Raw genomic sequence first — 64852 nt, forward strand, 5'->3', positions numbered from 1 at the left:
AATAGCAGCTTTTAAGAAAATTATTTAAAAATACAACCTATTGATGAAAAACTCAGAAAAAATACTCATCTATGCACAAATATTCTTGTTATCTTAATTTCTAAATCACAAACCCTAATCTACAGTATTTCTCTAAAAAATGAAAACTTTTCAAAAATAGTAGCTTTTAAGAAAATTATTTAAAAATACAACCTATTGATGAAAAATTCAGAAAAAATACTCAACTGTCCAAAAATATTCTTGTTAACTTAATTTCCAAATCACAAACCCTAATCTACAGTATTTCTCTAAAAAATGAAAACTTTTCAAAAATAGCAGTTTTTAAGAAAATTATTTAAAAATACAACCTATTGATGAAAAACTCAGAAAAAATACTCAACTATCCACAAATATTCTTGTTATCCTAATTTTCAAATCACAAACCCTAATCAACAGTATTTCTCTAAAAAAATGAAAACTTTCCAAAAATAGCAGTTTTTAGAAAATTATTTAAAAATACAACCTATTGATGAAAAACTCAGAAAAAATACTCATCTATTCACAAATATTCTTGTTATTCTAATTTTTAAATCACAAACCCTAATCTACAGTATTTTGCACTCTATGCTGCACGAATAATGGTTATATCGGTTGTTCTGTTCATCTTTGTCCAGCTTCCGCAGACTTTACTTTTGGAAGACATTTGGCCGTGTTGGTTGCTCTAATCCTCTTTGTTTAATGTTGATCTATTATTTTGTGTATCAGGTAAAACATAAAATTCAGTCCTAAAATTCTGGAATCTAGCCAGTAGACTGGTTTTGGAAAAAGTTTTTAATGATGAAGGTCAACTTGATGAAGATGTTATTCCAACGTAAGTCATGGAGATGGGAAAATTTAAAGACCTCCTTGGTATTACCATGCGCTTAAGTTTTATCATTTCAATATGTTTATTCGGTCCATTGTAGTTTTCAGGTGGGTCTAGGAATGGTTGTCCAATCTCTTTGTCCCGATAAAAAAGATGGGGCACTTTGATGACAGAACAAACAAGCTTTTGTTTTACAGTTTCAAATATTGTGTTGTCTTTTGCTTTCATTTGAACGTGTTTATCATTTATATTTAAAATATATTTGGAAATTTTATATTTTTTTGTTATATGTTACAATATATTTATAATGTTTTTAAAACAATCTATATAGTTTTACTTTTGTTTTATTTAAGTGTAACTAATTATGTGGCTATATTTTCTACAAACTTACCAAGAGTACATGGTACATGTGACTTATTATCCAATTCCTATTACCCTATTAATTTTTTTATCTAAAATATAGTTTATATAGATTTTAATTTTAAAATTATCAAATATTCTAAAAATACTATTTATAAACCGGATTTCCCTATTACTTTTATCCAAAATATTTAAATTATCCGATTTCTACTATATTTTATCCAAAAATATAAAAATGTAAGTTTGAACCGAAAAACCAAAAACGACAATCAAACTGAAACTATGCCAAAAACAAAACAAAAACCAGAAACCGAATCGAATACCAAACTTCCATGCTTAAACATACTATTAAACAAATAGACAGATTAATAAATTTTTCAAACAAAAACAATTCGAGCATTTAAATTATGTTTTTGACACAGATTTACTGGAAAAAATCATCTTAATATTTATATGAAAACAAATAAGGTTTACTAATGAAACAAATAAGTAACCGAACTACAAGTCATATATTCTAAATTTAAATCAAATTTTAATTTAATGAAATTGTAAAAACCTTCAACAACATAATCCCGCATTTTAACGCGGGTTATAATCTAGTTCTTTCTTAAAATAAAGGAGTAAAAGCGGAAAACCAAAATATGTCAAATGTCAGAAAATGAAAATAATATTTGAGACATTATCAACTATACAAAGAACTACAATTTCCTTATTTTTTTGGTCGAAGAACTACAATTTCCTTAAAATCCAAAATAAAAATAGATGAATAAAAAAAGACAAAAAAAAAAAACTTGTTGACCGTAGGCTTTGTCTCCTGGAGATATATCTTTTTGGAATTTCTGTAAACTTATCTGTTTAAATTGCAATAATAATCTTGATCACCAAACAAAAATCCCATCTCACATCTTTCTCTTATTTTTATTTTTTTTTTAATCATGAAACAAATGTTCACCAAACAAACATATGGAAAGAAGTCTGAGACATACATCAACTTTCTGAAAATCTTTCTACATCTTATAATAGAACTTCGTACTTAACTATGCTTAAGAGGTATCCAAAAATAATGTTGCCCTAAAGAGAATGGCTGAAGGAAATTTAAGGGTCATATATAAACTTGTAATCATGGCGTAGATTGCAAACCGAAACGCTCGTGGGGAAGTCCCTGCTATGACCTCTACTCTATATCTACCTCATTTAGGATTTGGGCTTTGACGCCTATTCCCATAAACCCTTGGTGCTGACGGAGTGTCTGTCCTTGTCTGAGGGAAACTTCAACTCTATTTTAGTCAATCAACAAAAACTGAGTCAAGTATATCACGAACGTTTGTACTTTAAATAAATTAAGATACAACAAACGCAAGAGTTATTAGCATCAGCATACTCTTGCCCTGCAATCTGACAAATCACATCAGTGAGGATCAATAGATGAAAATACTTACAAAAGTGAGACATATTGAGATCTTAAATTATACTGATAAGTTTCTTGGGCTTCCAACTTAAAACCAATTGGCAATTAGTGGATTGATCCAAGTCACTTATATATTACTCAAGTCCCTTTCATATATTCGATGTGGGATCTTCTCTCCAATACCCTCCCTCGAGATAATGGTGCGTATAACCATTAATCTCGCAGAATCCATCATACCCCCTCCGAAATCATGCTTTTATTTTCTAGCGATCTCGGCGGAACTGAGCCTTCTATGGGCCATCAGCTAATGGGATGATCGGGCCACTGTCCGGGCCGGATTAATGGGTCAGGGTATTAGGCCCGCTCTGATACCATGATAAGTTTCTTGGGCTTCCAACTTAAAACCAATTGGCAATTAGTGGATTGATCCAAGTCACTTATATATTACTCAAGTCCCTTTCATATATTCGATGTGGGATCTTCTCTCCAATACCCTCCCTCGAGATAATGGTGCGTATAACCATTAATCTCGCAGAATCCATCATACCCCCTCCGAAATCATGCTTTTATTTTCTAGCGATCTCGGCGGAACTGAGCCTTCTATGGGCCATCAGCTAATGGGATGATCGGGCCACTGTCCGGGCCGGATTAATGGGTCAGGGTATTGGGCCCGCTCTGATACCATGATAAGTTTCTTGGGCTTCCAACTTAAAACCAATTGGCAATTAGTGGATTGATCCAAGTCACTTATATATTACTCAAGTCCCTTTCATATATTCGATGTGGGATCTTCTCTCCAATATATACCATTTTAAGCTCTGGCTCCGACATAAAGCAACAGTATGATCCCCATGAGTTAGAAATAATAATCCAGTAGTCTGCACCTCCTTCTGTCGTTCCCTACCACACGGCTAGCACATTATGGTTTCCAAATCCATCCTCACATGAACCTGCACACAAACCCTGAGGAAGCACAAACACAAAAATTTCATGACAATTGTTGATTACATTCTTCACTCCTAAATAAACAATTGTTTTTACATGAAACCAGATAAAAAAAATTCTTGGAAACTTACAACTGGTAGCTCTTTGCAAAATATGTAGTATCCAAACTTTGCCAACATATCTAAGAGGAAGTGGCCACCGCTGATACGACAGTGAACATGAAGAGATTTTTTACCTTTCACTTTCTTCCATTCTGCTACTACTTCATCTCTGTATATCTTATTTGCCCATCCTTGCAACTGTATAGAACATCCATAAACCTCCTCAGCCTCTTAAATTTCAAAAACCATGAAAGCCTAAAACTAAATAGTTTCAGTGTTCTCTAATAGAACTCATGTTTCAAAACCGTTAACACATTCATCATAGAGCTTTACACATATGCAGATACAGAGAGAGGCCCATAAAGCCTCTACTTTAAATATGTGAAGAGTAGAGAACGGTAACCTTTTTTATTATTTACCTGAGAGTTGTTAATGGAGTGAGAGATAGCTAAAGTTAATTTAGCTGTAAAGTCACTGTGAGTGAGGGTGTAAGTTCTTGGATGATTGAAAGATCGCCGGTCCAAACAATCTTGCCCTCTGCACCAAATAAAGCTAGAATCTTTAAGCTCTCACGATATGGAATCCATAGCTGAGCACAGAAAGCTACGATTTTGAAACTTTAACTCTATCAAAACGATGTTAAAGAAACATAATTTCTTACGGGAACAATCAATATGTTCTTCCTCTTGGACCTTCTTTTGGAGACAAAGAGTGAGTTGCTACTGTTACTCCGTTTTTCTGAATAACCTGGTTTGAGCTTTATCGGTAACAGCGAACTCGGCGACAAACTACACATCGTTTGCTTTCTTTAACCGAATTTAAGCTTCAATTTTCAGAACTGAACGCAGAGAGACCCTTAATACAAAGATGGAATCACAGAGCATCAGTTCGTGATCAGTTGCCAACCAAATATGTGGCCGATTGGAGCTGCTAATGAAGCCATTTTCTAACAGAGTTTAGAAACTTAAACAATCGTAAAAAGTGGAGAAAAGAAGTTTGAGGCGAATGATAGCTTACTTCGAGGATCTCTATATATAGGAGGCTTCAGAAGGCGTTACAGGAGGAGGATGCTAATATCTGTCCCTGAGCCCAAGATCCAACCGAGGTGTTTGCATAACAGGTCTCTTCCTATTGGAATACTTCTCCAACCGTGAGATGCTGCTTTTTCGGTTTAACATCTAAAAGGGTTCTTCCTTGCAGTACTTTCCCAGGAGTCAAGCAAGGAGACATGACGGGTTCTTTAGGATTCTCCAACTAAGCTTTTCGAGGAGAGCATCTTTGAAGATAGTGATATCCTTAAATCCTAAGCCGCCAAATGTTTTGGGTCTTGCCATTTTCCTCCTGTTATGTGTAGTATCCCACCATAACCTTGTCAACACCGATTGGATTTCAACACACACAGATTGGGGGAGACTGATGCATGACATTGCGTAGGAGGGCATCGCTGCTAGGACAGTTCTCAACATAATCATTTTGCATGCTCGCGAGAGGAACTTTGTGGACCAGCAAATAGATTTGTGCTTGATACGGTCTACTATATTGGAGAACAAGTCTCTCTTCCTTCTGCCAAATTGCTATGGTAGACCGAAGTATTTGCCAAGCCCACCATCTTTTTCAATTCCTAGCGCTTGCTTGATCTGAAGACTTTTAGCTTGAGTTGTCTTGTGAGAGAAAGATACAGCTGATTTCTGCGGATTTATCAGTTGACTTGAAACTGATTCGTAGGCTGATAGAATCTTGAGGAGGGTTTGAAAATTATTTAGATTAGCTCTACAAAAGAACATTGTATCATCTGCAAAAAGCAGATGATTAATACTAGGGCACCCTGTAGCTATCTTGATCCCTTTAAATTTTCCGTTTCTTTGGCCCAACTTGCATAAATCTGATAGTAGCTCACTGCAAAGTATAAATAGGTAGGGGGATAAAGGATCTCCCTGTCTGATTTTCCTTCCTGGCTTAACGAAACCTCTTTCTGTATCATTGATAATAAATGAATAGCTGACAGTAGTGATGCATTGCATGCTTCATCCTATCCAAATGGGGTGGAAACCGAACTTTAGGAGTATAGTTTTGATGAAATTCCATTCCAGCCTATCATAGGCCTTACTCTTATGATTCAATTCTAAAATCTACCCAATACCAAAATATATATTTGTCTTAAATTAAACGTAACAATTTTCTTTAGAAAAAAAAGAAATAATTCTAATCTTGATCCATGCTTTCTTAGGCTCGTATGGATGTAACTCCACCGATTGATCTTCTTTATCGTTAATGTTTCACCTTGAAGATTCTTTTGATGGAGAGAGATTAAATCTCTATTTCTCTCTAACTCTCATTGATATTGTTTTTCTCACGTTAAAGTTACAAAAGGGGAACATGTGGCTTATATATTTTTGTTAATAGTTGTGATGGTAATGGTTGTGATGGTTCACGACAATTACCATAACCCTTTTTCCTATGTAACCACCATTTATATGTATATATAGCATCATCTTTTTGTAGTTAATACTAATTAATAATTTACTGACTGCATATGCTATACGCATATATAGAAACAATTAAGAAAGACATTTATACTAAAATTAGGTACGGAAAGAAGGTTATCCTCGGAAGACAGAGGGTACATTGATGTACCTGAACCAGTTGTCGGAGACGATGAAGAAGTTGGAGAAGACGTGAGATGTGTCTATCGGGTGTTGTAATTGTGATGTAGAGAAGGTAGTCCTGCAGCTTATCCGATCTTGACTTGTCATGTTGACCTCTACCAAGGTCCTCAGTCGTAAATTATTCTGGTTTCAAAACTTCAACTAGAGTCATTTGAGTAGTTTGTTGTTTGATACTCGGCTCAGCTGATGATGAATGACCAGCAGATGAAGTTGAAAACTTTGTTTGAGCCTCTGTTTCTTGTAAGCGCTTGGTGAACTAACTCAGAGGAAGCTCTTGTTGTTCTGTTACATGGACAATTAGTGAAGCAGTGGGTAAAATACCCATGTCGACAGAGGGTGTCAATATCCAGTCTTCATCACAGGGAAACGGATTTGGTTTCAAATATGGAGTGAGCTTTGGTTAGACAAAAGGAAAAACATCCTCTCGGAAAATGACATCACGAGAAACCATAAACTCATTGCATTGAATATCATAAACCTTCCAACCTTTTTACCGAAAGAATAACCCATAAAAACACATAGACGACTTCTTTAGCCAAATTTATCCTTGTCAGGTGACGCTCTATGTGCGTAACAAGCTGAACCGAAAACACTCAAGACTTTGTAGTCTGGTTTAACACTGTGAAGGATTTCATAAGGAGAAAGTATGTGATGCAATGTTGTTGGTGTACGATTGATCAAAGCAGCCATTAATACTGATTCACCCTAAAACATTATTTGGACGCTTGCTTGAAACAAGATAGATCGAGAAACATTAAGTATATGTTTTTGTTTTCTCTTGACTCTTCCATTTAACTGTGGTGTATTTCTGCAAGAAGTCTGATGAACAATTCCAAGATCTTTGAAGTTGAGGAAAGCACCATAAACTCTGAACTGTGATCGCTTCGAATCATTTAAACCATTTTTTGAAAATGTATCTCTGTGTAGGCGAGAAACTTCTTCAGTACATTTTGTACTTACGGTTTTTCTAGAAGAAGATATGTACTTACTGTTTGTGAGAAATCATCAACAATAGTGAGAAAGTATATTACACCACAAGATGAAGGAATTTTGTATGGACCCCAAACATCGACATGAATAAGAGAAAAAAATATGTTTTTTTATTCAAACTTTAATAAAAAATCTCACGAGTTTGCGTAGATCTAAAACAAGTGTCAAATAAACTAGAGGCAGCAGATTTAGAAGAAATAACAGACAATCGGACAATACTAAAAAAGACAGATGTCCCAAAACGCTGATGCAATAGAGTATGATCTGAACCATCAACTGCTCAATGACTCTTTGCTGAGACAATATCTGTAAAGTAATATGATATCACTCAAATTACCCTAATAAGTGATTTATACTCTCTCAAATAAGAGGTCGAGTTGTAGTACTTAGGGATCGAAATCACAGAGAGCCAGAGAACCTAAGAAATCTAATATGATTTGTTAAGCAAGATGTTTTAATGATTTAAATGTAAAATGGAATTTTTATCAAGCAAGTGTTTGCTCAATTGATTGGTTGGGGTTTTGGTGCTTAAAAGGAAATAGCTAGACTTAGGGTTTCTATTCAGGAAACTTGGAATTATAATCCTACAAATGCCTAATGAGTTGCATGCATGATAATGTAAAGCTCAACTGTCAATTCTACAAGTTCATCGGCTATCGCATGTTTGAACTCGTCTATTAACTTAGATCTAATGATCCAAACAGATGTGTTCGATCAATAGTAGTGTCGATCGAAAATCCTATAGGGGTATCGGTCGATACACCTTTCGCTCCGTCGATCGATTATCCAATATGAATATCGATCGACTTTCCAGTTAAGCTTTATGCGTGGGTTGAATGAATTCTTACTAAGCTCACTAAAACTTCATAGAATAGTAAAATAGATATTTAATGGAGTTTCAAACATAAATTATAACTTTAGATCTTCTCTCCAATCTATCACAATCCTAAAACCTTTTGTTGAAAGTAATAAAACTAAAAACACAGAAAATCAGGCTTATATAATTAGGTTAAAACTCGTCAGGTGTAATCTTGTAAATTGGTGAAGACTAGGGTTTCAAGTCGGATGTGACCAAACGAGCTTTCTGTGTGATTCGCTGTCGATCGATGTCAAGACATGAACATCGATCGATTATTCCTCTTCAATATCGACCGATGGTCGAGCTCGATGGTCATCTCGGGTGCTTGCTCCAAATATCTCCAAAATTCTCCAAAATCATCACTTATCTCCAAATCACTTCTGACCCTATAAATATTCTAAATAGACTCTATAATATAATAATTAGTAGTTAAAACACTTATAAACCATGAATAAAAGTGGGTCAAATCCATGGTCTATCATAATACACACCATCAAATTCTTCACCGGCTCCAATCAAAGTCCTCGGAAAAACAGTCAATACAAATATCGTGTCAGAAAACAATGCTAAGCAATTTGTTTGCTTTACCAATTTGCTACCAATATTAAAGTGAAATTTAAGTTTCGAACGTATAAAACATTATCCAGCTTGATTTTAGCTGACAAAGCAAATGATCCCATCTTTACTGCAAATGTATGATTGTCGTCTGAGAAAGCGACCGAACATGGCGCTATGTTCTCGACAAAAGTCAAAAGAGAACGATTACATGTCATGTGATGAGATGCGCCACTATCGAGAATAACATTGCCAAAAAAAAATTTACCAGAGAGTTTTCTTCAGACGAAGAGGTATTAGCCTTATCTTGAAGCATTTGATTGGTGCACGAGGATGTTCAGGATTGTATTCGGGAAAGGAAGAAGAATTTGATCTGGTAGCATGAGCAACGTTAGCCTGACCATGTCCACGGGCACCAGAAACGCGACCACCTCTGCCTTTGGGACCTCCGCTCTGTCCTCGACCTCCATTGCGTTCAGTATACCATTCTAGAAAGCCAACAATTTTCCAGCAATTTGATTTAACTTGTCTTGTTTTGGCATGATGTGAGCACAGCGCACAAGATCTCATAATTGAGTTATCTTCTCTGTTTTGAGCTTCATTCTTACGAGACGAATCAAACTGATTTTTCTGACGCGAAAAAGATGAAGTGTTTTGACGAGCCACCAAATCTACTGCTTCTTGCTGTGGTTCTTCCCTTATCATCTTGTTGTAAATCTCCCTAAGAGAAGGCAAATGATAGATCACATACTTCAAACGTGAATCATCCAATTCCAAACCCATCACGAATTGATGTATTTTTCTTGTACTCTTTCTTTGGCCATTCCCGCAGCTGCTCGACAGGAGCACACATGGACAGGTTGATACACCTACAACTCTTCCCAAAGGGTTGAGAGTTTACCTAAGTAGTCCAATACAGGCTGTCCCTCTTGCTTACACGAAGCAAGCTGTGCCTTTATTTGATGAATACGGACTGTATTCCCAGCTGAGAAGCATTGTTTGAGGTCTTCCCACAGTTAGTGTGCGTCGGTTATGTAAGTAACAGTATAACGCATTTTTGGTTCAATGGAATCTCGGATCCATCCTACCAACATAGAGTTAACTGTCAACCAATTCCTCCAAATATGCACTGTTCTGGTCAGGTTTCTTCAAGATACCCTTGAAGAACCCTAGTTTTTATTTGGCCTGAAGAACATTCAACATCTTTGACGACCATTCATTATAGTTCTCTCTGTTGAGAAGAACAGAGGTAATCAACAAGTAAGGCAAGCTTAAAGCTTCATCCTTGTTCTCACCGGTTTTGGAGACTTGTGTCTCTGCCGTGAGGTTTTTGTTTTTGTTTGAAAAAGTAAAGAGTTATTTAGGATCTCTGTGCATACCATGTAGAAATAGATATCGCAAGTGGTTGGTTTATTAGATAGGCAATGCCCTCATATTTATTTATTACAAAGCTCGAGTTGGCCTTAGTCCTTATCAACGAGACTAAACCCTTAGCACAAAAGGAATATAGAACTCATCTAAAGCTAACCTAAAACTTATCTATAAGACTTAGTATTTATCTCGAGTACCCCAATACTCCATCCTTTCACGCTCTTTTTACATTCACCAAATTATGAAGTTTTTCTAATCTACTACTAATTCAAGCTGAAACACACCGCACTATAATAAACTTTAATAATGGGTCTTATGCATGAATAATTAAAGCCATCTACCGTTGTTTGTAGATTATTAATATATGTATTGAAAATAAAATAAATTGCTATCTAAAATTTATAGCACAGGGGTTGCTATAGTGCCTAGTTGATGGATTGTTTTTGGTGTCTCATAGTCAGTTTTATTAATTAATCAACAAATTATGTCATGGCTTCCCTCATATTTTGAGGGGAAAAAGAATAACGTGACTGATTCTCCAAAAAAGAATAACGTGATTGATTCTCCAAAAAAGAATAACGTGACTGATTCTCCAAATTATGTATGACAAAACAAGGCCCTGGGTCTTACATGCGTAAAAAATAAAAATAAACTTGGGGTGTTTACTTGTTTTACATTATGTAGAAGCTTATTTATATATACTTGGTTCGGTTTACATTTGGATGGCGATCAACTAAATTTCTTAGATTACTCATATGTATACACACAACTCGTTCAAAGAGTATATTTAATTGAGTGGTTGATCAATTCCTAAGGTCTCAGTAGTTGATTATTTCTCTTCGAGGTGAGAGTTATTTCTTTATTGTTAAATCATTAATTCCCAATATAAGAAATAAAACTAGCCTATAAATTAACACACAATTCCAAATGGATAATTTTAATTTTAATTAATATCTTATTAATAAAAATATAGTACATATACACAAAATACAGCCACCAAAGCTGATAAGACAAAAACACAAACCCGGGAAACCAGACAAAATGAACAATCTACCCATTTTCGTATTTATCATCATATTACAAAGCTTAATCTTGTCTAGTTCTTGTCTCTATCAAAATTCTTCACACAATATATTACAAGACTCATCTCCATTTCCTTCTGATTTCCTTTTTGGCACTGCGTCTTCTGCTTACCAGGTACTTCATTTTTCTTGTTGATTTTTTTTTTGTTGAACAAATCTTTTTTCTTGTTGATATCTTTTGTGATCATACGTTCTTCTCGTTTAGAAGAAAACAAATTTCAAATAAACTTAATGACTTTTTGATTATTACTTGATGTGAATAGTATGAAGGCGCGTTCTTGACCGAGGGGAAAGGATTGAACAACTGGGATATATTTACACATGAAAACCCTGGTATGTATTGATCCCTGACTTGATTCGATATATGAGATAAACATCAACATCTTTAAACAGTCCAATTTTCCATTGTTCTTATAAAAATTTAAGTTAACTTTTTTTTGTCAAAGGGTTAAAACTTATTCGCGTTTTAACTTATATAAAGTATATATTATAAATATATATGTATGTTTACAGAGCTATTCGGAGCTATAATACACTTAATACATATGTATGGATATCAATATTAGTTATATTATGTTGACAATGTCAATTTATTCCAGGAAAAATACGTGATGAGAACAATGGAGACATGGCTGTGGATCAATATCATCGATTTAAGGTCAAACAGATTTCTAAATAACATTATTTTCCTAATTTAAAACGTGTTTCATATTAAATTGTCTAATATGGTTACAGGAGGACATCCAGTTAATGACTTCCCTTGGGGTCAACGGTTACAGATTTTCAATTTCATGGTCTAGAGTCTTACCACGTAAGAACTTCATTTTTCTTTATCAAAATAAACTCATAGTAATTAGTTAATTAGTGATTTAGTTGGTCTACCATTACTCAATTCGGTTCATCATTATATATTCAACGATTACCGACATGACGAAATCAGTTAGTACTACTATAAAACAAAAGGTTTGTTATCTGCGAGACAGGAGGAAGATTTGGAGGCATTAATTATTCGGGAATAAAGTATTACAACAGATTAATCGATGCTCTCATTAGTAGAGGTAATAACTATAATTGTTACTTAATTATTTGAACCAGGGATTTGAACTAATGAAAATAAAAAATATGATTTGCATTGATTAAATGTATCCAGGGATTAAGCCATTTGTGACACTGAACCATTTGGACTACCCTCAAGAACTTGAGAACCGGTTTCAAAGTTGGTTAAGCCCGGAGATGCAGTAAGTGGCTTAATGAAATCTCTAACAAATCAATTTTTATTATTAAATATTAATGTTCTCAAGTTGCACGTTCCGTTTTGTAGGAATGATTTTGGGTACTTGGCTGATATATGTTTTAAACATTTTGGTGACCGAGTTAAACATTGGACAACATTAAACGAACCAAACCAACAAATAATCCTCACCCATCTAAAAGGCACCTTTCCACCATCCCGCTGCTCCTTACCGTATGGAAACTGTAGTCAGGGGAACTCGGAAAGGGAACCATTCATAGCTGCACATAACACGATCCTCGCACACGCAAAGGCGGTTCACATTTATCGGAGTAAATATCAGGTAACTAATGTACCAGTCGATATGATATGTATATAATCTTAATTGTTATTTTGGACTAATACTGATAGTAAGTGTGACACGATTTAAGGTAAAACAAAGGGGGATCATTGGCATTGTGGTGCAAACATCATGGTTTGAACCCATTAGCGATTCCATCGCAGATAGAGAAGCTGCAGAGAGAGCTCAATCTTTTTATTCCAATTGGTATGTTCTATTATGATTACGATGATCTAAAATTCACATATATAGATATATATATATATATTATGTAATTGAAATACTATATTTTCTTTTATAAATATAAATATAAATATAAATATATATACCTTACATGCTACAATATATAACAGGATTTTAGATCCAATTATATATGGGAAATATCCAAAAGAAATGGTGAATGTACTTGGATCGGCCTTGCCACGGTTTTCTAGGAAGGAAATGGAGAACCTAAAACAGTTAAGATTAGATTTTATTGGCATTAATCACTATACAAGTTACTTCATTCAAGATTGCTTGTTCTCAACTTGTAATGCTGGAGATGGAGCTTCTAAAGCACAAGGATTTGCACTGAAGTTAGACCGAAAAGGCAATGTTTCCATCGGAGAACTTGTAAGCACAGTTTTGAATCATTTTTCTAATTTTGTACTTTGACATTTCTTTCAATTTTTGTTTATTGTGATAGACGGATGTAAACTGGCAGCACATTCATCCTGAAGGGTTCCGAAAGACATTGAACTACCTAAAAAATAGGTACCACAACATACCGATGTTCATAACCGAAAATGGTACAAGACCTCAAGATTTAACAATTTTCAGGTCATGTTTCATATTTGTTTTCAATGTATATTGACCCATTTGGAATTGATATTTGCAGGTTTTGGAGACCTGCAAAAACCCGAGACAACACTAACAGAACTTCTAAATGACACAAAAAGGATACAATACATGAGTGGATACTTGGATGCGTTGCAGTCAGCAATGAGGTATAGAGACTATTAATATAAGTTATTTAGTTAACCTTTGATTTTTTTAAATCTATATATCAAACTGATATTTACATAATATATAAACATAATCTATTAGTACAATAACTCTTTTGTGAAATTTGTGTAGAGATGGAGCAAATGTGAAGGGCTATTTCGCATGGTCACTATTAGATAACTTTGAGTGGTTGTATGGATACAAGCTTAGATTTGGGCTATTCCACGTGGATTATACAAGTCTCAAAAGAACACCGAAACTTTCAGCTTCATGGTATAAAAACTATATTGGAGAGCATATTAGAAGAAAATATTATTAGACATAAATGTCTGGTATTTTTAGCTTATGTACAGCAAGAAGCTCAATGCCATATTGTGTCACAGCTGCTGTTTCTTTCTCACCGACTAATATTTTTCATGTACTATATCTCATAAATCTCCAAATTACAGTAATAATTGGGAGGAAAAACTGACAAGAAATGCTCATCATTATTATTTTTTTCTTTTTATAATGATGATAAACAGGGCCGGCTCAAAAATTGCTTGGGTCCTGTGCAATATATAAAACATAAACAAAATGTGGTGTATTAATTATGTTTGTGAAATTTTGGGTCCTATTTTACAAATTTGGACTCTAAAATGCAAAGAAAAATATAATTAATAGGACCGGATCCGCAGACCTTTAAATGGAGTTTTGGGCCACTGACAAAAAAAGGCTTAAAGTTATGTCCACATGTGCATCGTGGAACTTTGCGAGTCTGTGACAATTCCACACGTGAATCTTCAACAATTGTGTCATTTCTCTCCTTTCTCAACTATCACAACTACAAAATCTTCTACAGACAAAAAAAAATAGAAAGGAAACTATCAAATGTCTGGTGGAGTAGCAACAACATTCTCAATTTGCCACTTGATAAAAGTCGCTTAATAATTGGTTTAGTAATCTAGAAGAATCGTATAATTTGAGAAGGAAACGGACTACTAGCACAATTCACCGCTCTAAATATCATCCATTCATCTCAATCTCTAGTGGAGCAGTAATGGATTTTGTTAGTTGATAATATCTATATATATAGAGGGGAGTTTTCTCTCACCTCCTTGCGCCAAGTCATCATGGAGATAGGGGCTTTTGTCGACACGTGTCAGCACCTGGGTCGTTTTGCGTTTATTTTTTTTTTGTTTTGTTTCTTGTGCTGTCTAAAACGGGGACTGAATTGGGCTTTGGCGCATGAAACCCAATGTAGAGCCCAGTCTTCTTCACATCTCGACCCACAAGCGCATTAGGGTTTACTCCCATTTTCTTCTTGCGGCACGAACTCACCAACGAAACCACTGTTCTGATAACTTTATCGTCAAAAGATATCATCATTTTGATCTCAATGATTCCATTAGAACTTCATATCGTGTCATCGGTGGATTATTCAAATCCAAAAGATTCCATTTTTTTCTCATTTTGGTATATGATTTTTACAAAGCAAACGAAAGAGAAAAATTAAGTTTTAATATATTTTTATAACTTCTCTCTGTTCATTCACATTCCAGAATGCGAAGATGACGACTACCACGAAGAAAGACAGCAAAACAGAGCAAAACCAAGCCGCAACGGCGGCTCTTCCACTACTCCAAGTCGCTGCCACAACCGCCGCAGTAACTAGAACTACCAACACACTCTAACGCCTCTCCACCACAACGGAAATAGAAAACAACATGACTCCGACGACGAATACGGAGGAGCAGTCTCCTGCAACAAGTGTCGTCCTCACCACTCTCACCGCGACAATTCTCCATCGTGCCTCTAGAAAGCCACAACAACAACCCTTCCTTCATCTCAAGCCCCAACCTCAAAATCAAATCCATCTTCCAATCGGAGAAGCCCCAAACCCTCTTCCGCCGCTTCCCTTCCGCCGCGGTCTTCCTCCTCCTCCGCCTCCGTCGCAGACGCTTCCAGAGAAGAGCAGTGGCGGTTAGCCGTGGCGGAGCTTTCTCATAAACTGATCCAAGCCACCAAGAAAAAAGAAGACTCCGTTACAGAAGCTTCCCGGTTGAAAACGTCCATGAGGGAGCTAGAGAAGAAGCTCAACAAGCTCGAGATCTACTGCCACAACCTCAAATCGGGTCTCGACGAGTGCAGCAGCAACAACAAGAAACAGAGCGTCCCTGTTCGGTTCAACGATGGGATCATCCAGCCGTTCCTCGTCTTGGTGTTGGAATCTCGCTCTTCGATCAGAGCCCTGAGCAGAGCTCTCGCATCGCAGACTCGCAGCTGCGTACCGTCAGTGGGAAAGTCTACGAGCGGCTCTCTCTCCTCCCCCAGCCTTTCGATGTCAAGATCAACTATTTCGCGAAGAACCCGAAAAGCATGATCTTTTACCTCGAAGCGATCCTGAGCAGAGCCTTCTTCGAGAACTTCGAACTTCGAAGCTTCCGGGTTTCAGAAAACGGGTCGACCCGGATTTTGAACCCGAGTGATCGTTGCGAGTCCAATTACGCTTCGTTTAACGTCTTGATGGAGCTCACGTGGGACGAGGTGTTGAGCAGAGGAACGAAGCATTTCTCTGAGGAGTTTAGCCGGTTCTGTGACCGGGAAAATGAGTGTCACGTCACTTCCATGCTTTGCTGGAACCGAGCGTGGCCTGAACCGCTTTTACAGATAAAGTAGTAAACCGAACAATTTATTGGATTATGATTTGGTTTATTGGAAACCAATTAAACTGTTCTTCTTCTTCTTTTGTAGGCTTTCTTTGGTGCGTCGAAGAGTGTTTGGTTGGTTCATCTCTTGGCTAATTCGCTGAACCCAGGTTTGCAGATTTTTCGTGTGGAGAGAGATGATCACTTTGATCCGGTTTACAAGGAGGAAACTGGTGGGGATCGGTATAAGAGTGTGGTTCGAGCTATGGTTCAACCTGGGTTTTATGTGTATGGCAGTGTAGTTAAGTGCAAGGTGTTTTGCAAGCGTTGCGGCAGCGACTAGGAAGAAGCGGTGGAAGACCGTATGGTCAAAGAATTTAATAAAAACGACGAGAGACAATAAGCATTTGTAGCCCATTAGGAGTCTAATTTACGTTGGTTACGGAATTATAAAATTGGTGAGTTTTGATTTGTTTTGTTTTTGCAACTTGTAATTAAAAAAAATGGAATGCTCTTTGCAAGTAAATATTTTAAAACTAGCTCTTTTAAAAATAATGTTTTTGTTGGTATTTTTTGTCAAGCTGATTTAATAAAAGGGTGAATTAGCCAAATGACCAAATTTGAAAAGAAAATTAAGTGCATAGCATTGATTTTGACATAATAAAGCCCATAACAATTATGCCAACTTCTATCCGGTAATACCCTTTTTTTGTTCAAGTTGCCAGTAATAGAGAAAGAAACTGATGACATCAACAATTTGACACCCCACAATTAATTATCACACGTAATTCAATCAACACCACACTTTTGTTTAACACATAAATATACATCTAATTTTTCTATATCATCTAACACTACTAAAAATAATAGGATTCAAAATCCACTCACACCTAGTAAATACTAAACTTTAATCCAAACCTCAACTCCAAAATAATAAACCCTAAACTTTAAACATCACCCTTCCATCTAAATACTAAACCCTAAACCCTAATTACTGAATCCTAAACCCAAATATAAACCTTAAGCCCAATTATCAAAATCTGAAAATAGTATATAATATTATGTAATATTAAACTAAATCCAAACAAAACTCCTCAATGCTAAACTCAGACCTAACTTTTGAATACTAAACCCAAAAATGCTATCACTAAACCCAAACCTAAACTCCCACCTTCCAAATACAAAACCCTAAATCCTAATCACTAAATCCTAAACCCAAGTATAGACTATAAACCCAAATAGAATGGAACAAAATACATAGTATAGTATAAATTGGTAAGCAAAAAAACACTCTTTTTTAATCGTCAAATGGAACATACATAATACGGTCACTAAACCCAAACATCAACCCCCACCTTCCAAATACTAAACCCTAAATCTTAATCATTAAACCTAAACCCAAATATAAACTCTAAACCCAAATAGTATAGAACAAAATAAATAGTATAGTACCTATAGTTGTAAACAAGAAATTGATAAATAATGAATTTATCAAACAATCGATGGTACAATAATACAACAACCGTAGCATACTATTTAGTTTGGTACTTGCGAATTGTACAAAAATATAAGAATCGTACTATACTATAATTTTCTTTCACTACATATAGTATAGTCGACGAGTTCATCTTCTTCACATCTTCCTCTTTTTACAGACATGGTGATACACACATTCACTAGTCCAGAGTAATTATTCTTCATCATACCATATCAATACAGCATACTATAACAATTTAAATAACAATGAAAAAAATCAAGATGAACAACATTGAAAAAAACTAAAAAAAAAAAAAATTGTGATGTCACCTCGTTGTTGTCTACGGTGCCATCTTCTCCTCCAAACTCAATTCCACAAACCCAAAATCCATATTATTTCTTAGTCTAGTGGTTTGTGTTCGTATGTATAAAAAAACAGAGATTGGAAGAGAAGATGAAGAAAAAGAAAAAGAGATGTGGAACAATGATAACCACAATTTATTAAACTATTTATTTAATATTTCTTTTGATAAATAACTCTCAACAGGTCACACAGGTTGAATTGAAGGGTAATATAGTATTATTATATAAAATACATGTACTGTAGATGAAAGTTAGGGGTTTTAGTTATGTAGTGAATTATAATTTGTTTGAAGGTTATACAGCCCAATTTCCCTTAATAAAAAGTCTATTGGTGTTTTGTTTGATTTTCTTTTTTCTTTGGCAAGTTACTTCTGCTCTTTCACATGCTGGTTTGGAGCCCTCGAATCTGGTATTGATGTCCCCAAAAGAAACAAATGGACAGGTTAGACAATTTATGATCTTTATGTATAGCCAATCTTTAAGTTTAGATTTAAAGTAATCTGCTCTGATATGAAAGGTGACTGCTGATTTGATTTAGGGGTGAGATTATTTGGTAGGAATAGCCTGCATTACATTGGAACAACTCCAAACCCTTATCAACAAGCTATTTCCATCATTGGAAAGACTTTATTGGTTTTCGATGAAGATAACTTGATCCCATGTTATTGATTTGGTTCGGAGTTCGTAATAACCTCAAAGATCTGGTGTTTTATTATTTAACTGCTAAGTTTTTATTTGGTCTGTGGTTACAGAAAGATTAGTTTCTTTGGTTTTGACTTTCCAGCTACAACACATGATCAAGCTGTCTTTAGTTTCAATTCCAATAATACATATTTTGTTACGGGTTTGAAGAAGTTCTCATGTGTTACAGAGATATTGTTCCCCAACTGCACCTTGCAGTTTGACAACTGTCTGTGTTCTTACAGTTCCTCTATTTTTTTTTTTTTGATTTTTTCTGGTTTTGTAACAGGTCTGACATCTTTTACTTATAGCCCAAAAAATTGAATCATTTGAGATCTTATAGCCCAAGAAATTGAATCATTTGAGATCTTTTACAACATTGATGCCTTTCTCTCTCTATCTATCTCAGTTGGGGGAAAGTGATGCAGCCCTTAATCGATCAATATGGGGAGATTCTTTTTCCGCAGAATATCATCAACAACAACAATAAGGCATGAGCTCTTATCAAGCAAACGTTCCGAGTAAGAAGTGGGTTTCTTCAGACCTTTACTGGGCAATGTAACATCGCAAATGAGGTATTCATCACAGAGAAACAGTGAAGACTCAATGAATTGACTTTTTTATGGTCAGCTAGACTTATAATTGATTTTTACGGAACGATCATTACAGTCACTGGTGTGACTAATGCAAGCCACTCTGGAACATCACATAATGTTATTAACAGGTTCTTCCCTGGATGGATGGTCTGAAAAATACATAGCAATCTATACGTATCTGTGTTATATAGATAACATATCATAGTTGTGCCATTTGGTTTTACCAAGAGAACAATAGTTCATGATTACAAAACACTGATATAGTGATATATAATTAAGGCTGTAATGTCACACTCCATTCTTTCTTTTTGCTCCTAAAATATATAAATATTTCTGAACTTTTTAAAATACAAAATTTTGTAGAAGCATTCTTTTAATTATTTTTAAAATATTATAGAAACTTAGTTGGATTATGATTAAATTCTCTGGATTAGAATTAAATGGTGAAGCAAGTGCTCTGCATTTTTATATCTATCAAGGTATTATTGATTTTTTAAGATGTGTTTGTACATATATATTCACATGTAGTGAATTAAATTCCAAATAATTGGCTTCTAAAACTTCCCATTACAGCACACCATTGAAATCAATTGGAAAGTAAACTATATTCTAACAATCAATACTTCGAAATGCATACCCTTGCCACAAACGTCAATGGCTTTGAAAATATATTTTAATGGAGATAACAAGTAGGTAATATTCCACACAGAGAGACCACTAGAGCAGTCTCAGAAGAATAACTTTATCATATCAATTGCACTTGGAATATCAAGTGTTAATCCTGTTTTGATTTCGCAAAATAAGTCACAATTTCCCATTCTCTCTGGCTCTCTCTATACTTGAAATATTGGATGCACTTGAATGGAAAACATATAAACAATAATATATGCACAAGGTCTATTCATGGAGTGAAAGTCACTTGACTACAATGCTATCTGACCAATTATAAATATAAAAGATCAACAATAATACGTCAGTACTGATCCAACATAAATAATCCTTGTGACACATGCTATAATTATAAGTAAATGGCAATTCTTATTTTTGTTATTTATGTGAAATATAAAAAATTATGTTCTACAATACTTTTTCCCTTCTGCTCACAAAAAAAAAAGATTTTCCGATTAACACTATACAAAAACAAAACTCGAGAAGATAAAAATGCTAGATTAGCCAAAAACAATGTGATTAGCCAAAAAATGTGATTTTAGTATTTGGTTAAGGAATTTTTTAATAAAAACATTATTATAAACACTCACAATCACATACAAGATACATTCAGATATACCACAATCAAACATAAAATTTTAACACACAATTAAAAAATATATTAAAATACTGTACATATAGTTTCATACAAACGCAAAGAAAAAGGAATGTATTTCCATTAAAAATATAACTGAAATAAATACTGAAATTAAATTAATACAATGTCATAAAATATAGTTGATAACAAATAAAAATCTAAACACATAAGAAATTACAAACTAAGGTCAAATGTTAAAATAATTTATATATATGATCTAATTAGAAAATTAATTTTTTAATGTTTTATAAAATTAAAATACATTTTTAACATAACATAATTTTAATGTAAAATCACCCGCCCTCTAGTAATGAAATAAAACAAATGGTAAAGTTCTCTGGTTTATCACCACTTCAATCATATCACCTCTGATCATATCACCATTTTAAGCTCCACTCATCCGGTCTCAACCTCCCCCAAACAAAAATATTAGTTATGTGGGTGAATTTGCGAAATAGTTGGGAAGATAATTAAGTGTATGTCACTGATTTTGACATAATTAAATAACTAACAATTGTGTCTCTTTTTATCTGGTTTTAACCCTTTCTCGTACAAGTTGCAGGTGAAAAGGAAGAAGGTGAGATGACGTAGACAAAAAAAAATATGGCTAGTATTATAGCAAATAATATATGGTCAGGAGTGGAGAAAAACGAGACATCCACGTTACATATTTATTAAATGTACTGAATGTTATATTCCATATCACATGAAGTAGTATAAAAAGACTAAAACCACATCCATAATCCTTAAATACTAAACACTATTCCAACTCTTAAATAATGAATCATAAATCATAATCCAAACATAAACTATAATTAGGTGACTGAATGACAGTAAAATAAAGATAAGACTTTTCAATAAAGAATGCATTTCATATTAACCCAAACCAAACTTTTAAATACTAAACCCAAATATAAACCTTAATTATCAACCCTAAACCCAATTATCAAAATATGAAAACAATATAATATTAAACTAAATCCAGGCCTAACTTTTAAATAGTATAGGACTCTAACCCAACACATAACTCCTAAATCCTAATTACATACCTAACTTTTGAATACTAGACCCTAAACTGCTATCATTAAACCCAAACCTCAACTTCTATTTTTCAAATACTAAACCCAAAATCCTAATCACTAAACCTTAAACCCATAGACCCTAAAATCCAAATAAAATGGAACAAAATACGTACTATAGTACATATTGGTGAGCAAAATAGAACACTCTTTATTAATCGTCAAATGGAACAATAATAATAGAGTCACTAAACTCAAACCTCAACCCTACCTTCCAAATACTAAATCCTAAATCTTAATCATTAAACCCTAAACCCAAGTATAAACCCTAAATCCAAATAGAATGAAACAAAATACCATATTTCTCAAATGTTGATATGGATATGCCTTCATGGAAAGTGGTAATGTTTGCTTCAATGTCAATCCCAATCATACATATACTAAACCCAATCAACTAATCATTAAACCCAATCAACTAATCACTAATCAATAAATAGAATAGTACAAACTCATGAAATTATGAAATGTTTATGATTGCATGTAAGAAGTTATTGTTCTAGTTCTCAAACGTATGAATTGAATAAGACCAAGTATAAAGAATGACTCTCTTTATTAATGCTTAAGAAACTAACTCAAAACTTAAGCTCTCTTAATCTCTATCAACCCACAAGTTATGCAACACTTTTGCATATCCTTATATAGAGATTATTATCTCCTAATCCTAATAGGTAATACATCTAGATAACTCCTAAATATATTCCTAATTCCATTACTCGGTAGGATTAGGATAATGACTTGTTTCTCAAGTAATCTTCAAGCTTAATCCAACATTCTCCCCCTTAAGCTTGAAGTCATTTGTCAACACATCATGAACACCTATGAGCTCCCTCATCTCCTTGAACTTGATTCTTCCTAGTGCCTTTGTCAGGATGTCAGCCTTTTGTTCTTGTCCGGGTATGTGCTCCACTTTGATCTGGTCCTTCTCTACACACTCGCGTATGAAATGGTAGCGTGTATGGATATGTTTGCTTCGGCCATGGAACACAGGGTTCTTAGTCAAGGCAATGGCTGATTGATTATCAATCCTTATGACCACACGCTCACTCTCATTACCCATGATCTCGCTGATCAAGTCTTGCAACCAGATGGCTTGTCGAGCTGCTTCAGTCCCGGCCATAAACTCTGCCTCACATGAAGACAAGGCGACTGTTTCCTGTTTCTGCGAGCACCATGTGATAGGACTATCTCCAGCATAAAATATGTGTCCTGTGGTACTTCTCCCATCATCTTCATCGACATTGTGACTGCTGTCACTATAGCCTACTATCTTTAATGGCTTTGATCCTGTTCGCTCGAACGTGATCCCATACATTGTAGTTCCTTGTAGATACCTTAGGCACTGTTTCATCGCTGCTCCATGTGATACTCTTGGTGCCTGCATATACCTGCTCAAGACACCTACACAATAAGCCAGGTCTGGTCGGGTGTGAAGTAAATATCGCAAGCAACCAACATTCCTTCTATAGTTAGTAGCATCGATTGCTTCTTCCTTTAAAGCTTTAGACAGTTTCAGCCCTGCCTCCATAGGTATTTGACATGGGTTACAGTCCTTCATTCTTGCTTCTTCTAGGATCCTCAACGCATAACGCTTCTGGTTCAGTGTTATACCTCCATTATGTTGATGAACCTCTATTCCGAGATAATAAGAAAGTTTCCCGAGATCACTCATCTCGAACTTGCTTGACATCTCCTTCTTGAATATCTTAATCATGTCACTGCTTGTACCTGTGACAAATAAGTCGTCCACATAAACTGCAAGAAGTAAGAGGCCTCCGTCTACTTCCCTTCGATATACCGATGGTTCTTTTGAACACTTCGTAAAGTTTAGCTCCTTTAGAATCTGATTAAGCTTATTGTTCCAGGCTCTAGGCGCTTGCCTAAGTCCGTACAATGCTTTCTTTAGTTTGTATACTTTAGCTTCAGAGCCGTTGACAATGAAACCTTCAGGCTGCGTCACATACACAGTCTCTTTCAGCTCTCCGTGGAGAAATGCCGTCTTGACATCAAGATGATGAATCTCCCATCCCCTTGTGGCTGCTAGACTGATAAGAAGACGGATTGTCTCCATACGTGCAACCGGTGCGAAGACTTCATCGAAGTCTACACCATACTCCTGTACATACCCTTTTGCCACGAGCCGAGCCTTGTATTTATTGATGCTGCCATCTGCGTTTCTCTTCAGTTTAAACACCCACTTTAGGCCAATGGCTTTAGCTCCTCTAGGAAGATCCACAAGTTCCCAAGTTCCATTCTTCACAATGGATTGTATTTCTTCTTCGCATGCCTTGATCCATTCTTCTAGCTCTTGTGCTTCTTCAAAGTTTCTTGGCTCTTGATTTATCAGATTTAGGAGTAGCTCGCCTTCTTCTTCTTCGACTAGTAGAATATAGTCATCAAGATACTTAGGAGTAAATACTTGCCTCTGAGATCGTCTCAACGGTGGCTCTTCCTCCTCTGTTTCTTCTTCATTCTCATTGATCTCTCCTTGAGTTATCAACTCTCTTGAGTTTCTTTCATCTCCAGTCTCGATGTCTTCTTCTCTTTTTGGAGTTTTATCACCATCACGATCTTCTTCTTGTATCCCGTGATTTCCAAACTCTCCAAATGTAATCCTAAAATCTCCAACTCTGTTTTCTTCATTGATATTCTGACTCCAGTTCCACCCTTTTGTCTCTTCAAAGACAACGTCACGGCTTACTATGACCTTATGTGTCTTAGGATCAAGCATTCTATATGCCTTTGACCCTGGTTCTGTTCCGAGATGAACCAGTACTCGCGACCTATCATCAAGCTTCTTCAGGTGCGGTTTCTCAACTTTAGCATATCCAATGCAACCAAACACACGTAGGTGACTTACATTAGGTTTCCTTCCTTTAAATGCTTCATACGGAGTCATATTCACCAGTGATCTCGTCCCAATTCGATTCAACAGATAAGTGGAGTGTCGTGTCGCCTCACCCCATAGGAAGTTCGGGATTCTCATGTCCTTTAAAATGCTTCTCGTCATCTCCATTAATGTTCTGTTACGTCTCTCAACCACCCCGTTCTGTTGCGGAGTGTAAGGCGCTGTAAGGTGTCTCTTGATCCCTGTTTCTTCACAGAATTTGTTGAATTCGTGAGATACAAACTCTCCACCTCTGTCTGTTCTAAAGGTTTGTATCTTTGCTTTTGAATCCCTTTCTACTATCTCTTTAAAATTCTTGAATTTCACAAATGCATCATTCTTCTCTTTGAGTAATATTGACCACATGTACCTTGAATGATCATCCACAAGCACAAAGATATACCTGTTTCCTGCGGCTGTTTTAGGAGTAATAGGGCCGCACCAGTCTCCATGTATAAGCTCCAGTATCTTTGTTGCTCGATATGATGTTGATTTCGGAAAAGGTTGTCTTGCTTGTTTCCCAAGCATGCAAGATCCGCATACCTCCTTTTCAATTTTCACCTGTGATATGCCTGTAACAAGATCCTTTTGTATCATATACCGTATTGTCTCTTGATTTACATGCCCCAGTCGTGAATGCCATTTGTTAGAATCCTTTAATGCTGTTGAGTATAGACACAAATCCTCCTTTAGACCCATACGGACTTTGTAGAGTCTGTTTCTTGCTCTAAGTGCTTTGACAAGTAACTTCCCTTCACGATCAACCATGGTTAAATACTCACCTCTTAACCTTACATCACATCCTGACTCTGTGGCTTGACCAAGTGAGATGATGTTACTCTTCAAATCAGGAATATAGTACACCTCTTCCATCGTTCTTGTTTCACCGTTTCGGTCAACAAACTCTATAGAACCTTTCCCTTTGATATCTATCCTAGAGTCATCTCCAAATTTGACTTTTCCGGTGATGGTATCGTCAAGAATCCTGAAATATCTTTTATCTCCTGTCATGTGATTGCTAGCTCCGTTATCTAGGTACCAAACATTGTCTCCGCTCGTGTTTGCTTCATATTTGCTTGGCACAACTCCATCTTCATTCAGATAAACAATCTCATGTATCATGAGCTCATCAGCGTCATGTGTTTCGCTTTTGTTCTCTTCTGTTTCCTGTAACTTGAGAAGACGATCCGGACAGTCTGATGCGTAATGCCCAAGCTTATCACACCTATAGCACATAATTCTCGATGTATCTCTTCCTCCTCTACCGCGACCTCGTCCTCTATACCATGAACTGCGTCCTCCTCTTCCTCTGTTCCGATATTCATTGTATCCTCTGTTTGACTGATTTTCTTGTGATTCTGCATTTGTATACATCAGTTGCTTTGAATCTTCTTGAGGATCTTCTTCTTCTTCAGCTACGCGTTCTTCATAGGCTTTAAGACGTCCTATGATGTCTTCAAAACCTGTGGTATTTAGGTCTAAGACCTGCTCAAGTGAGGCCACAATATGGATATATTTCTTCCGAGGGAGGCTTGATAGAAATTTCTTGACTAACTTTGGCTCTTCGATGCTTACTCCTAAAGCGGCTGACTTCGATGCGAGTTCTGATAATTTACCACCAAACTCATCAATTGTTTCCTTATCCTTCATCTTCAGTCGCTCAAATTCATTCATTAAGGTTTGCAAGCGAGCTTCTCTAACTCTCTCTGCACCAACATATCTTGCTTTAATAGCTTCCCAAACCTTTTTTGCTGTCTCCAACTCTCCAACTTGCAGGGTAAGGGACTCAGGTATTGATTGAAACAGAAGCGCTATAGCCAAGTTGTTCTTGTCTCCCTCGATAGAACCTTCTTCTATGGATTCCCAAACTTTATGTACCTTGAGAGCTATTTTCATGCGCATTGCCCAGACTGTGTAATTTGTTGCTGTGAGCATAGGGCATTGGATCGTTCCTCCTCCTTTAGGTTTCTCTGTGATTGCTATAATGTCTCCCATCTTGCTTATTTGGCTCTGATACCAAATCTAGTTCTCAAACGTATGAATTGAATAAGACCAAGTATAAAGAATGACTCTCTTTATTAATGCTTAAGAAACTAACTCAAAACTTAAGCTCTCTTAATCTCTATCAACCCACAAGTTATGCAACACTTTTGCATATCCTTATATAGAGATTATTATCTCCTAATCCTAATAGGTAATACATCTAGATAACTCCTAAATATATTCCTAATTCCATTACTCGGTAGGATTAGGATAATGACTTGTTTCTCAAGTAATCTTCAAGCTTAATCCAACAATTGTTGACCCCAACCCCAACTACCAACTACTAAATACTAAACTTTAAATCCTAATTACTAAACCTTAAACCTAAATAAATAGATAAAGCTAAACCCTAATCAAGGAAGTATAAATCCAAATAGAATGTATATAATGTGGTTTAATTTAGTAAATTTAAACCCTAGGCAGGAACCTATAAACCCAAATACAATCTATAAATTGTTTTCCAATATCAAACACTTGAAAGCACACTTAGTTGGTTAGCATGTTGCATATCTTATATTCCATATAGTCTAAGTAGTATAGTAAACGAATGTTCCAAATAATCAAATTTGTCCAACACTCAAAAAATAAATTTCATATTACAATCAATCACACAAAATGACAAAGAAGACACTTATCAAATTTAAAAACATGACATATTATTACATTTTTAAGGAGTAGTATAGAAATAATTTCTCAAATAGAATGGTAATCGTACATAGGTAGCTATACTTAAGAATAAATACTATATTATTCATTTCACCGAATATAGTATAGACGGCGAGTTCATCTTGTTCAATTCTTTTTTTAGACAGGCTGATACACATTCATTTCGTTCACCATCATTATTCTTCACCACCATATAGAGATCGTCTTCATCTCCTCTCTTTTTCCCAACACGACAATGCTTTTACCGACTCGCGTCGTTGTTCTTCACCACTGGATCTATAAAACAAAAACAGAAACAAAAACAGAGTATGGAAACAAAAGCATGATTGTGAGAATCAATTGATTTAAGGAAAAAAAAGGGAAAAAAAAATGAAAGAGTTGTTGTGTGTGCTCACCGTCTACGCTTTCATCGTTGTATGTTCTTCACCACTGGATCTCTAAAACAAAAACAGAAACAAAAACAGAGTATGAAACAAAATCATGATTGTGAGAATCAATTGATTTAAGAAGAAAAGGAAAAGAAATGAAAGAATTGTTGTGTGTGCTCACTGTCTATGACTTCGTCGTTGTCTCTTCTTTAAAACAACTGATTGTTATTTTCGTGAGAAGAAATTCAATTCAAAAAGATGTGTGAGTAATGAAAGATCACGTTTTACTTTTTACAGTTACAAATTATTAATTAAAGTTTGTTTTCTTTGTGCAGGTTTCACCGGTTGTATACAAGGGTATAATGGTATTATTATACAAAAGACACAATACATATTTGCAAACTAGGTCTTGTTGTCATACAATGAATTATAATTTGTTTGAAGGTTATACAGCCTAATTTCCCTAGTTATATTTAGTTTTAACATAGAAAATTTTGTAAAAATAGAATTTGTAAACCAAAAACCTTGTGTTTATAGATATCTAATATTATCAAAAAAAAATTGTCATGCCTAAAAAACAAAATAGTTGGATGTCTTTAGCTAAATTATATTAAATTATTCTTTTTACCTAATATTTTATTATGAAAAATCCAACTTATTTGATATTTTATCCAGATAATCCAAATTACCCAATATTTTATCTGAATAATCAAATTATTTGATGTTTTTGTCCAGAATATCAAAATTACCTTAAACCCCGAAGTAAACCATAATCAAACAAGATCGTAATTGGACCCAGATGTTTTCAGAGTATTAGCCGTTTCCCTATATTTTACCATAATTAAATCAAATGGAATCGAATTTCAAAAATACACGAATAATTCATATATCATATATAGCTAAAATAACTGTAAACAAAAAAAGAGCAAACCAAAACTGAACCAAAAATTGAAAATCCCTTAGTCACACGTCAAAAGTTAGAGTACGTCCAAATATCCCAGGACTCATCTCATAAGACTGTATTTTACACATGTTTCTCGTCTCTTTAGTCAGTCGTAATTTTCTTAAATTTGAGTTTTTGGTGTTTTGGGTTCCAATTGATTAAGGTTTGTGTCGTTTTGCAATTCAATTTTTTTCATTGTGGATTCACGGAAGCTGACACTAGACAAATCTGACAAAGACAATTAATGGAGAAAATCTATCTAAATTATGAGAACTGTTATTTTGCCATTGTAAAGGGTATTAGAAATTTGCATTGCTAGTGTGAGTACGGGGAACGACAAGTTATTGATATCTTGTGCATTTCATGGTTTTAATCATTTATTTTGTGTATATAATGATCATCTAGACTATAATTTAGGCATATTTAGGCGGCATTGCATTACATATGTCCATATCATGTGTTGGGAATCCTTGTTAGTTATTTTGAAGACATTTGAGGGGTTTTGAAGTAAAAAGAGTAAAGATTAAAATGCAGACCTTTTTCTCAGCTGAAGTGTCTTGGTGACCTCAACGTAGCGACCATAAGGAGTCGCTAGGACGTTTTGCGGGTGCACCTAGCGACATTTGTAGCGACTAGGCAAGGTAGTTACAAGAAGACTGCAAAAAATGGCTGAAATGGCTAAGTGTCCAAGCGACATGGTTAGAGATGTCAAATAGGCGGGTTGGGCGGGTTTGGGTGTGTCCGAATGGGTTTCATTTTTTTTATGGACATTTTTGGGCGAAGCCCAAATAGAACCATGTCCAAATGAGACCATAACCAAATAAGACCATGATTTGTTAGATTATCCATGGACGGCCCATACGCCCACTTAATGTAAACAACATAATTTCAGTTTTAAAGATTTAAAGATTATTAAATTTTCAATTTTAAAGATTTCATATACTTAAACTTTATGTTTTAAACTTCATGTTTCAAAGTTATAAAAATACACAAGATAAGTTTAAAAGATTCGTAATTTCGTCTGACTTGCAGAAACAGAAACAGTCGCCAGACTCGCCACCAGCTTCGTTATGAATACAAATCACCGATCCATTTAACACATAACCCATAACACAATATTAGTAGATGATACGAATCAGTAGCTAATAGTGAAAACCCATAACACAAATCACGAAAAATCAAATCTTAAGAGATGATGAAATCAGAAGTTGGTGAAGAGTCGAAAGAGAATTGAAGAAGAACGAAGACGAGGAAGAAGAATTGAACACGAAAAGGAAAAATCGAAGACGAGGATTCGAAGAGGAAAAATCGAAGACGAGGATTCGAAGAGGAAGAATCAAACACGAAGAAAAATCGCAAGAGTGAGACGGAGAGAAAAAAAAAGGTGATTTGTGTTTTTCCCCCATTTTTCAAACCCTAGACATTTAAGTTTACTGGGCCTCCCATTGTCCAAGTGGTTAAGCCCAATGTTGTCCATGGATATAATTGGGTTCACCCATCTGGACAAATTTTAATTATGGTTTAATCTGGGTCTGTCCATTTTGGACCATATCGATTTAGACACGGGCCACCCATTTATAGCCCGCCCATTTGACATCTCTAGACATGGTCATAGCGACTTGACTTGGCCGCTATAGCTAGGACAAAAAAACGTGAAGACCTAGCGACATTCATAGCGACCATGTGAGGTCGCTAGGGTTCCCAAGAATCCCCACACGACTATGTTTTCTAGCGACCGAAGTGTCCTAGCGACTTAAGTATCATACCGACCTAATTGTCCTAGCGACCTACTTGTAGCGGGATGACCAAGTCACTACAAACGAAAAGACTCAAGTTTTAGTGGTCAACTCACGTTTGTTAGTTTGACCCGGTTCATTTTTAGACTTTTATAAATATATTTTAGTCCTAATTTAGGTTTTATCTTGTTTTCTCTCAAAATACATTGCTACTTTGGTGAAAGCTTAAATCTTTAGTAATCTTACCTTGTTATTGAGTAAATCTGAGTTTATTTCATCTTCTTAACATGGTTTCTCTTGAATCTATCAAGGATTTAAGGTTAATCATGAAGATTAGTGAGTAGACTCTTGTTGGACTCATGTTAGGGTAATTAGAGTGATTGAGTAAGATCTATTGTGTTTAGTGTTAGATCTATATGTTTTGAGTGTGATTAATGCTAAATTATTCTCGATCTCTCTAATTTAGATCCTAAGACATTTCACACCCGAAAAAAGTGTTTGATAAAATGTTTGAACAACTCAACTTTGCTTTTCCTCTCTTAACTGTTGGGAATTGATGTTAGGATGTTTAGATAGTTATTAGATTTGTTCATAATGATTTCTTGATTGAATTAAACCAATGAAAATTGATGTTTGATGATTGATTACAAATGAACTCTTATCTTGGGAAAGAACTTGTTTATAATTGCGATATTGTTTCAAAAAAAAATTGTGATATAGGCTTAAGGAAACCTTTTGATTGAAAACTTGTCCACCTTGATTGAATCTTAATCACTTGAAGTCAAATGTCTATACTCATGAGTTTTATTTTCCCTTATTAATTAAAATTTCAGTTATTTATCTTGTCATTCTCTTGTTATTTTGTTCATATCACTTCACTACACTGATTGCACTTAGATCAAGCATTTGATTTGTATTCGCATTTTTGAACAAATGATTTAGGATTTGATTGATACTCTTTATACTACTTCGATATTTGGTTTGAGTGATTAGTCATTATCAGTTATTTACCTTAGATTTAAAATATGTTTGTCTTGGTATTACTAATGTGACATTATAATGATTATCGCTAATATTTTAAATGTGGAAAAAATCTTTAGTTTTCTCCATGTACTTCATATGTCAAAATCTTACAAGATATAATCGGTTTCAAACCTATTTTACTAAAACAAAGTATTTAAAATACTATATTATGAAAATGACACTAATATACATATTAGTTTTACCAAGTTGTACAATCATTTAAGTACAATTTTGTAAAACTGTAAAACTTGTCTAAACTTTGTCCTAATTTTACCAAGCTGTGCCTTGACAATAGTACAATTTGGTATAGCTAGTACATAGTTTTGCCAAGTCGAGAATCATTTGAGTACAACTCAGTAAATTTTAAAACTTGATAAAATGTAAAGCTTGGAAAACTGTAGTACTTTGATAAAAGAGTAGAACTTTGTAAAACTATAGAATTTTGTAAAAGGTTAGAACTTGGCCAAACTGTACACTGATTATTCAGATCTAAAATTTATAAATTCAAAATTTGATTTGGGAGAGAAAACAATAAATCAAGAGTACGAGAGTATGTAAATAGTAGAAATAAAAAGATCAAAAGTTTCTCTATTAAGAGTATATGAGACCATGATTATCGGTAAGGGGTCCTTAAGAATTTTTATTTTTTTCTAAAAAAAAAATAAAAAAAAAAATAATCGTGGGCCGCTACATGTCGGTAGGGCCTGCAAACAGTGCAAAAATTTGGTGATTTTGAGGATTGGTTTTAAAAAAAATTTGTGGGACCCACGCATCAGTGGAGTCCATATTTTGTCAAAAACCTCTTTAAGAAACTTGGGATGTTCATGCTCTGAGACTTTGGTCCGGAGAATACTGACATCATGCTCTAAAAAATAATACTTTGCCCTAATTGGTGGCTGATCACTAGCTTTGTTGGTTCTCATCTTCTTGAATTAATTATCCCAAGCAACATCTACATCAGTTTTTCATCTAAGTATCTTTTTTCAAATGATCTTCGACTTTCAGCGATTGTGTTGTTGTTCATTGTCACATCTTCCTTCGTTTACACCATCTCTCTTTCTTATATAATGATACTTTTATTTTCTTTTGATAACATTTTTAAATTCTAATTTTGTTTACGCTGTTTTATATTATTTCAAAAATATTAATAATGTCAAGGGACCCCAATTTTTAAACGTTTCTTAGGTCTCAGTAAACCCTCGAACGGCACTCAGTATAAATATCTTTTTGGAAAAGTTTTATTGTAATTTTGAGCTCCCTTCAAATTTTCTTTATGCCTTTTTCCTCTCGCTTATTTTTTATTTTAAATTAGATTAATAGATACCAATATAAAATTGTAATATTTTCTTCGAATATAACTTATTAGTGATAAATAATCCAGAAAATATTTCTTGTTTAAAGCATGATGCCGACATTTTTCTTTTGTCAAGGACGATTTTCGGCTCCCAGTCTAGATTTTTTTATGTCTTCAGATAAAATAAAAACTTTTAATAATGGGAGATCTTTCCATATTTCAGTATATGGAAGTATCTAACCTAATTCTCTACTAATATAACCGATAAAGGGGGTACTTAAACCTTCGAATAGGGAATCAGCAATTCAAATTTCGACTATAGAATTACGCGGCTATTATTAGGGTTTTTTAACCAATACGTTGTAATTCTGGCTTAATCAGTAATAAATGATATTTGCTCATTGACTCTTGTTTTTACTTCTTGCTTCATGTTTCCATAACATCACGAAAAATCCTACTTAAAATTACTTTTAACATAAATAATGAATATACACAAAAAGATAATAGTAAAAAAATCTTTTGAGAGAGGAAGAAGCACAATCATCTTGTGCAATTTTGGTTGTTGATTCATTATCATAGGTTATATTGGTGTCCCTGAAATCATTTTATTTCTTGCCCGTTGTTTTTTTTTTTAGTAAATAGTGATATTAATTGATATTTTGAAATGTCAAGAAATCATTTGGCTATAACTAAATGTTTTTTAAAGTTCTAGTGTTTAGGCAGATTAATCGGAGCTTAGATGTTAATAACTTTTTCTTTGTTTCTTATATATTTTATATATATATATTATATTTTAGTTTCTTGTGGTCATTTATAACTACCTTGATGAAATATAAAGTTATTATACAAAAAAAAACTCAGACAAACTTGTGGTCTGATTAGTTTTTCCACTACCACCCGCATATGCAGCTTTTGCGGTCGGTAGCCGTTGTTGGCGTTTTACAACAATCACAAAAATGCTATAAACCGCTTTACACCGCTCCAAACCTTTGAAAATCAAAAGCTGATTTCAGCTATCGTTTGCAGTTGCGGACGATTGCGGGAGGATAAAATTTTCCTTCTTTTTTGCAAAAATTATATAAATATAAAATAAATAATTTTAAATAAGTTTTAAATATTGAGATGATATAAATACTAATATATATGTATATAAAAAGTTAAATAAATATATTTTTAAATATATATTTTCATATTTATTATAATAATATGATTTATAAATATAGTTTTTATATTTATTATTGAGTTTTAAAATTATCATTTTTCTAATTAATTTTTTGTCTATTAAAATTCACTAATTATTTTTTTGTGTAGGTAAACCAGTCAAAAATGACCTGCAAACGCAACAATTTTTAAACATTGTGCCAGTCATACAAAATACTTAATAACGCTTGAAACCACAATCATTCGCTTCCGTAAACTTTCGCACTCGCAACTGCTGCGTTTAAACCAGTCAGACCCTTATACTAAAAAATAAAATAATTTTGGAGAGAAAAAAGTCATCACTTGATTATAGTTAATTAATGGTGTTTCAACAAAAAAATGGTGAAGATAATATTTAAGCTTAGCTATAATTCACTTTGATTTAACGGATTCAGACCAAATTAAATCAACTTAGACCAATTTGAAGATATTAAGATGATTTAGATTTTTTAAATCAACTTTTTAAAAAAAATTGTTTTGACTTTGAATGTTGTTTACATAAATGTGTAGCAGATCGATCTTTAGAACATTAAATATATTTTTTAGTAAGAATAGTTTTCAAGGTGAAAAAGAAATCATGATTGCTCAGACTAAACCCAAAAAAAAAATAGTATGAGATTAATAAGGTGAACCACATTATGCGATCTCCCTCAATGCCATATTACACCACATTACAAATAGTTGTTTTGTTTGCATCCAATTCCATCAAACTCTAGCCCTAATTATTTTCTTGGGATTTACGTTAAAAGAAAACAAAAAGAAAAGGAAATGATTAGAAAAGATTGAATAGGTCTTGTCAGGAATCAGATGCTGATTTCTGAGCTTCAGAAACAGGAGCAGGAGTAGTAGTGTCAGTATTATTAGTATCATCAACAACCTCTATCGGCTTAGCCAAGAACTCAAGTGCTGTGACCACATCTCCCATGAATGGCCTAGTCTCTGCTTCTTCTTGCAGACACATTGTTGCTATCGCTAGAGCCTGATGCAATCCTTTTAATGGGTAGTTCCCTTTTAGATTCGGATCCACAATCCTTGTAAACATTCTCCTATCTTTCAACAATGGCTCCGCCTGCAAATGAAACCCAACAAAAAAAACTTCATTTAGTTTCTCCCTTGCCAAGTAACAATAAAACGTGTTTAACAAGAATATAAGTTGGTACCCAGGAGATCAAGTTTTGTTCTTCGGTTGGTCTATCCCCATCAATAGTTCGTCTCCCGGATATGACCTCAAGGAGGACAACGCCAAAACTATAGACATCAGATTTAGCAGTGAGTTGACCGGTCATCGCATATTCAGGAGCACAGTATCCGTATGTTCCCATGACTCTAGTGGACACATGATCTTTGCCTTCAGTTGGTCCAAGCCTAGCTAGTCCGAAATCCGATAGCTTCGAGTTGAAATCCGATTGCAGCAATATGTTTGAAGCTTTGAAATCGCGGTAGATCACAGGAGGATCTGCGTAGTCATGCAAGTACTCGAGCCCTTTAGCTGCACCGTGCACTATCTTCATTCTCGTGAACCAGTCTAGACTTGGTGCCCCTTCCGGTAAGTCTAATATAACGCAAAAAAAACTTTAAACAACAATGTAGAACCATCAATGATGATGTAACATGAAAAAGGGTGACACTTTGTTTACCGAATAAATGATCTTCCAAAGATCCATTAGGCATGAATTCATAAACGAGGACTCGTTGGTCGTCTTCAACACAATAGCCAATGAGATTGACAAGGTTTTGATGTTGAGCAAGACTCAATACCATTACTTCTGCAAAGAACTCTCTTGTTCCTTGCAACCCATTTCGATCAAGCCTCTTTACAGCCACCACCTAATCAAAGACACCTTGTTCACCAATTCCGTGTGCAACACGCATATAAGATGAAGAGAGATTGAAAAAGGAACCTGGTTGAGGCTGGTGAGAAAGCCTTTGTAGACTCTTCCAAACCCGCCTTCACCAATCATACATTCCATGCTGAAATTGTCTGTTGCAGCTATTAGTTCCTTGAACTTGAAGATTTTGCCACTTGATTTCACGTTACCATATTTCTTTATCTCCTCCGTTATGTACTTCTGCCTAGAGCTTCCTGCATTCATTCCGTAAAACATTTTCATAAACCAAAATGATGATCAAATATTTGAGAAGGTTAATTTGTAGGAAGACTAAGTCACCTTTTCCACGTGAGCGAAAGGTGAAGAGAGCAAAAAGCTTGCTACTATGGCCTCTATAACCTGTAAGACCTTCATCAAATGAATCTCTAGGCGAGTTATCTCCGAGTTGTTGTGGATTGCTGAAACAAGGACAAAGCTTCATCATCCTCTTCTCTTTTATATCTTGATCTTTTCTTTTGTTTTCTTGATTCTCAGACAAAACAAACAAACCCTTTCAATGAAATCCCCAAGGAAAGATTGATCCTGTCTCTTCAAACGATCCTTTCAGATCCAAACCCTGCCTGGGTGAAATGAATCTGAAAGAAAGATCAGACCTTTCCCAGGAAAATGATGGTGCATGGCAAGAGAATTTGAGGGAGGATCACAAAGTCTTGATGTCTCTTGTTATATATGAATGTTGCCATGTTTGGATTCTCTCAAATTTGGATAAAAATGATTTATTTTTAGGGTTGTCTTCTCTGTTCATTTATTTGGAATAAGGCAACGCGTCTGCTTTCTAACGAACCTCAAATCAAATTCTTACTCAACAACATAGTTCGTGGTACGCATGTAAGAAGAAACTTCTAATTATATATATGGTCATCATACTATATAATATAAACACATATGTGGCATACGATTGAGTGTTGACAGGCTAAAACCGTTTCAATGCTTTGACCAATCATACAGATAAGATCAATCTCTGATCCAAAAACCAAAACTAATAGAGAAACCTATGACCAATTTCATGATTCTGTCTGAAAAAAACAAGCATGAGCCAGAATAAAACAGAGTTGTCTATAGCTGCCAAGATCAATGCTCAAAAGATAACACTTATCTCTTATTTCATGCTGACAAGTAAAGATATTCAGACACCTGTAAAGAGAGAAATAGAATGTAAATTTGAAAGTACCGATCTGGGAATCGGTAAAGGCCTTATCTAATCTTTCATTCACTGAGGCAATGCTGCTTCAACTTCATTCCACAACTCGACGTTTCTAGTGAACTTCTCTTTAACTTGCGCAATAAGCTCTTTTGCTTCTTCCACTTTCGAATCCTTCGCTAGTCCGTTAACAAGCGACTTCATGATACCGAAACTCGGAACCCAATTCTTCTCCATACTCTCCTTACAAAGACTCAAAGCCGCCTCAAAGTCTCCACCTTTACACAAGTAATACACCAAAGTGAAGTAACACTCACTATCAGGCTTACACCCTCTGTTCACCATAGCCTTAAACAGCTTCTTGGCCTCGTCAAACTCACCTTCGTTACAAAACCCATGAATCAAATGACCATACGTGACAGCGTTCGGCTTCATCCCTGAAGACAACATCCCATCAAGCAAAGCCTTTGCTTCTCCAGATCTCTTCCTCTTACACAAACTCTGGATCCGAATGTTATGAGTGGAAACACCGATGCTAACGCCGCGCTCTTTCATCATCGCCAACACTTTCCCTACATCTTCCTTCTTATCCTCTCTGTAGAACCCAGCAATCATTAAACCAAAGGTGGAACTCGTGGGCTTGATCCCTTTCCTCTCCATCTCCGCAACGATGGAGTAAGAGGAGCTCGAGGAGCCGGACTCACAGAACACTTTGATCATACGGTCGTAAGTTTCGAGATCGGGTTCGATTTTGTACATCTTAGGGATCTCAATGTAAACACGTTTGGCTTCCTTGTAATCTTTAGCTACCAAGCAAGCAAAGAGCAGAGCGTTTAGAGACTTCACCGTGCGTTGGATCTCCAGCTTCTCGAGATCGCTGAAGACGCGTAGAGAGTGGTCAAGCATGTTGGCCTGAGCGTAGAGAACGATCGCGTGAGCGGCGAAACGCTCCGTTTTGAGATCGGGGCGATTCTCGAGCAATCCGTCGAGGAGATTCGTCACGGCGGAGAAGTGTTTGTTCTCCGTCAGGTTTTGGACCGCGGCGGAGAAAGCGAGGCGATCGATGTGGCAATCGGGAGTGAGGGAAGCGGCGCGGCAGATCTCGAGGATGCGGTCTGGATCTTTCTCGGTTTTGAGGAGAGAGAGAGCGGTTTTGCTCTTTTGTTTGCTGGTGAGTGGGGTTTTGGAATCGGGTGAGAGGATCGATGAGGCGGAGGAGAGAGAGCGGATTTGAGGGGAGGGGTTGAGGTGGCGGAGGAGAGAGGCCGAGGAGCGGATCCGAGTGAGTAGCGCCATTGATTCTAGGGTTTTTGATGTTGCACGGCGAAATGGAGAAGGAGACGGCGAAATGGAAAAGAAAAGAGTTTAGGGTTTTGGGAGATTTAGAAAATTTGGATAATCTCAGCCGTTAAGGGTTGAGATGAGTTTTAAAAAGAAACAAAAAAATTTGATCCTATTTAACCGGGGTTTTGAACCCGACGTGAATCGAACACGCAACCTTCTGATCTGGAGTCAGACGCGCTACCATTGCGCCACGGATCCGGTGATAGATTGCTGCACATATATGTTTATAAGTCGCAAAATATCTTTTTCAGATGTTCATGAGAATTTCATCAAGTTTTACTATTACATTTTAAATTCGAAGATTGTTCGGTCGTTTGGGCAACTATATAATATATCATTTTGTTTAAGAAAGTCTTTAAATCCTATTTATGAGTTTTGGACCATTCGGTTTGGTCTACCTTATAAAATGATAAGTATCTTGTATATAGTTTAGATATCAGTAGATATTGTTCTCAGTATATTCTCCTAAAATATATCTCTTATATGTACTTTATAATCATGTATCAATATAATAATGAATTCAAGGGAAACAATATTACTTGCATGGTATCGGAGCTCTTCATACAGCGGTCCATACTCTGGATATTTTACCATCCAAAACAATCGGAAACGCAATACCATTTTCAGTACTCTTTCAAAAACCAGTCTCTTATTCTCACCTAAAAAATTTTGGTTGCTTATACTATCCAAATATCAATCATTCTAACATTTTCAAGCTTTCTCCTCGTTCATCTAAGTGCATTTTTCTTGGCTATCCTCAAAATCACAAAGGATATAGGTGCTTTGACTTAAAGACTAAGAAGATCATCATGTCATGTTATGTGAGGTTTGATGAAACTTGTTTCCCGTATGAAAGTCCAACTCGCAAAAAAGGCTGTCAATACGACTTCTTAGATGTCGACACCGAGTCCTCTCCTATTTTCAAAGCCATTCTGGAGTCACCACCTGCAACTACTACCACACAAGTTGCGACTCAACCTCATCCTGAGGCGCCAACTCAAACTGCTCAAGCAGCAGGAGAGGTACCTAGGCACGCCATGTCAACTCGTTCAAAACATGGTATTTCTAAACGAAAACACATTTTCTCTCTTCATACTCAAAATTAATCACCTCTTCCTACAAGCTATAAAAAAGCTCTTGCTGATCCTAATTGGAATCCATCAGTGAAAGTAGAGTACGATGCTATAGTTAAAAGCGAGACTTATGATTTGGTCTCGCGACCACCTAACATTAATATTGTGAGTTTTATGTGGTTGTACAAGCATAAATTTGATGCAGAAGGAGAGTTCAAGAACCACAAATCTAGACTGGTTGCCAATGGCAAATCACAAGAACATGGCGTAGATTTTGAGGAAACTTTCAGTCCCGTGGTAAAGCCAGTCACCATACGAGCAGTTCTCTATATTGCGCTCAATTCCGGCGGGCAAGTCAATCAACTCGACGTCAAAAACGCCTTTTTGCATGGAACACTGGATGAGACAGTATTCATGACTCAACCTCCAGGCTTTGTTGACAAAACAAGACCAGATCATGTTTGTAAACTTAAGAGTGTTATCTATGGTTTAAAACAGGCTCCACGAGCTTGGAATGCAAGATTTGTAACGTTCATTACTAACAATGGTTTTATACAAAGCAAATCGGATGCAAGCTTATTTGTTTACAGGAAAAATGGTCAAATGGCGTATCTAATTCTCTATGTGGACGACATTCTCGTCACTGCCTCAACGGAGCTTCCCAAGGACACGATCATTGCTGTCCTCAAGCACGAGTTCCCTATGACAGACCTTGGCAGAATTCAGTCCTTCCTCGGCGTCTGAGTCAAGTACAATGAGAAATGCATACTTCTGAGTTAGTCTCAATATACAGACGAGATCATACATCGTGCAGGAATGTCGGAATGTAAGCCTTGCGTAACCCCGGTCGACATGAAGTCCAAACTTGCTGCAGATGACGGCAAACCTATCTCTGATCCTACAGAGTATTGAAGCCTTGCTGGAGCACTGCAGTACCTCACGTTCACCAGACCCGACATATCCTACGCAGTGCAACAGGTCTGTTTATTCATGCATGATCCCAGAGAAAGCCACTACCTTGCCTTGAAACGTGTGATCCGCTACTTACAAGGCACGGAGACAATGGGATTACAGCTTCTAAAATGCCAAACTATCAAGCTCACTGCTTATACGGATGTTGATTGGGCGGGTTGCCCATCAAAAAGAAGATCGACTTTAGGGTACTGTCTATTCTTAGGGGGATAACTTTATTTCCTGGTCTGCAAAACGGCAACCAACGGTGTCGCGCTCAAGCGCAAAAGCCGAATATAAGGGTGTTGCCAATGCTGTAGTTGAGTCTTGTTCTCTAAGAAATTTGCTTCTTGAAATGGGAAAACCTATCATGCAAGCAACGATAGTCTACTGTGATAATGTGAGTGTTGTGTATCTCTCAACCAACCCGGTTCAACACCAACGAACAAAACACATCGAGATCGACATACATTTTGTTCGCGAAAAAGTACACATGGGCACAGTCTGAGTACTTCATATACCTTCTTCACTTCAATACGCCGACATCTTCACTAAAGGATTGCCATCTTCTCTTTTCACAAATTTTCGATCTAGTCTTGGCGTAACGGAGTCAATGCTTTGACTGTAGGAGGGTATAAGATGATAAGTATTTTGTATATAGTTTAGATATCAGTAGATATTGTTCTCAGTATATTCTCCTAGAATATCTTTCTTGTATGTATATAATCACGGATCAATACAATGATGAATTCAAGGGAAACAATCAATACTATTAAAAGGGGAGGAGTCATAAAAAATCTACCTAACAAAGTTGTTTGGACCCTTTTATTTAACTCATTATTTTTTTGTCTTACCTTAAACTTAGACTAACAATATATTACCATATATTTCTCTAACAATAATTTATTCAATTCCTTTATTTATTCAAACACCACTCCTAAATCTTAATCATTACTATTATTATGTTTACCATTTTGACTTTTAATCATAAAAGCATTGAAACTAATGTTTTATATTATCACTTTTATCATATAATATGTAATTTAAAGCAAGAGAAGTTACACGACATATATGTGTACATTTTAATTTCCTCTTTCTTTTATAATAACGTAATCATATCATATATAAATTTTCCTACTAAAATCTCATATTATATACTAAACTTTCAACCGTTTATAATTTGATAGATATTTTCATATTTAAAAATGAGTTTTCTAAAAAATATTTCATCAACCATATTTTTGTACAATAACGTTAAAAATCTATATCAAAAGGTTGTTGAACCCGATATGGACGTAATGGGTCCACAACTGTTCGGGTATTTAGGATCCTAAAAAGATTCGAAATATCTAAAAAATATGAAAAATATCTGAAACACGAAAAGTACTTGAAACTCCAAACAAAATACCCAAAAAATTCAAATACCTAAAAATTCAAAATCTTATTCAAAATCTGACACTGAATTGAAAATACCCAAAGTTTTATCCGAATACCCAAAAAAAATTTTAATTTGAAAATTTACCTGAAATCAAAAACTATAATCGTAAACCAAAAACCTAAAAAAATACTCATAATGCCGGAAACATATTCAAAATATCCAAATATACCAAATAAACACAACATATTTATGATCGGGTCTAAGGTAGGACCCGGACTCAAACAAAGACATACGGGTCCAAAAAAAATCCCAATAGATTATCTTATCTGGACCTGAACTAAACATATATTTCCGGATCGGTTCGGTTTTTTTTTTTATCCGGATATAATTCTCATGCCTAAAAAAACTTACGTAAAAATATACATATAAAATATCAAATAAACTAATTCATAGATTATATAACTGTTAAAAATTATATTTTTTGATATAATAAAACTTTGTATTATAATATAATCCAAATCTAGCGTTAGTTACATGCCTAAGAGCATCTTCAACCCATTGTTATTTTCACCTTTATAATAGCATTTAAAAGTGAAATTGCTCCAACCCACCTCTATTTATTTCTCTATAATAGAGATCTCTATTTTTTCCTCTATTTATAGAAGAAGAAATAGCATTCCTCTATTTTTTACTCTATATTTTAGAAATTGTTATTTTAGGGGAATACATTGGAGCATATCTCACCTTTATTATAGAGTTCTTCTATTTTAGAGATGAAAATAGCAAAATACATTCGAGATGGTCTAAGGGAAATGATACAGTGTGGTGGGTGGTGCCGTGGTGGGCTGGCTAAATGTTATCAGAATATTATTTTTGTCTTTGTACGGGGACTAATTTAATTTCAGCCGCATACAAAAAGTGTCATGTGGTTTGAGAAATATTGTACAGAGCTGTTTTCAATGGTACAATCTATTGATAAGTGGTCCACTTTCTGTAGTCTGTTATGATTGATAGGTTTGATTTAGTATTGATTTTCGAACTTAGTAAAAGAGATTATTATCAATATGATTAGACAATAAATAATTTAAAATCAGAAGCACATAAATCATCGTCATGATTTGATGGTTGGAACTTGGAATCATTAAATTTAATTAAGGGATATGATTATTTTCTTCTTTTTCCCCTTTTTGTGTAACGACTCGACCATTTTCAATTGGTCATACTCCTAACACCTAACTCCTGTTAATATCAGATTTAATCAAATTGATTATCAGGCTTTGGCCCTATGTTAGGCTCTTTTATTATACTTCTGTTAATGAAAGGCTTCAAATCCTATTTATGGTTTTTGGTTGGGTCTGCATAGAGGGAAATGATACGAAAGTGTGTGGGGCTAAATGTTATCAAAAGATTTTTTTTTTGTCTTTATATATGGAAATGAAAGCTGGTATTATGAGTCACGAAGATTAACTTCACCCGCATAAAAAATTGTCATGAGTTTTTGGGACATCGTGCAGAGCTGGTTTCAGTGGTACAATCTATTGATAGTGGTATATTATCTACAATAGGTAACTGGTAAAAGAAAACTCACGTTCTTTAATACTAACATTTTTCCAATACAGCTTTTCTAACTTTTGGTTCGTACACTTAACTCGTATTTCTAAATCTTTTGTAACAGAATATTTTTTTCTAGATTAGGCAAACAACCACCAAATAGTTATAACTGGATGTAGGTAAAAGTTATCATTATCAATATGATTACACAAGAAATGCTTGAAAATCAGAAGCATTGCAATGATAGTTGGATTCATTAAATTTAGTAAAGGGATAGGACCATCTCTTCTTATTTTTTTCCTTTTAATGTCAGAAACGATTGGACCATCTTCAGCTGGTCCTAAGTCCTAACACCTAACTCTTGTTAATAGCAGTTTTACTCAAATTGATTGTTGTGTTTCAAAAAAAAAAAAAAGTCAAATTGATTGTCAGGCTTTGGCCCTATGTCAGGCTCTTGAATGGAATTTTAATAGTACCTGCTAGGCATGGGCATTCGGGGTCCCAATCGGATTTCGGTTTTATCCATTCGGGTTTCGGTTTTTTGGGTTTATCAAAATCAACCCCATTCGGGTTATATAAAAGTTTGGTTCGGGACCGGTTCGGGTTCTATCAGGTTCAGGTCGGAATTAGTAAATCTTCAAAGAACCGGTATAACCCATTGTACTTTCGGGTTCGGGTCCCAATCGGTTATTCGGTTTAAAAATACCTGATTTGTACCTATTTTGTAACTAAAACATAAATGAAATCGGTTCTTCGGATTTAAAATACATGATTTGTACATATTTTAAAAGCCAAAACATAAGAAAAATCGATTCAAAAATAAGAAAAAAATCAAACGTGATCATTCAAAATAAAGCGAAAGATAAACATAGTTAGTGATAGAAAGAAAACCATATAAATGAAATCATAAAACAAAAAATAAGTGCTCATGAGAAATATTATTTAATAAAAAAAAACCAAAATCTAAAAACTTCAGGCATCAACCGCCACATTCCACCATCAACCTTCATGTAACAGATAATTATTTTAGAAGTTTAATAATATCTTAAAGTATTTTGGATACATATTAAGAATTAAGATCATATTTGGTAGAAGTTATTTTTGTGATTTTAAATGTTTCGGATTCTATCGGATATCCATTTAGGTTCGGGTTCGGTTCGGATAATACCCATAACCCAAAATACCAAAAAACAGGATCCATTCAGTATTTATGTCGGGTTCGAATCGGTTCGGATTCATTTTTATCGGATCGGGTTCGGTTCAGATTTTTGGATTCGGTTTATTTGCCCAGCTCTAGTACCTGCCTTGAATCTGATTCTCTACAACTCATCTAACCATCTCTTTTTTTTTAAGAGTTTCAGAATCCTTGCTGATTTTTAAAAAAAGAAGCTCTCAAAAACAGCCAATGTAAAGACTGGTTTTCTTGTGATATGTTATGCATTTATTTAGCAGATGCGTGCCATAAAACTAACAAAAGCGAAACTGGTAAAAGAAAACTCACGTTCTTTAAATAGAAAAACTCACTTGCACTGAAATACTGAATATGATTTTGCTTTGTTAATTACATAAACTCGCAAAACCCCTTCAAACAAGAAAATGTTCAGATTTGCCGAAACACATTCGACTCATTAATCAATAAAACAACATTCATTTTCGATTGAAAATTAGTGTTATATCAATTGGAATATGATCCTCGGCCACAGATTTAGGGAAACAAAAAATTTGATTTCAACTTGACCTCAAATTCCCAAAACCTTTTATAAAAAAACTGTTGTTGCTTCTTTTATTGCTTCAGAAGCGGCTCACGGCTCTCTTCCCACTGGTCCAATCGGCTCGAAGCTTTCTCCACCTAAATTTTTTGTTTAGAGATTGCTTTTTAGTACCATATCTAATCCTAAATCATACTCAATATCTTTGCCTAAAACTTTTTTCACATAAAGCATATAAAATGTTATTTAATTACCTCTTTATCCCAATCAGTTCTCAAGGTAACAACCACTAAGATTATGGTTTGCATTAATGTTCCCCCAATCATCCCTGTCCATATACCCTGCACCAATCGATCGTTAGATAATCATTTATTATTTCCATTTATCATATGATTTAATATGTACGTCTATGTCAATAAAGTTAAAGGCATTTTTGACTTATTTTACCTTTGCTCCCATATCATAGGTGAAACCAAGTACAAAACCAATAGGTATTCCCACCACGTAGTAACATCCAATGTTAACGTACGCCACAAATGCTTGCCAGCCACATCCAACAGCCACACCTAAACATATTTGTATCAAAATAATTAGTAGAATCTTTATATTAATGTGATATATAGAAAGCAAGACTTGATTTGATATAGTTGTGGGATTTTTTACCTGACAAAACCGGCTGAATTCCATTGAGAACAATAGTGATAGCTAAAAAGGGAGATAAATCCGCAACGGCCTCGGCCACGATAGGACTATCAGTAAACACGTAGCTGATGACATTTCGCCAAGACATGACCACGACGGCTTCGAAAACCGCTAATAAGAATGATACACTTGTTGTTACTACCGTGGAGAAGGCAGCAGCCCTTGGGTTTCCAGCTCCTAATTCATTGCTTACTCTCACACTAACCAACAAAAAAAACATTTTATTATTAGCAACCACATGAAACAATTTTTATTTTTAGAAATTAATTATTTGTTACAAACCTTGCAGCTGCGTTGAATCCAACGGAAACCATGAACGAGACTGCAGAAATTGACATACTGCCAAAAAAAAGAAAAAAAAAATTGATGAGTAAAATTTATGATTGGTTTGAGCAAGTGCATGCCGCTTCTTTCTTCACTGGAAAGTGGAAACGACACAGAGTTGGAAACTCATTAGAAAACGACAAAAGTAAAGACAAAAGCTTAAAGAGATTTCTCTAGTCTCTACTGAATAAGAAAATGACGTGCCGACGAGTGTTGTCTTTTTCGACTCTGCCATAGAAAAATAGATAATAGAGCACTTAAAATAATTTAAGGGTTACATAATTACACCTGTCTAACTCTAACCTTAATGCGACAAATTATCTGTCCTATGTTTAGATTCATTGTAAATTTGTGAACTTGGAAATAATTTTAAAAGTATCCACTTGACTAGTATTGCTAAATGCTACCCCTAAAAGTATGTTAAAAAATATATTCAGAAATAAATTTTGAGGTTTATAAAATTTATTCATTAATAATGCTAGTTTAAGAAACTGATAATAATTTAATTTATTATATTATTATTGATTTAAAGTTATTAAAATAGTGAATAACAGAATAACACATCTATAATCAAAACTAAATATGCTTTCTTTATATGTATAAAAACTAAAAAAACTATTATTTAGAAATAGAATGAAAAATTACTTTTTGCTATAATTACTTTTGGCTAACATTAATGCAGCAAAATATTTGATATATGTTCAAGATTCATAACTAATGTATAATAAATATGAAAACAAATACAGTATGATAAAGATATGAGTTTAAAGCAGATTTTCAATGTTGACAAAAAAAAAGCAGATTTTCAATTAATTTTCTCTTGTTTGCAATTTATGTTGTTGGTTGTTGCTACGTTTCAAAAAGGTAAGAAATAAGAATTATTTTTACTAAGATTAGAGTTTTGAAAGTACTTACCATGTTGCACAAATAAAAAAGGAAAGTACTTACCATATAGCGAGAGAATCCAAAGCAATCTCCGGGTTCTTGAGAAGTCCGGCGAGTAAAACAAGAATCTGAGAGTACCACGACTCAAGGCAGAGCATCACTGCGGAAGCTGCGGATAGCCGGAAAAAGTCCCAAAGACCTTCAAAAGCTTTCCAGCTAAAACCTTCCCAACTTCGTCGACATCTTGGGCTCATCTTAATGTAAACAATCTGGGCCGCGACGATGATCCACCACGAGAAGCTATGAATCAGAGACAAAGCCAAGAGACCGAACCCTAAGCGATACACAGCGACCCACGAGAGGACAAGGTGGATAACGAGAGCCGCGGCTGAGATGTAAGCGCTCGGCGTGACGATGCTCTGCGCTTGGAGGAACTTCTGGATCGGGAAGTTAACTGCATAAGCGAATATCACCGGGAGCATACCGTAGACGAAGACGGAAGCCATTGTTGCGACTTGCTCCGGCTCGCCCAGTGTGCTTAGAAGCGGTTTGGAGAAGATGAAGAGAAGCGACATCGGAAGACACGTCAAGATCAGAACCACCGTTGATCTCTGGAGGTAAACACCGAGCATATCGTAACGATGAGCTCCGTGCGCTTGTCCACATAACGTCTCCACCGCACTTCCCATACCAAGCTACATAACCGGATATTCAACAAAACCGGTTAGATTTCAGTTTAAGTTGCAATAGATCGGTTGAGAAATTGGTTTAGATTCAGAGAAATCGATTAGTTTCGTTTAAGTTGCAATAATATATCGGTTGAGAAATCGGTTAGATTCGGTTTAAATTGCAATAGATCGGTTTAGATTCCGAGTTGTACCAGAAGACCGTAGGTGAACAGATTGAATCCACTGTTACCAAGGGAAGCGGCGGCGAGTTCGGTGCTACCGACGTGCCCGGCGAAGATACGAGTGAGAATCGACATCCCGTTGTTGATGACGTAGACCAAGATAGCCGGAGCGGCGAGGTAGAAGAGGAACTTCATCTCTATCATCAACGCCAGGTAAATACGGCGGAGATACGGCAGTTCTCGGTCGGTTAACACAGTTTCGAGTCGGTAGTCGATGAACGATTTCGACGATTCAATGAATGAACGGTGGAGATTTTCCAACGATTCTGAGTTCATTTTTACCGGAATCTTCGAGAGTATCGAAAGTATATCCAAGTAGTAAAAATCGGAATCTGGGAACGATGATGGTGTTTCTCTCTCTCTCTCTCTCTCTCTCTTCTTTGTTTGTGACTTTGTGTCTGTGTATCTCTGCAACTTTGGTAGAAGTTATATAACGCGAATTTTGCCGTGTATGCTGACGGAAATAATAATTTTTAATTCTTTTATTTGACTGCGATTGTGACTCTTTTCTTTTTTGTATAATAATTTTTGTATAAACAATAGGAAACGAAGAAACGAGGAAAGGCTGTTTTATCTGTTTTGCACTTTTTCGAATGTATTAGTTTTTTTTTTTGTAAATAGTTAAATACTGTTGTATATAGCGAACTTAGTATAACTTCATATAATAAATTATATTATTTATTTAATATCAGTAAAATATGTGTGTATATAGTAACATTTAAATTGAATAGCACTTGTTTTTTTTTTCTTTTTTTGGCATCAAACGAATATTATAATTAAATAGCACTTGTTTAATATTATAATTTATGGTAATTGAATGATACATGATTTTAACCCAAAAAGTCTAAAATCATTGACTCTGAAAACGTAATAGATTTCTATATCATCCCTTTAATTTACAAGCTTCTAAAATTAATTAACTTGACATTACTTTCCATAAGCCAAAGAACCTCAACCAATAATAATCCATTTCCTTAATACCCTTTTTAAAGGAATTCTAAATGAAAATATAGACTATTTGCTGAATGCTTCTCACTTTTTTAAACATCGAAATTCTCACTTATTATTAGTAATATTACAGCACAATAAAAAAGTGTACTAGATGTTTTCTTCCACCATGTACAACAATTAAAAAATTGAAAATGAATTATATCTACAAATAAAATTTGTTAATATTTTATATTTTATTAATTTCTTACCAAAAATTTAATATAAATTTTATTTAATTAAACATAAAATCAAAATACAATAAATAATTTTGTACTTTAAATTATATTAAACAATAGATATGTATATATTTACAATTAAAGTCTTAGATAGATATTTTATCTGTTTCTTTTGGTTAAAATATGTTAAAATCAATTTTTATAAATTAAAAAAATAAGATTTTTGATATAAAATAGTGAAACTAAACAGTATTTATAAAATGTATAAAAATATATAAAGAAAACTAATGATATTATGATTAAAATATATATTTTACAAATATATAGAAATTTTTGAAGTGCTTTTTATTAATAAAATTATATAATTATAAAAATAGAATTAAAAATATTTTTAAGTTAGTAAAATACTGGTATATTTCTATTATTATATTATTTAATGTCATATTTAAATAGATTTACTTTAATGATAATATATGAGTCATTACAATATCCTTAAAACTTTACCAAAAATATAAATCAACGTTAAATGTAATTGTTCATGTCATATTTAACCATAAGTAATAAGTAATGTCATAATTTCTTGCATGCCAACTCACTCTACAAATAATGTCTAGTGAATTATTTTATCATTTCATCTTGGAATTTTAGATTGTCTAGCAAAAAGGATTTTAACCTCTTTGTATTAAACCTTAAGTTAATAAAAACCAATATTTGCACACACAAAAATAAATTGAAGTTAAAATCTCTGATTCTTTTAGTCAGAATTTAGTGTGTATATATATATATATATCAACAAGATTTGATATATATTATATCAACAAAATTTGGATTATTATCATTAGACATAAAATTGCTTAAATATGTCTTCAAATCATTAAAATGTTTAAAATTTAATACTCCCTCTGTTTTTCAAAATGTATCATTTTGAAATTTTATATTTGTTTTATAAAATGTGTAGTTTGGCAAAAATAAAATTTTAAATAAAATTCAGTTTCTAATGCGATTTCATCCAAAATAATTCAATGGATTGTAAAGTGTATCTCCTAAATGAGTTTGTTTTATTGATCAGTGGCATACTGTTGGAGATGGAATATGTTCTTTTACAAGGTCAACATGTAAATGAATTCGGTCCAATATCAAAAGATAGGTGATTGGATTAAGCCAAATCAGGTAAGAAAAAAGCATACAAACATACGAAGCCGGCACAAAAACTAAAAATTTTAGACTTATACTCTTAAAATTTGTCCTTGACAAATATATCTTCCTAAAAACCGATTTGCTTATTATATTCCTTGTAGTCAATTGATGATATTCTAGTAAACTTCTTTCAAATAATTCACTATCGAATTTTTAATTTCATTTTGAACTAACTGAATTCAGATTCAACATATACATATATCTTAGATATTTTCCAGAAAGAAAGACTAGAAATGGTGATCATTTGTCTCTGACTATTCACATTATGTGTGAAAGTATTGTCTCACATGATAAATCAAGCAAACTCCAAACTCACTTGTCTGTGGACGAGTCACTTTAGCAAATCACTAGTTTGCAACTGCTCTAAAAAAAGAAAAAAAAATCAGTAAGAAGCAGTTTTAGTCTTTTAGAACAATTATTAATAGATAAATTATGAATAATAATCATAAAAAGAAAGTAACCATATGAGACTAATGGTTAGAATATAGTATATATAAAATTTGTATTAATTCCATTAATGCCCCTAAAAACCCACATGCACATATATCTGATTTTTTTTCTCTTGCAGCTTATATGATTTTTCTTCTCATCCATAATTTAGTATATGTTTTCCATCTCAAAATCTTTGACCAACGATGAAATTGCATTAACTGAAAGAAAGGTGTTAATGATCAATATCTGACAAAAAAAATAAAATTGTGACACAAAATTAGAAGATTCAAATTGTGGTTAGATGTTCTGAATCGACCAAAAATTGAAACAGAAAAATAGAAAAACCACACATTGAACTGTAGAAGATGATGAACCGTGCTACATATATTAAATAGTATATTCTATATTTTTCAACTTGTATAAATAGAATAGAAATCAGTTTTCGTGTAATATAAAATTGTAACCAATTAAATATTTTTTATATGAATCATCTTTTTAAAAATTATCTAAACACAAATCTGACATCTTGTACAACCACATTTTTACATAGTTTCTTTTCATTCTACACCAAAACAATCAGTATGAAAGCATGTATAAAATACACTAACATAGTACTTTATGTTATTGTCGTAGTATAGTATGTCATTGTCATTCCCCTCTTCACTCCTCACTTTCTTCCATCTCCTCGTTCTCTTCCTCACTCCTCCTCACTCATCAGTTCTCATTTTTCATTCCTTATTTTCACTTTTTACTTTCAGATTCACTATAAATTAATTGTTTTATACTATATGTTCAATAAATATAACATATAATATATAAATTGTGCTTTAACACACGCTCTCACTTTCTTTTCCCTCTTCACCCTTCACTCTTTATCTTCTTTTACTCTTTACTTTCCACTTTCTTTTTCACTCCTCCTTCTATTTACTCCTCACTTCTCACTCCTCCTCCTCTTTATTACCTCTCAGCTTCTCCTTTTCTTTTCTTGTCCATCAGTTTTAATTAAAATTCTATCAACTCTTCTGCAAGTCATATATTTTTCTTTGTTCCTGATTTTTATTTTGTAGTTTTGGAGAACATGATCAGTTCATGCTAAACTATACTATTTTGTTGTACTCTATTCTATTTAAAAATATAAAATAGAAGTATTAATCTTCATGTTTCTCCTTTGTTAATTTCGGTGACAACTCCACCAACTCTTCTACCAAACATATCCCTTCTCTCCTCCTCATAATTCTTATCATTCACTTCTTAAAAAGATGAACAATTCATATGTTAAAATGAAATGGTGTATTCTACTCTATTTGAAAAATATATAATATAAATATTCATCTTTCTTCTCTTTCTTTTCTATCAATTTTGGTAACTTCAGTATCTACTCATTCCCCTCTTTCTCTTCATTTTTATCTTCCTCTTGATGTTCCTCTTCTTCCTCTTTCTTTTCTTTCTTCAGAGTCAACTCTACCGTTCCTCGTGCATTGATATCTTGCATATTTGCATTGTTTTATCCATTCATCCATGAGCATTTTCATCATATAGATTAGGATTCAGACATGTTTAGGTTGCATTTTGCATACATGAGTCTCTATTAGGTACTGGAGTACCACATAAGGTTATTTGGAGCTCAAAAGAGGTGAAAAGAGTGATCTTTGGACGAGCACAGCCGGAGCGACCTCTCGGAGCGACGGCATGAGGTCGCTGTGCACCACATCCCGGAGCGACTCATCCAGAGCGACTGCACAAGGTCGCTCGCGTTTTCACGTCTGGAGACACACATTTACACCTCGGAGCGACCTTCCAGAGCGACGTGCTGAAGTCGCTCCCGAAGCTCAGAGCGACCATACCAGAGCGACAGGGAGAAGTCGCTCGCGTTTTCATCACCCGGAGACGCGAGAACGAGCCCGGAGCGACCTCTCGCAGCGACACAGCGAGGTCGCTCCCGAAGCCTGGAGCGACTTGTCGGAGCGACGGGCTGAGGTCGCTCCGTGTTTTGTTTCTGCTCGAACTTGTGATTTCTCAAGGGCATTTTGGTCATTTCATTATGCACGTTTTTATTTTCTAAACCTATGTTTTATTACTCTGTAGCCACCAGAGGCAGATTATCTTTTATTTTTGATCTATTGAGAAAGACAAGAACCTCTTGGATTTTGATTGTTATGTTCTGGTGTTCTTGTTGATTTCTTATCTATTTCTCTACATGGTTAATCTGAAATCCAATATGGGTTTAAGAGGAATCATGGAGATTAGTGAGTAATCACCTTTTGAATTCATGGGTTAGGGAGATTAAGGGTGATTAGGTTAGAGCTAGGATGTTTTAGTGTAGATCATTCATATTTCCTTGCTAGTAGAGTAATCATAATGCATCTTCTGAGTTGGCCACTCAGTTGTTGATCCTTAGGCATTTCTCACCCGAAAGGTGTTCGATGAAATGCCCGAGACAACTCTCCTAGGCTTTTAGTATACTTTGCCAAAGACATTTGTTGTTAAAGGTACTAAGATAGCTAATAGACTTGTTAGTAATGATTGCTTTCATATTATTCAACCAAAGACATTTGATGTTTGAGATATGTTAGCAAATGAGCATTCATCTAGACATAGAGCTTGCTTAGAATTGTGTCTAGGCTTAAGGTTGATAGTTTGATTGATCTTGCCATCCTTAGTTCGATACTTGATCACCCGAGGTCTAATCCCTATACCCATGAGTTCTCTTTTCCTTTAGTCAAGAAAGTATCATTCTGTTATTGCTTTCTAGTTTTAGTCATAGTTTAAAACCCTTCTAAATCATTGGTTGCACTTAGATTAAGTGAGTACTTGCATTCTCAGTGCTTTGATATCCCTCAGAACTGGTTCGACAATCTTCTATACTACAACATTTGTCTTAGGAGCCTTGAAAACTCCTAACATCAAATTGGCGCCGTTGCCAAATTCTGAGTAGATTTAAACATTGAGATTTAGTCACTTGCTTGAGACTAAGTCATTTTTATTTTCTTTTGTTACTGATTCTTCTTCACCTCCCTTTAATCTACAGGTGTATGCACTTGAGGAGCAGGGGTCCATCAAACCTAGTTCCAAGAGCTGCAGATATCAGAGCTTTAGAGAGAGAGTGTGCTAGAAAGAGAAGAGAAGAAGAGCAACAGGCTCACTTGCAGAGATTGGATACTGATATGGGAGACATACCTCAAAACCAACAGCGAGCAGCGCGACCTATTGGCACTTATGACCGCCCCAACATTCATGGTCATAGATTGGGAATCCGAGCACCAGCTGTAGCAGCCAACAACTTTGAGATCAAATCAGGACTCCTCAATGTGATCGAGAACAACAAGTATCATGGCTTGGCTCTAGAGGATCCATTTGATCACTTGGACAGGTTCGACAGCTACTGTGGGTTGTCAAAAACCAATGGTGTGTCCGAAGATGCCTTAAAGCTCAAGCTATTCCCTTTCTCTTTGGGGGATAAAGCACGTCAGTGGGAGAAGTCTCTACCCAGCGACTCCATCACCACTTGGGATGACTGCAAGAAAGCATTCTTGGAGAAGTTCTTCTCTACTTCAAGAACTGCTAAGCTGAGAAACGAGATTTCCAGCTTTCAACAGAAGAACTTGGAAGGCTTCAGTGAAGCCTGGGAGAGATTCAAGGGCTACCAAGCTCAATGCCCACACCATGGCTTTTCTAAGGAGAGCTTGCTGAGCACATTCTACCGTGGTGCTCTTCCTAAGTACAGAGCTAGACTGGATACAGCTAGCAATGGGTTTTTCTTGGGGAGAACTGAGGAGGATGCAGAAGAGCTGGTTGACAACATGGTAAAGAGTGATGCAGTCTACAGTGGAGACCACGACAGAGGCAGTAGAACAGATGATAAGCAGACGAGGAAAGAGATCAAAGCTTTGGAAGACAAGATCGACCTTCTCATTGCTGAAAAAGCCACCCAAGAGCAGCTGAAGTTTGTTGGTAACTCCAGGCAGGAAGATCCACTTGCTGTCAATGAGGTTGAGGGTTTGGAAGGTCAGGAAGAGTTGTGCTTCATCAACAACAATGGTAGCTGGTACAAAAAGGAGCCCAACTTTCAGTACAACAACTACCAACAGAAATCCTATCCCAACAACCAACAGAGTGGTTATCCGCCTAGAAACAACCAGCAAGGCAGCTATCAGCCTCAGCAAAACCCCTCGTCTGGCTCCTCTGCTCCTCAAGAGAGCAGCACTGATACCTTACTGAAACAAATCTTGGAGTCTCAGACTAGAAGTGAGAAGCATGTTGGTTATGAGTTGAAGAACCTTCATACCAAGATTGATGGGAGCTACAATGAGCTCAACAACAAATTCTCTCACCTTGCTTCTACAGTCAGGAATTTAGAGAATCAGTTTGCTTCCATGAACACTCACCAGAATCGCCAGCAAGGATCTCTACCTGGAAAGTCTGACCAAAACCCCAAGGAGGCCAAAGCTATCACCCTTAGGAGTGGTAAACAGTTACCTCCTAAAACCCTCACCAAGGATGCTGAGAAACTAGGTGAGGGGGTTGCCATCAACATAGATGATGAAGTGGTGATTGTTGATGAGAAGATCAATGACGAGATCTTGGAAAAGATAGTAGAAGCCAAAGGTAAAGGAAAGGTTGGGGAAGAGAAGAAGACAGTAAAAGATGGTGAAGTTGTTACTCCAGCAAGTGAAAGTTCTTTTGTTCCTCCTCCCTATGAACCCAAACTCCATTCCCTGGTAGATTCAAGAGGCAGCTGCTAGAGAAATACAAGGCTCTGTTTGAGAAGCAAATGAGTGAAGCTCAGGTTGCAATGCCCATCATCGATGCTTTTATGTTGATTCCTCAATACAGCAAGTTCTTGAAAGATGCTGTAGCTGCAAAGAAGAAGGAGATGGAAGGCATGATGATTCTTACCCATGAGTGCAATGCCATCATCCAGAGGCTTGATGTTCAGAGAAATTAGAGGATCCAGGAAGCTTCACACTACCTTGTGCTCTTGGACCTATGGTATTTGAGAAAAGTCTCTGCGATTTGGGAGCTAGTGTCAGCTTGATGCCTTTGTCTGTTGCAAAGAAGCTTGGATTCACCCAGTTCAAGAAGTGTAGACTCTCTCTGGTGTTAGCTGATCGTTCAGTGAAGTATCCTGTGGGCATCTTAGAGGACCTCCCTGTGAAGATTGGAAGGTATGAGATACCTACAGATTTTGTGGTGCTTGAGATGGGTGAGGAGGCTCAAGATCCATTGATTCTAGGAAGACCATTCTTAGCTACAGCAGGAGCTATTGTTAATGTGAAGGAAGGCACGATTGATCTCCATTTGGGTAAAGAGAACATCCTCCACTTTGACATCAAGAGGAAAATGAGGAAACCAACTGTGTTCGGGCAAGCCTTCTACATTGAAGAGATGGACACCCCTGCTGATGAGCACCTTGAAGAGTTACCACCTGAGGACGACGAGGAGGGAGCATCTCCCTCTACTCATTCCCTATAGAAGGTAACCCACCACACTCCCTTGTATATACCATTTCATTTTTGCATATTAGTCTTCTTTTCGGTATCTCTCTCTCTACTTGACGACACAGAGACTGTGTCACTCAAGTTTGGGGGAGGTACCAAGTATTTGATCATGTTTGCTTTGATGTTGTTTCATTGAGTCATGCATGGCATACCTATTTGCATAGATAAAAAAAAAAATCAATCATTTAGTTTGCATCATTTGCATTTTTAGGAGAGTCTAGAGCATATAGGTTGCATTCACTTGCATTGGGAGCAATGATTTGAATGCCTTGTAAAGAACACTACGTTGCACTTGACTAGCTTTTGCACCTCTCAAAAAGACTTGTATGTTTCGAGCCTTGAAAACTCTTCCTGAAACTTGTTGATTGCTGAAACTCAGTCTTTGAAGCCAACTACAACCTTATTTGAACTGAACGAACTTAATGCCTCTTGCTCATGGTCCCTTGTGTACTGAGTCATGGCTATACACACTTGAGTTGTCACATCCTTTATGCCAATCTTATTTTGACAAACTCTAGTGGTAGACCACTCCCAAAACCCTTCCCTCCTTTTAAGCTTTCATTGTTTGATGAGTGAGGCCTTTTTCGGAAAGTCTTACATGTGCATAATGTTGAGAGTATCGGGAACGACAATGCTTGATCTTCATTCTTGCTAGATTGGGCACTCTATTGTCTAGCTATAGGTGGGGGGTGAGTGTTGTGATTATGATTTGGGAGGAATGAAAAGGAAAAGAATAGACTCTTTGTGCTTAAGTGAATTGTTTTATTGGGATAAGTAGAGAAGCCTCTAGCTCAAGTTTTGAAAAGTCTTGGCCCCCAGCCTAAAAAAAAAAAAAAAAAAAAAAAAAAAAAAAAAAATAAAGGAAAAAGAAAAAACGAAAAAAAAAAAAAAAGAAAAAGGGGGCTAGCAAAGTTGTTAAGAGCTAAGAAATGTTTTGAGGTTGTGAAAAATCCCTTGTAGATTTCAAAGAGAAAGAGTTGATGTTCTTAGGATCTTTTGGTGAGAGATGTGAGTTGGGTTTGACATTTGGGAATGATTGTGTAATTGTATGTTTGGGAAAAGGGTAGAACAATGGAGATTGAGCATTGTATGCATGAGTTGATCCCTTTCTTAGATATATTATGTGCAATGTCAAGGCTACTTGTTTCGAGAGTAAACCACCTTAAAGATCATATGTTTTGAATCTCTTGAATCACTTGAATAAAAGCCTTCCCTTACCCAACCAAATGACTTGGACCAACTGACCATTTGCAAGAATTCACCTGATGTTTTGTGCTTAATGAATGTGAGAGTTGGTTGATTTGAATGTGTGGATGCTTGATGATGAGTGTAAGAACAAAAAGAGTTAAGATAGGCCTAGAGAAGCTAGAGTGTAATAAGAGAGTGTGCTAGTTGTGTTTCTTTTGGCTATGTGCTCCCACCTTCAACCTCTCTTCCTATGAGTTCTAGAAAGTTCACTTGTGGACAAGTAAAAGAACAAGTTTGGGGGAGTTGATATCTTGCATATTTGCATTGTTTTATCCATTCATCCATGAGCATTTTCATCATATAGATTAGGATTCAGACATGTTTAGGTTGCATTTTGCATACATGAGTCTCTATTAGGTACTGGAGTACCACATAAGGTTATTTGGAGCTCAAAAGAGGTGAAAAGAGTGATCTTTGGACGAGCACAGCCGGAGCGACCTCTCGGAGCGACGGCATGAGGTCGCTGTGCACCACATCCCGGAGCGACTCATCCAGAGCGACTGCACAAGGTCGCTCGCGTTTTCACGTCTGGAGACACACATTTACACCTCGGAGCGACCTTCCAGAGCGACGTGCTGAAGTCGCTCCCGAAGCTCAGAGCGACCATACCAGAGCGACAGGGAGAAGTCGCTCGCGTTTTCATCACCCGGAGACGCGAGAACGAGCCCGGAGCGACCTCTCGCAGCGACACAGCGAGGTCGCTCCCGAAGCCTGGAGCGACTTGTCGGAGCGACGGGCTGAGGTCGCTCCGTGTTTTGTTTCTGCTCGAACTTGTGATTTCTCAAGGGCATTTTGGTCATTTCATTATGCACGTTTTTATTTTCTAAACCTATGTTTTATTACTCTGTAGCCACCAGAGGCAGATTATCTTTTATTTTTGATCTATTGAGAAAGACAAGAACCTCTTGGATTTTGATTGTTATGTTCTGGTGTTCTTGTTGATTTCTTATCTATTTCTCTACATGGTTAATCTGAAATCCAATATGGGTTTAAGAGGAATCATGGAGATTAGTGAGTAATCACCTTTTGAATTCATGGGTTAGGGAGATTAAGGGTGATTAGGTTAGAGCTAGGATGTTTTAGTGTAGATCATTCATATTTCCTTGCTAGTAGAGTAATCATAATGCATCTTCTGAGTTGGCCATTCAGTTGTTGATCCTTAGGCATTTCTCACCCGAAAGGTGTTCGATGAAATGCCCGAGACAACTCTCCTAGGCTTTTAGTATACTTTGCCAAAGACATTTGTTGTTAAAGGTACTAAGATAGCTAATAGACTTGTTAGTAATGATTGCTTTCATATTATTCAACCAAAGACATTTGATGTTTGAGATATGTTAGCAAATGAGCATTCATCTAGACATAGAGCTTGCTTAGAATTGTGTCTAGGCTTAAGGTTGATAGTTTGATTGATCCTCTGCCATCCTTAGTTCGATACTTGATCACCCGAGGTCTAATCCCTATACCCATGAGTTCTCTTTTCCTTTAGTCAAGAAAGTATCATTCTGTTATTGCTTTCTAGTTTTAGTCATAGTTTAAAACCCTTCTAAATCATTGGTTGCACTTAGATTAAGTGAGTACTTGCATTCTCAGTGCTTTGATATCCCTCAGAACTGGTTCGACAATCTTCTATACTACAACATTTGTCTTAGGAGCCTTGAAAACTCTTAACATCATGCATGTGTTTCTCGGTGCTAACTCTCAAACTCTTTGTATCTGTTTTTTTTTGTGCTGAGTAAAATTGGTTCTAAAATGACGAATCAAAAGAGACAAAATAATAATGAAAATGCTAGAATATTTTTTCCATACTACATGTATAATAAATATAATATAGTATAATCAATATAGTGCATTTGTCAGACTTTCACGTGCGGAGAAGGAGAAAGTGGTCCATATTTGTGTTAAATTGTCACATCAAAAACTTTACTTTATTACATGGTTATTCACTTAATATTTTTTTCAATATGAATATTCTACCAATTCACATTTATTAATATACACAATTAATTTATCACGTTTGGAAGTAGAATACATCATTTGGCGAAAATACAAATTAAAAATATACTTGGAATCAACAATGAAGATGGAGACAAATGCAATTAGAGTTGATAGAGTCAAAGCCATAACTCAAGGTTAGGAGTAAAAATATTCTTATGAACTTGAAGGAAAGAAGTCATTTACCATTAGTATCCAACTAAAATAAAATAGGGAAAACTGTTTTTTTAGAGCAAAAAAATGGTAATTATGTCCCTTTAGACTAATTTATATTTTGTGTCATATTTTCCTATAACACCCTTTAATATTTTTGAAAATAAATTTAATAAATAGTTTTACAAACAAAAAAAATTTGGAAAAATAGTAACTTTTGATAAATTACTTATATGAACTTAGTGATATTTTTTCCAGTTATAAAAAAGTTAAAATTATAAATTTCATATTATGTTCTAAATAAAGTAGAAATGACATTCTACGAAGTAGAAAACGAAATCCACTTTTTTCATTGAATCTGCAATGTTTAGAATACGTGATCTACGTAAATAAGAGTATTCTAAAAATATTTAGAATACACATCCGCGCTTAACCTATCGTTCTAAAATCTTTAGAAATCAAAATCTACACATTAATATAAATCTAAAACACGTAGAAACCGACTTCTACAGATTTACTATAAATCTAAAACATGTAGAAATCAAAATCTAAACATTACTTTTTTTTTTAACATTACTATAATTCTAAAAAACTGTAGAAACCGATTTCTACATATTAGTTGTATTCTACGGATAAGAAATCAGTTCCTAAAAATATGGAAACAAAATATTTGGGAATATTCACTTTTATATTTTGAAAAAATAAAATAAAAAAACGAAAATGAACAAAAGTATAAAAAAAACAAAAAAGGAATAAAAAATTACAATTTTAAGGGCATTACTGTCATTTTGAAAAAAATAGTCTAATGGGACATAAAGTAGTATAGATTAGTATAAAGGGACATAGTTACCATTTTTTGCTATAAAAAAACAATTTTCCCAATAAAATAAGAATAACCATAATGGATTTGGTCACTTTCCCAATCTTCTTGGAGCAGTGAAACGCGGAGAACGCAGCGGACTCCTTAGTGGAATTTCATATTTTATTCCTAGGAAGTAGGAAATCGTTTGACACCAAAAGTTAAATACATATACCAAAAATAAAGAAGTTATCTTTCTTAGATGTTGTTATCACAAAGGGCTGGGAAAATTATCGGTTAAATTTGATCCGATCTGTTATTCGTTTCGATTCGATCCAAAAAATCCAGATATTCGTAAAACCTCGAATCAAAGCAAATAGCAAAATTTGATATTCGTAAAAAACGAAACAAATCACAAATATTATTTTTTGGAAAGCCGGATATCCGATCTGATCCGTATATTTATAGATATGTAATGTAATTATATATACAAACTATTGTATCTATACATATTTTATGATATAATTTGTTTTTTTTTTTAAATTTTAAGTTGTTTTTCTAAATTTTGGTTTTGGGTTATTGCATATCCAATTTTAATTTTATATTTTTTCAAATGTTAACATATTATTTTTTATTAGGTTTGTTAATATTGGAATTTTCTTTACAATTTATGATAAAAATGTTAGTTTATTAGTATGATATTATTATTTTTATTTTAAATTAATATATTTTAAAAATATATTTAATTTGAATGTTATATATTATTTTTCTACTTTTTAATCTAATTGGTGGATCGAATCGAATAATCCGCGAATATCTAAAAACACTTTGGATATCCAAAATTTTTCGGATCGAAGCTAATCACAAATACAAATATTCGTCTGGGGCGGAACGGATCACGAATACAGTAAATTTTCTAGATATATGAACCGTGCCCAGCCTAAGACTTATCAGTTGCCAATATTATCATGTAGTGGCATATTCACCTTTAGATTCTTACCTTTATACTAGACTTTGACCCGCGCTTAAAAGCGCGGGTTTGTTTTCAAAATTAAATATATATTTAAATGAATTTTTACATAATATATATAGTGTATAGGTTTGTGTACATTTATCCGAAACCGCTAACTAAACTGTAGTAAACCGAAGAAGAAAAATGAAACCTACATTAAACTGACTTTCATAAATAATCGAGTAAATCCTATATCTTTAGAACCAAAAAACTGAAACCAATCGTGAAACATTGGAATGGTACGAAAAAAACATTTTATTTTTGAAAATGATTTAACTCCTTTTAGTAGGAATACATATGTAGTTTATTGACGAATTAAGATATAAGCATTGTTTTCATATTTGATTCGGACCTGCAATTGGACCAGTAAACTGGTGGCTGTATATAATATGGACTGGCTTATATTCTTCATGTAATATTCTATCATGATTATACCAACTGATATGTTTCCACAAAATGCAGATTTAAAGAAAACCTATTAATTAAAAATTCGATAAAACCGAAAATCATGCCATTAACCCGTGAACCGACACAGGTTGACCCGATAAAAACTTAGAAAAATTTGATAATATTTTTTAAAAAATTGATTATAATTCTCATATATTTTATAATAATATGCAAAACTTAAAAAACTATTTGATTTGTCATCTACACGTAAGATTTGTGTAGATGAGAATGAGGCTTACCAATTATAAATGACAAAATCTTCAATAATTTTAATGATAGTGTGAATTCGCAAGCATATTCTCGTTTAAAAATATTGTAAATTATATGATTAACTCATAGAAGGAGTAAAAAATAGGTGAATGATATGGTATATAATGTTATTGAATATTGAGTTACTTATTGTTAGAGATAAATAAGAGAATACCAAAAAAATGTTAATCTAATGAAAAGGTCCAACAACCTTTTATAAGTAGATTTTTTCAGAATGTTTCTGTTTTAATAGTATAGATTAATATTTCCTTCATTTAAAATCCAACTAGATTTTGACCCGCGCTTCGAAAGCGCGGGTTTTCTGTAGATTATAAACAAAGTTTGATATGAATTAATATTTTGAAAGTATTGTTAGTAAATTGTATTATAACAAAGTAGAGACCTTGTTTTAAATTATGTAATTTATGAATTAGATTATTTAAGATTTTATATGTACGTTTTTACACAACTCTCTCTTAAATTTGGATATTTATCTGGATCCAAAAACCGACCAGAAAACACAGGTTTGATTTAGATCCATAGATAAATACACGTTGGGTATTTATTGGACCCACATTCTTGGTTCAAGTCCACATCCTACTCGAGACCCTATCGGATACTTTAAGTACCCGAAATGTTATGTGCATATTAGTTATTTTTGGATATTTCAAATATGTTTTTGATATTACTATATCCTCTTAAGTTTCATTTTCTGGTTTTCGGTTATAATTTCGGTATTTAGGTAAATTTTCAAATTTCTTAAAATATATTATTTTGGGTATATGGATTAAACTTTGGGTATTTTCGGTTTTTCGGGTAAAATTTCTGGTCTTTTCGGCTATTTAAATATTATCAGGTATTTTTATATTTTTTGGGTTTTGGATTTTTCTGGGATTTCGAGTACTTCGAGTCTTTTGGGTTCTAAACAGAATCGATCCGGACCTGCTATGTACCCAAAATTTACATATATTTTTGTAAGTATTTGAATTATGGACCCAAACCAACCCAATCCTGGAAGGAATTGATCCAAACTCAGATCGAAAATTTTCAGATATTTAGTTGAGTTATAATATTTAGGATTTAACGGACCCGACCAGAAAAAAACCCGACTCTTATCCGATCTGAATGCCAATTCCTATTCTACTTATTTATTTTGTTCAATTAGTGAGACTTAAGACTTATTTGGCAGATTTTAAGCTAATTTAATAGTATATATTTTCAGGAGTTTTAATTTTTTTTACAACTTATATTGAATAACAATTTTTATTATAGATATTTTTATATAAAATAATTGAAAATAAATATAAATAATTTTATTTTAAAAAATGATTTGGTGAAGTGTTTTTATCAAATTTGATTTTGTAAATATTTAGAATTATATTATATTAGATGACATTTTATAATATGTTGTATGATATATGCTTTCGTTTTAATAATTGATATCTAAATATTATATATCCATTGAGCATAATATATTTATATAAGGAGAAAAATTATTGGAAAAGAATGAGAAATAATAATAAGATTTATTTAAAATATTTAAATTATTTATAGTTATAGTAGTTAATGGTAGGATAAAAATATAAAGAGTTATATATAGTTGCAACAACCTTTTTATAATAGATTTTTAAAATAATTTTCTTTTCATAATATAAATTTTCAAAATCGCATCTATAATATTTTTTTAACAAAAATGTTCTAACAATATATTTAGAATATGATGTATAAGCTTTGTGCCTTTGTAGATAAATATTAGAAGTGTTAGTCAAGGAAAAGCTATGATGTATAAGGTTTGTAGATAAATATTTCAGAAAGGTCATCCTATTCAGAAACACATTTCGATCAACGAAAAAAAATGATAGAGTGAAGCCTTTGGTAAAAAAAATGATCGAATGAAATGCTGCAAAGTTGGTGGCACCAAGGAACAATATAGTTTTGGTATTTAAATTCATCAGTCATATTTTGGTTATAGATTCATGAGAATGATATTTTAATTAAGTTGAGTAATAAATAAGAACATTGATTGTTTTATAGTTAAATAAATGTAAGATAATTGATTATTGTATAGTTTGAGAAATATAAGGTAAGACTAATGAAATAGTTAAGTTTAATGAAAGGGTTCAACAACTTTTCATAAGTAAATTTTTTTAAATTCCTTCCCTTTTAATAGTATATAGATAGGTTTGATAACTTCACACATGGACTTGGTTATCTTAATATTTTCTCTTGCAGCAGGTAAGTATATCTTTTTTTTTGTAAGTATCTCTTAATAGTCTAATTATGTTAAATTGAATATGGTACGAAAAACTGTTTCATTTTCATATGATATAGTGTCTTTTTGAGAGAAACCACATGACTAATTCCATGGATAAGTGACCAAGTAAATTCCTCATTTCATACTATTGGATATACATTATATGATTCTACAATATACGTAAAGAGATTCTAAAACCTACCGTTAATGTTATACTAGCAGGGGACAGTTATTGAATTTATATCCCCAAACGCAAATGATAATTTGCAAAACATTTTCTTATTTCATATATTTTTTGCTTTCTTAATAAAAATACCATAAAATGCAAAATAACATATATAAAAAGGAAAAATGTGAAGATCGTTACTTAAATTATAAATTATAAAACAAATGATAAGAAACTATGAAGATATGATACAGTAAATGTAATTTTCTAAATGATAAATTTTGTTTGAAAATATTGAGAATTTTTTAATAAAATAAAAACTATAATAATCTTATAAGAAATTATGAAGATACATATTGTT

General features: G+C 34.6%; 4 protein-coding genes, 2 non-coding genes and 1 pseudogene across 7 annotated transcripts; 2 read left to right on the top strand and 5 right to left on the bottom strand.

Annotated features, from left to right (window-relative positions):
- Positions 1 to 515: 515 nt before the first annotated feature.
- LOC103831615 (beta-glucosidase 45) lies at positions 516 to 18267 on the top strand. Of its 2 annotated transcripts, none has more exons than XR_625889.2 (12): positions 516 to 11296; positions 11445 to 11514; positions 11781 to 11839; positions 11917 to 11992; positions 12165 to 12239; positions 12332 to 12419; positions 12503 to 12755; positions 12844 to 12959; positions 13106 to 13364; positions 13438 to 13505; positions 13630 to 13738; positions 13869 to 13958. XR_625889.2 is itself a non-coding variant. In XM_009107504.2 (12 exons), exons 1-12 carry the CDS (start codon positions 11141 to 11143, stop codon positions 14053 to 14055), a joined length of 1551 nt encoding a protein of 516 aa, XP_009105752.1. In that variant the 5' UTR covers positions 521 to 11140; the 3' UTR covers positions 14056 to 18267. The 2 variants fall into 2 exon arrangements, 1 of the variants encoding a protein (XP_009105752.1); XM_009107504.2 differs by having other exon boundaries at positions 521 to 11296; positions 13438 to 13540; positions 13869 to 18267.
- On the top strand, positions 14062 to 18157 carry LOC103833118 (annotated as a pseudogene).
- Positions 18268 to 33391: 15124 nt separating the features above from the next.
- On the bottom strand, positions 33392 to 36558 carry LOC103831628 (probable serine/threonine-protein kinase PBL23). The gene is made up of 5 exons (XM_009107519.3): positions 36190 to 36558; positions 35923 to 36104; positions 35659 to 35848; positions 35182 to 35573; positions 33392 to 35090 (listed from the first exon to the last, which is right to left on the bottom strand). The coding sequence occupies exons 1-5, from the start codon at positions 36332 to 36334 to the stop codon at positions 34818 to 34820; spliced, it is 1182 nt and encodes a 393-aa protein (XP_009105767.1). The 5' UTR covers positions 36335 to 36558; the 3' UTR covers positions 33392 to 34817.
- Positions 36559 to 36872: 314 nt separating this feature from the next.
- Positions 36873 to 38562, bottom strand: LOC103831638 (pentatricopeptide repeat-containing protein At1g61870, mitochondrial). The gene has a single exon (XM_009107531.3). The coding sequence runs from the start codon at positions 38345 to 38347 to the stop codon at positions 37121 to 37123; it is 1227 nt and encodes a 408-aa protein (XP_009105779.1). The 5' UTR covers positions 38348 to 38562; the 3' UTR covers positions 36873 to 37120.
- Positions 38522 to 38593, bottom strand: TRNAW-CCA. Its single transcript has one exon. It is a non-coding gene; the product is annotated as a tRNA-Trp (tRNA).
- A 6241-nt stretch (positions 38594 to 44834) lies between these two features.
- On the bottom strand, positions 44835 to 48470 carry LOC103831646 (protein DETOXIFICATION 37). Its single transcript, XM_009107543.3, has 7 exons — positions 47849 to 48470; positions 47032 to 47663; positions 46042 to 46098; positions 45721 to 45959; positions 45505 to 45623; positions 45312 to 45398; positions 44835 to 45197 (listed from the first exon to the last, which is right to left on the bottom strand). Exons 1-7 carry the CDS (start codon positions 48152 to 48154, stop codon positions 45132 to 45134), a joined length of 1506 nt encoding a protein of 501 aa, XP_009105791.1. The 5' UTR covers positions 48155 to 48470; the 3' UTR covers positions 44835 to 45131.
- A 5766-nt stretch (positions 48471 to 54236) lies between these two features.
- Positions 54237 to 54343, bottom strand: LOC117129064. The gene has a single exon (XR_004452635.1). It is a non-coding gene; the product is annotated as a small nucleolar RNA R71 (small nucleolar RNA).
- Positions 54344 to 64852: the final 10509 nt, after the last annotated feature.

The sequence above is a fragment of the Brassica rapa genome, chromosome A01 (assembly GCF_000309985.2).
Source record: "Brassica rapa cultivar Chiifu-401-42 chromosome A01, CAAS_Brap_v3.01, whole genome shotgun sequence".
Taxonomy (NCBI): Eukaryota; Viridiplantae; Streptophyta; class Magnoliopsida; order Brassicales; family Brassicaceae; genus Brassica; species Brassica rapa.

Coding starts and splice junctions, on each gene's coding strand:
- LOC103831615 (XM_009107504.2), top strand. CDS start 11,141: ATGAACAATCTACCCATTTTCGTATTTATCATCATATTACAAAGCTTA. Junction 11,993..12,164: donor ATGGTCTAGAGTCTTACCAC/GTAAGAACTTCA, acceptor TCTGCGAGACAG/GAGGAAGATTTGGAGGCATT. Junction 13,541..13,629: donor GATGTTCATAACCGAAAATG/GTACAAGACCTC, acceptor TGATATTTGCAG/GTTTTGGAGACCTGCAAAAA.
- LOC103831628 (XM_009107519.3), bottom strand. CDS start 36,334: ATGATGAAGCTTTGTCCTTGTTTCAGCAATCCACAACAACTCGGAGAT. Junction 36,105..36,189: donor CTTTCGCTCACGTGGAAAAG/GTGACTTAGTCT, acceptor GAATGAATGCAG/GAAGCTCTAGGCAGAAGTAC. Junction 35,091..35,181: donor AACAAAACTTGATCTCCTGG/GTACCAACTTAT, acceptor TTTCATTTGCAG/GCGGAGCCATTGTTGAAAGA.
- LOC103831638 (XM_009107531.3), bottom strand. CDS start 38,347: ATGGCGCTACTCACTCGGATCCGCTCCTCGGCCTCTCTCCTCCGCCAC.
- LOC103831646 (XM_009107543.3), bottom strand. CDS start 48,154: ATGAACTCAGAATCGTTGGAAAATCTCCACCGTTCATTCATTGAATCG. Junction 47,664..47,848: donor TGTTCACCTACGGTCTTCTG/GTACAACTCGGA, acceptor CCGGTTATGTAG/CTTGGTATGGGAAGTGCGGT. Junction 45,198..45,311: donor GAACTGATTGGGATAAAGAG/GTAATTAAATAA, acceptor CAAAAAATTTAG/GTGGAGAAAGCTTCGAGCCG.